Raw genomic sequence first — 72089 nt, forward strand, 5'->3', positions numbered from 1 at the left:
ATATCACTTTGTTTATTTTTTTTATCGTTAGTATGTCATCTGCATGATAAAACAATATGTCAAGTATTATTTGTGAAGCATTTGAACTCAAGGCAAATATCCCTCTGGGGACAATAAAGTAGGCCTATAGCTTGCAAAATAGGCAATATGATATGTGAAAATGAAAACCTTGTCGTAGGACTATAGCAAACACATCGTTGTAAAGGTCTCAACCTGGAGAGGAAAATATGTCTGGAGAGCATACATTACTCCTGCTTTGAAATATTGACCTCTGAACTTTGAACCCAGTCCATGTTTGAAGGCTTTGAAGGCAGTAATATTTCACCGGTAATAAGACCGAAATAATATTATTAAAATAAAGAAATGCATACCATGATAACAGCTAAATACATGTTGAAAGATGTAGCGTTATAGTTTAAAAAATATTAATAAACAACAAAGCAATCCAGCTTCCCTGGCCGAAATAGACCGAAATAACATTAAAAGAAATACATATAAACCGTGATAAGATCTGGTGAATAAATGTTGATTAAAACAGCGATTATTGGGCTAAAAATACCAATAATATCAAAGCTGTATCCAGCTTCTCTGCTGCAGCCGAGCGGCAGAAAGTTTCGTGATGGGATTACGTAAGATGCTTCTCATTGAAATACATTAGTTTAAAAAACGTGACCCCAACACGTAAATCTTTACAATAACGTAATGGTATCACGTTCTAATAGATTTAATTTCATAATGCCACCATGAACTGATGTGAGACTGGGTTGGTGTGGTTCCAGATTTCTAGCAGGAGAAGATGTGAAATGTCTTGAATCGTGTTGCATGCACTTTGCTAATAACACTTTAGTTTGTTGTCTAAGGCTGTAACTATTAGTTGATGAATAGTCTATATCCACAATGTTCTACTTCCGGGATTGTTCCGTTGCCACCGTAAAAATTCCGCCGGACTTCACTCTTTTTGGCCGGATGTCCGTTACCTTCCTCTTTCTTTGTGATAGCATTCTAAACTACGGTGGATTTGTGAGGACTATGGTTAACTGCTCCTCAGATCTCTGCAGAGTAAATTCAGACAGCTAGCTAGACTATCTGTCCAATCTGAGTTTTCTGTTGCACGACTAAAACAACCTTTGGTGGAACGTACACACGTTCCACCAAAACAAGTTCCTTCCCGAGATTACTCCGTGGCTCTTTCCAGCGCTTAGTGCCACCCATGACGATTGTGATTGGTTTAAAGAAATGCAAATAAACCAGAGCACGTTTTGAGGCTGATAACCACTAAAAACGGCCATTGAATGGAGTTTGAAATGGGCGGCATAGCTTCCCTACAGCAAAACCTTGCAAAAGTATGCATCTATCTTAGCCTCGTGAGACCGTCCTGATCTTGTGAGCTCCAGTTTTCCACTCGCAGATCAGTCTGGCATCTTGAGATAGAGAAAATTTGGAGCCGTTCGCCAAATGACCGACCAATCAGCGTTGGTTTTGGTGTGACGCAACTAATGTAAATTCTCGTTACACAAAAGGCAAATATTCTTTACCGACATGTTGCTTGCTTGCTGAGCTAACGAGCTATGCTTTGCCTGCAGCAGCAGGGGTAGCCTGGTTTGTGGTTGTATTTTCATAAGCTTCGTTGATCTGATTGGTTGATTTGGCCCGTCTATCACCAACATAGGTGGTGATAGACAGATGGTTTATCCAATCAGCTAACCAGTATTTTCGCCCTTTCCTAAAAGTTCTCCAACGGAAAGTTCCCATATGGATATGCCGAGCAAATGCGAAGCAATCCATCTGGCGGAGTCAGGTTACATCTATCTACCCTTTTACTGCTATCACAAATGATGCTACAAATCTTTAACCTATAAAAAGTTTTGTAAAAATTCAAATTCATGCCGGCATTCAGATTTCACTTTTGCCTTTAGGAGGAAATGATCCATCAGAGCACTTTATGGCTGAACAACTGGACATAGAACACATGCCCACACTTAAAAACTATACAAATCTAATTTGCACATTGGTCCACTATTTAACATGCAAGCACCTTATATGCATGCAAAGATGGTCATTTTATCCGGACTCTTTTGTCCCTATTATTCAATTGTGAATTTTTACCTTAGTTTGCGTGAGGTGTGTGTTGGGGGATTATTAAGTAGATATTGATTGTGATTTGATTAAACTCCTGCTAATTTGCTGCAAACCAGCAAGACATTTAATCAAATAAAAATCAATAGCGTCTTAAGAGCCCTTGGTACATCCCTGGAATGGGAGACTACAGTGGAGGTGTTATAAATTACTGGTCGGGAGTGATCCAGCCGATAGGGTAATGTTGGAGGAGAGAGAAATGGACAGAGACAGAGAGAGGGAGAGAGAGGGGTGGGTTACAGAGGATATGTCACTCGTATAGCGTGTAGGGAGGATTGATTTGTGTTCAGTGGTGAACAATTGGCCTTGGTGTTTCAATTCCAGCTTGAGGAATTAACCACTGTTGAGCAGTATAAAGAGAATTATTATTGTCTATTGTTGTATTATCTGTATTCCTCCTTTTAACAGGCAACAGAAAATAGTTTATAGACACATAGAAATGGTTGATGGGGAGACAAGAGAAAAGGAGCGCTTCTTTTTGACACAACCAACGGTTCGGGCAGCGCCCTTTCTCAGCGTATGCACAGGCAATTACCACGTGTGCACACGCTGAGGAAGGGCGCTGCTGGAAATGTCCATTATGTGGCAATAAACTATCAAACTGGAGTGCTGTCCTAGTAGCTTTATTTATGATTATTCACTTTTCGGATCAAGCACCCAGCCTTCAAAGCTTTCTAAGTATCTACTTGAGTTGAGCCATAGCCATATTAACATTTAAGTATCTTGAATGACAAATTTTGGCTTACATAAGGTCTCCATGTTCTTCCCGTTTTGTTGTTTCTCCCGGGAAAGTCCCGTAATTTGCATGGCCCTCAAACTTATTTTGAATAGTCATCATACACGGATCCATATCTTTTTTTTGTATGTACATCTGTCTGACGTCACCCAAGTTGCCAAATTGTCCATGAAACACAATCTACACACACAATCCACACACTACATACATTTAAACCCATTTGTCAACCCACAACCCGATTCAAGGGGCCCTTGCAAAGCTGCAGTCTCAGACGGGCAAGCTAACTTAACGTAACTGTAGCTGTTGTCAAAAGGGACGCCTAAAAAAATCTAAATACAACTGCAAATTTAGGCAGAGTTGGAATAATGTCTGCTAGAATAGAGACCATGTCTTTTGCAAGGCCTGTAAGCTTGGTTTTAATGTAGGGCACGGTGTGAAGAATGAGATGAGCAACAACACACACGCATTCAGAAGCAAATGCACACATAGATGCACTAGTGGTGGGCAGATCGATCCAAATATTGATACCAACGTTAGTATTGATGCTGATCAATACCAGTGTAATGAGAACGATACCTAAGTTTTAGTTTCTCTCCAGTATGCCCCGCTGCGGTTTCATCAAAGAGGCGACCTGGCTGTCTGCGTCTGGGCCGGTCCTGTCCCAGCGCGGAGCAGGCACACTTTGCTCCTCCTCCCCTCTCTTGTGATTTGATGTTGTACCGTCACGTGACTCAGCGGCACCAGGCAAGCAAGCAAGCAGCCAGGCCCCGGAATCGGCCAGCAACACACACACACACACACACACACACACACACACACACACACACAAGAGCAGGACAGAGACGGAGCAGAAGAAGGGCAGAGAGGAAGAGGAACGCCGTGTGGCTACATTTTCAGGCCGAAAATGAAAAAACGGCAAGCTGTGTAATTTGTAAAATGGCTGTAAGATAAAGTGGTAACACAACAGATGTATTCAAGCATATGGAAATGATCTAAAGGTAAAATCACAAAACTTAACCCTTGTATTGTCTTCCCGGGTCAAAATTGACCCGGTCTGTTTTGCCTGTTTTATAAAGCATAAAGGATCAATTTTCCAATTCTGTGTTACATCTTCTAAGCCAACTTCATTCCAACTCATCACTGCTAGTTTTACACTTATGTTTGGAATGCATGGTCAATAAACCTCATTCATATTAAAATATGCCTAATTTTGAGTTAAAAACCCCAGAAATTATGAATTACTTTAGTTAATAATTAAGATCAGAGGAACATATGTTGTTGCATAATCACAGTCTGTTTCGTGTATGGAACCATCCAGGTTATTTTCGGGCAATTTGGTTGAAAGAAACCCATATTTTTTATATAGATCTTTTGAAAACGGGTTAAATTTGACCCAAGGACCACACAGGGGTTAAGGTCCTAAAAATTCATTCAGATTTAACAATTTGATGATGCATCCACCATAATTTGGAAAAAGTATTGGTACCACTAAGATGCACACACATATATCAATACTAAATATTATGTTCATCAAATGTAAAATGTAATTATAATTGAAAGGTTGTTTACCACAGTGCTAAACTGCAGTCTTCCTGTGATCAATTGAAGTCTTGTCACAACATAAATACAAATGTAAATCTGATGATTTGGTTGTTTTTATATTTTCCCACATTTTGTTTGCATTTGGTTTTCACAAAGTTTAAATTCTGCAATCATTCTGTAATCATTAAATGTATCAACCAAAAATGATCCCTTCCATATTATATTTAAAATTGTCCATGTGTTTGTGTCAGTAGAACATGGAGTCCTATATTATGGTGCTATTGTACTACTGTACTGATATAATTGCCGTGTTCACAAAGCATCTATAGATCGGCCAAATAATGCCGTGTGTTTTAGCTGTGGCCTGGTGGTAACCTGCGAGTCACCGGGTCACCGTGCACATTAGATGTCAATTATACCTCCTCCATATGTCCTGCTCTAGTCCTATTTATCTTCATCCATCCTAGTTCACACCGTGACCTCCCTACAGGCTCAGCGGGGACAAACACATCATGGTCTTCATGTAGCGCACACACACACACACACATACACAACACACCACCTGACTTTTAATAATGCTTTCATGTCCCATGCCAATGTTTCTCTTCTGTCTATCATCGCTGTTTGATGATAGGTATGCTATATGCTTTTGGGAAATCAGCTTGCCCCGGGGACTCAATTACTATAATATACATCATGGTTTTGTGTGTTGCTGTTATGTTACTTAATTTTTACTTGTATTTGTCACTATGCATTCGTTTACTCACTGATTCGCTCATGTATCTGCATGAAGTCGCATGATTGACAACAATCAAATCAAATTGTTGCAAAGCATGCGTAAAACTGCACATAATATGATGCAAAAGAAATGAGAGCCTACATACCCTTTATATAGATCCATACATCTAAATGTGTCATTGGACTGCATGCACGTTTAAAATAATAGTCCAGAAACAGACACTGGTGGCAGAGAGTCCTAATTAAGAAATTCCATATAAAAGACATCAAAAAAAACGTAGCGTATTGCTCACACAGGCCCTCTTCCCCATCTGGCCAAAATGGCTATTGTGGCTCATTGTCTAAAAATAGCGATGAAGACAAATTATTATCATTTGCCAAAGCCCATGACAATAATGATGAATGAACACTTTTTCCCCCCTTTTCTGCTATGCCCTCTGCAGTCATTGCTTAAGGCCTTTTTCTCCATTTCCCCTCAGCTCTCTCTCTCTCTCTCTCTCTACCTCTCTCTCTCTCCCTCTCTCTCTCTCACTCTCCCCTCTTCCTGTCCCACCTTTCCCAGGCAGCGCCCACCATATGGTGTAAAATATCTATTAAATAAACATCATCAGTAGTCCGACATCATCCCATGCTTCCATTATCGCTTTCACTTGTTAGATCCAAAGTATTTCAGACTCAACTCTTCTTCCCTTTCTCTTGCTCGTTCGTAGTGCATGTAACCAGCATGACAGTGTGTGTTCATAGAAACCATTCAGTAACATCTCATGCCCTATATAGAAGCACCTGCATTTGCTATTTTTCTTATTTCTTCAATTTTTTTTCTCTGCAATTTATCATCTGGTTAAATCCTACAATGTAATAACTAGATGTATTAACTACAACTTATCATAGCTTGCATCCAGCCTGGGCCCTAATTAGGAAATCCCTTGCATTCAGGCAAATCTATCTTCTATGAATTTCTATACACATACATTACAGACACAGCATGTAGACTAAGGCCGCAACTAACCATTATTTTCATAGTCGGTTAATCTCTAGAATATTTTCTCAATTAATATCGGAAAATGGGGGAAAATGTCAATCAGTGTTTTCCAGAGCCAAAGATGAGTTACTTAACCCTTGTGTTGACTTCGGGTCGCATTGACCCATTTTCAATTTTTGTTTTATATCAGAAAATATGGGACGTAGAAATAAGCGATTAAAATGTGTAGAAGAACAATTTTACAATTTAAAACGTTTAAAAAGCAAAAACAAAAGATTGACAGGAACACAAGGCTTAGATGTCTTTTTTTGTCCACAACTCAAAGATATTAAGTTTACTGTCATAGAGGAGTGAAGAAACTAGAACATATTCACATTTAAGTATCTGGAATTAAGGACATTTGAACTTTTTGTCATAAAAACATGACCCAAACGGATCAATTATCATCATAGTTGCGGATTAATTCAATAGTTGACAACTAATCAATTAATTGATTGATCTTTGCAACTCTAATATAGACAACAACCTAATTTGATTAGAGTAAAGGGACAGTTAGGGGCTATTTTATTATATGTTTACTTACAACTATGCACATTTACATACATTTTTTCCTTCAGTAGGTGTGTGTGTAGTTGGCGAGGGAGCGAGCGAGCAAGCAAGCGAGTGGGAGTAGATGGAGAGAGGGAGCCGGGTTCAGAGCCAGTTCAGCTGTGCACGGGCTGACAAATTATTTGTGGAATTGTTGCATTCACAGTCACTTAAATAGGAATCTGTCAGAGAGGAGGAGAGGGCCGGCCTCACCGCAGCGTACAGCCAAGCCGCCCGCACCACCTCCTCCACAACCGCCATGCCCTCCTCCCTCCTTTTTCTCCTGCCTTTGCACAGTCCCTTTCTCTCTCTCTCTCTTTGCCTTCTGTGTCGCTCCCGATCGCCCCCCCCTCCACCCTCTCACCCATCCTATGATGATGGATTGACCCTAATGCAAATTTACAACCATTTTATATGTCGATGCCTCCCCCCCGGGCCGGCTGCTGGAACATAGCTCAACATCATGCTTCCAAAATGTCCGCCTTGAAACAGCCGGCATCATCGGCCTCCTCTCAATCTCCCGGCTTCACAAATCTTAGCTGGATGGAGATTAATGCCGCTGTGGGCCCCCCTGGCTGCAGCTGCACGCTGTCCATGCTGAATGTGTGTATGCCATGTTTTTTTTTTTATTATACTATGCCCTATCTACGTACGAGGTAGTAAGAAATCCTTTCATGATGAATACCGCGCTGAAGGAAGTCACTGCTTCTCCCATTTGACCCGTTTGGATGGTGATAGGCTTTCGGGGGTGCAGGCCGTTTCAGCGTGTCGGAGAGATGTATCCTCCAACATTGTTGTATATCACCCTTCTTGATGGAGGGATGGAAAAAAAAAAAAACGAAGGGAAGAAGAAAGGAGCCAGTTTTTCACCCTATCAGCTTGGAAAGGCAATGTTGTGCCCTTGTAATTGAGTAGGTATCTCATCTATCAACAGTGCCACCCCTGATAATAAATATAGAGTACACAGGCAGCTCCCCCGAGATTTAAAGAGAGGGTGTGTGAAGGAGTATGTGTGGGATTGTTTGTGCACCTTTGTACATGTATGTGTGTTGAAAGAAAAAAAAATCTAGAACAGGTGCCTTTGCCCTGATGAACTACCTTTCTGTGCTCTGGAATGAGTTCACGCTCTGAGCCTACGAAACCCTCACGCTCATGTAAAAGGTACCGTGATTGTTCAGTGTGCACACAATAAGCCACAATCTTAATATTGTTGTCATTTAATGTCTTAGTCAAGTCGTGTGAAAAACTGACATTCTATCAGTAACACGGTTACATTATCACACAGCAGTGGTGGAAGGAACTCTTCCCTTTGACCAGTTAGAGAGTTGATGTGTTTTGTGACTTCTTGCTAGTAGACCAGCGTTCATGTTTGCTTACCCTGACAGTCTGGACAGAACTAAGTGCCAGGTGGTCGTGTACAATACCAGTCTTCAGAGTTCATTCTTGACGGGATGAAGCTCTGCATTCGCGCAAAATCCGCCAGTGGTGTCGAGGTGTGTGTGTGTGTGTTTATTTTATTATCAGAAAATAACATTTTATTCCTTTGCATCATAGCTAACGGTGTTCCCTCTCGTCATGCGCTCGCTAGCTCAATCAACCGCCGCTGGGCTCTCTCTCTCTACCTCTCTGTCTCCCTCTCTCTTTCTTTCTCTCTCTCTCTCTCTCCCCATCTCTCTCTCAGCAAGGGAGAAAGGGCCAACTTTTTTTAAATCTGTGTTTAGAAACACCAATTGACAAAAGTTACACATTATACCTTTAACTCTCATATTGACGTTTTCCTAACCAATATACTGCCACAGCATGATAGATTTCCTGCAATTCAGCTATGGCTTTTGGTTTTGGTGTGCCACCCCAAGATTTTCAGTGGCCCCATCTGGCCACCCCTATGAAAAACCTCAGAGGGTGCCACTGTAGGCTTGTCCAAGTAGTCGGTGTTACATGGTGTTCGGGCATACACCGATTGCTTGCTCAGCGCCCCCACCGTGCCCCCACGGTCAATTTTTTTTATAAAAAAAGTTTAGAATTTTTTTTTTGCTTATCAGCACATCACATTAAAAAAACGTATAATTTGTTAAATACTAAGGGTGTTGTCGGTAAACAACAAGGAGGAGGATAGGGTGTCAAAGCAACAAGCTAAAGCACCTATTTGGCAATATTTTTGATTTGAACCCAATGCTACTAGGGAACAAAGAGGTAATAATCTGAAGGCAACAATGGTCTAGAGCAGTGGTTCCCAACCTTTTTTCCTTGGCGTCCCCCCTACTCATGTCTAAGAAAAGCTGAGCCCCCCCTCCCCCGAAACCGAAGTTGAGGTAACTCTCGAGATGGAGCCTTACTTTCTTTTTTGATACAGAGGAGTTATCAGCACTTTGACGTTTCTCTGCCATGTTTCATTCATAAAATAGTGATGCCGTGGCGGCAGGAAAAACGAGGATGATAGCAGCTAGCAGCTGACCTGATGACAGCAAGGGAGATTTTAAGCGAGAACAAAAATATATAGTTTTTATACAGACTTTTGTACACATTATATATTCTAGTGTATTATCATAATTTGTTTAACATTATAACATTATAATTTGTTTAACAGCCGGGATCAGACTTCGACCGAAGGGGCCAGAGATCAAAGTAATCGCTCAACAGATATTGAGCGTCATCAATGAATATCTTTTTTTGTAAAGTGTCTGATGTAATTGGTAACATCACTGCCACTGAACCCAACCCTATATAAAAGGCAATATATTAAGCATGTGGCATCAAGTTGGGATTGAATGCTGTCCTTGATGATACATCAATGTTGTGACGTTCACAAATTAATATTTTTCAAGCGTGACCAACTGTTTTCATTCAAACTATACAGTTTGATCGCAACTACAGTAAGTACGAGTATGGGTTCTTGGTTCACACCTGGGTTCAGAAAAAAAACTCCCATAATCCCAAATTTTCACCAAGATTCTTACTTTTATTGTGAATGATCCCTTAGAAACATGCATTTCCCCATCATGTCACAGGTAGAGTATTCGTTGATGCTGTGAATCCCTTTGCTTTTTAGCCCCATTGGGTGGCCATACAGCCAGATGTGCTAAATTCCATGCCAATGAACAGAGAGCCGCTGGCGGCTGTGTGGGAGGTATTGTTTAGTGTGTGTTAAGTGTCTTGTATGTGTGTGTGTGTGTGTGTGTGTGTGTGTGTGTGTGTGTGTGTGTGTGAGTGAGTGTGTGCATAAGAGGAGGGGTCTGAGGGTGTCATACTTGTGTTTACACCGCTCGCAAAAAGCATCACTCCTAAGATGTTAGCGTGTCGGGCCTCTTCATTACCAGCATTAGGCTAATTAGCATGGCCATGTTGACGCAGAGTGTGTGTGCGTGCGTGCGTGCGTGCATGCGTGCGTGCGTGTGTGTGTGTGCGTGTGTGTGTGTGTGCGTATGCTTGTGTCTTCTGTATGTCACAAGTTGTTATGGATGCAGTGCAGGAGCTGACAGGCTGCCTGTAGTCAAACATGAAGGCTGGCGGTTGACAAAAAGCACATCCAGTCACAGTGTTACATGCTCTCTCTCTCTCTCTCTCTTTCTCTCTCTCTCTCTCTCTCTCTCTCGCTTCATATCTCTGGCTAATTGGGCCCTCTGGATGCCTCCTCTCCTGACGATGTGTTTGTATACGAGTATATACAGTTGTACTTGGCAGGTTTGGGAGCATACAGACCATTGTGTACACTGTTGTCTGAGCCTGCTTGGGAACCCTTCACTTTATTAGGTGATCTTACAGTATGCAGTCCATATCTGAATACTGTGAATTCACTTCACTATAAGCCAGGCACGGCGCCAGGATTCCAGTTTTGGATGGGCCAGACCAATTTTGGGTGGGCCTTAAATTAAAAACGTTATCAAATCCCTGTTTAACCTAATACAAATGACTGGCTAATATACTGTTATATATTATATGTGCTTACATAATAAAGATTGTAATAGCTTGATGCTATTTACAGTATATGTTGTTGCATTGTAAAAAGTTTCAGTGCAAAGGACGGACCTATCCGCGATCGCTCTCCTTGGTTCTGCCCAAAAGAAGAGCGCTTTGGACTCTCCATTACCACCATACCTGGCTGTGCTATAGCGCATCTCTCCTAACCTAAGGCCTATAGACTTTAAAAGTGGTCAGGAATCTAATATTTCCCCAAAACATAGTTTAGTTCTGCTCGTATAACATGAGGCCGAATATTTCACAATTATTTTCAATTGTTTTAAGTTTTCAACAATATACAGATCAACAACACTGCCCGACAGTTTCAATCAATACTCGGCCACAGAACGTGTTCATTGACAACGTCATCTGTCATGTAAAACAAGACTCAAGTTATTTCCTTACTTTAGTGTGACAATTCATTTTATAAACATGTTTAACAAAAATAAATAAATCGCATTAACAAGCCCTAAAGCATTATTGGCCATAACAAGAGAAAACCACGAGGGAACAACAACTTGACAACAGTAACAAGCTGTTATAGAAATAGAACTGCGCCTGCAGCTCTGTAGCGGGTTATGAATTGATTATTTTAATCCATACATCTAATATAACGACATAATACAATACAGGCAGAGTAGCCTTCACATACCTTACTGTTATCCTCTGGGGGTCCTACACAATTAAACTCCCTAAAGAAGAAAGTACCGGATACTTTAGCACTGGTTGAGTTGGGGGGGTCATCCACGGAAGACCGATCCACAGGGCTATATCCATAGGGGCTATATCATCCACTCGCGAGGCAGAGGCAAAGGCTAGCACCGGCGCTGGTCGCGCTAACCGCGCTAGCATCGCTAGCATCCTGCGGTGGCCGAGACAAAGATGTGCTCGGCGTTGTGGATCTCAGCTCTCCTTCATCTCCTGGTTGCAGCGATGACTCTGAGACCGTTCGTGCACGTTTAAGGTACCTAAACAACGGCTGTTGCAACCTTGTCCTTTACTGGAAATGATTTTCACACTCTCAGATCACTGGGAGCTAGCCTAGCCTAGCCTAGCCTAGCCTAGCATACCTACAAGCTACATCCGATCCGAACCTCACTGTCTGCTGAACTTGCACAGAAACATAAAAATAGACATGACCAGTTTTTTTAAATTGTTTTTGAAAACTAAACATTTAGACAATTTTAGCACAAATTATGAGATTATTTGCCGATTTTTAATAATTCTTCAACAAATTATAATATATTAATTAATTAATGTTTTTTGAGGAAATGTTTTGGGTGGGCCTGTTGAAAAGTAACGCCGTGCCTGCTATAAGCTACAGCTCCTGCTTGTACAGTAATATGATTTGAAGACATCAGAACTGCACACTGAAAACATTTCCAGTGACAAAGCAGAGCGATGGCTGATGAATATGATATTTTATCAAACCAGACATAAAGGTTACAAAACAGTCAGCTTATTACTATTTTTTTAGGCAATTTCAGCAACAAGGCAATTCAAAGTGCTTTACAGAAAACATAAAAAACAGTTAAAGGTGCAGTTGGTAAGACTCATAAAACTAACTTTCTGTCATATTTGCTGAAACTGACCCTATGTTCCAGTAGAACTACATCATTTAAAAAATAATTCCGGCTACAGCCTGTAGTGTGATTTGCAAAAATCCACCGCTCCCTGTTCAGATGCACCAATCAGGGCCAGAAGGGGTGTCTAATTGCGTGTCAATCACTGCTCATGCAACTGCATTCATTCTCCCTTATGGGGGAGGGGCTTAGGAGCCCATTTTGGGCTTTAGCAGGAAGGGGGGGAGGGACTGAGAAGTTGTCAATGTTCACATTTTTTGGCGAAGTCCTGGATCTTCGCAATCCTATCTACGGCACATTTAAAGAGCATGGAGAAATGAAGGGGTACCTCCAAGAGTGGGCTTCAGAGATGGCTAGAGTGGCAGCATTTGAAAAAATGTAATACTAGGTTTGCTAGATTGAGTTTTTCCATTAAAAAAAATGGGGAAAGTATCTGAAATTTCCAACCAAACCAAATTGTATAGGGAGGTGGTTATGGCGTCAGACGGGGAGGTGATGTGCTTATGTTGTGCGTTGTATGTTTAGTTTGTGTGTACAAATACGAATACAAATGTTAATCATAAATAAGCAGTTAAAAACAATTAAGGAGATTATAAAAACAGCTAAAATATAATAAGACCGGTATGAAATACATAAATAAAAGTTACAGTGAAGTGTAAGAATTGAACAATTCCTTTAAAAAAAAAAAGGCAGCATTAACATAAAATAAAAATGTCCTTTTTGATAATATTTTTGCTTCATGTCATAATGATAAAGAAATTACAAGGTTCTAATATGACAAGTGTGACACCTTTCCCAAGTGACACCCATGTGTAAATACCCAGAGGGGGCTCGAGGGAGGGGAGCTGAGGGCGAAGACAAAATGGACGACTGAGGTACAAAACAGCCCAAGAAAAAAAAAGGAAAAAAAAGATTATAAACACTCTGTCACTTGGACTATTTGTCAGGGCTAAAAACTTCTTCCCGCTCTCTATTTGTCTTTCTCTCTCTCTCTCTCTCCCATCTTTCTTTTTTAGCTCCTCTGAAAAAAAAAGAAGTATTAATTTATTAAATTTCCTCTCCATTTAACGACCCCATTTGGAGAATTTGCGTTTGATCCTCACCGGCTCGGCGAGGCGTGAAGATGGCAGGACGGGGAAGGGAGGAGATGGATCCGTCAGCATGTCACATAAATATCTTATTAGCCAGTGATCTTCTCAACATAAAGCAGCCCATTTATACAGTTAGGCATGTCGTGTTGGTCAATTGCTCAAAAAAGAAACAAAAAAAAAGCCAACTGCATGCAATATTAAACCCTCAAATCTCATGCCAACTCCATTAGATGAGTCTGTGAAACTCTCCTCTTTCTGTCTACCCTCTCTTCTTTTTCCTTTTCTCTACTGGATTGGTCTGTGTCATAAATCCCCTGCTTCTGGATTTCTTTTCCCCCCTCCACTCCCTGTTTTTCTTTTCTGTTTTTTTCCCAACTGGAGAAGAAGAGCATTTATGTAAGAATTTATATTTGAGTGGGGTTAATTGCAATTAGTCAGTCAGTGGAGGTGCAATGCCTCCTGCTGCTAACACACATGCACACTCATACTGGATAGCCTGTATAACCAATAGATAGGCTACTGCAATTTTTTCTTCTCATTTGATGCTGACTTCTCCATTTATACTATTGCCCACTTTACACAATTGTACAGTTTCACTTTGAGTTCCACACCCAAATATCTCTAAACAATGTAATGTTACTGTCTGTTACCTGACTGTCCCGTTGCCAAAATCCAGATAAAGGTTTTGTGTTGATAGAAATGTAGATATGCTAATCTGGGTAACCTTCACTTAGAATTGTGTGCATGGATGTTATTAGGAAAAAAATATCAACATTTTGATTAAATATTCTCCTAAAAATGTTAGAATTGGGGCGCCCTGGTAGCTCACCTGGGTGTTTGGTGTTTTAAGCCTCCAATGTCATCTTCCAGGCAGCGCTGCGTGGAAGGCACTAGGATTAGGCAATGGTTAGGGTTAGGCTTAGGGTTAAGGTTAAGGTTAGGTGCCTTGAAGTCGACTGTCACAGTGCTGCCTTGAAGTCGACATTGGGGGCTTAAAACAACATTGAGCTCACCTGGTAGTGTGCGCTCCATGTACCAAGGCTGAGTCCTTACTGCAGTGGACACAGGTTCAATTCCAACCGTGGCCCTTCGCTGTTTGTTATCCCTCTCTCTCTCTCCCACTTTCCTGTCTTAATCTTTCCTATCAAATAAAGGCAATAAAAGCCCCAAAAATCAATCTTTAAAAATGTTAGAATTGAACATGAATTAAATTAATATTAAATGACCTCAAGATACGAACACAACATTATCTAAGATTAAGCATCACGTTTCTATCAATAAAACTGGACTATGTATGTTAGACTATTGTTATTATGGAAAGCATGTCACATAATAATATATGTCACTATTTAAGAATAGGTAAATCTAGGATGATTTTAATTGTATGAATGCAGGAAGTAGCATTTTTATTTGTTTGAAGAAAACTTAACTTTATTGTGTTCCCCCGTACTTCTGAAACCAAATGGACGCCCTCTAACCACCTGTGCAATATAACTGATCTCAACTGGACTAAATTAAAAGTTTGACAAAAAAAACAAGGAAAAATTGATTCATCACCAATGCATCCATTTCATTCAATGAAGTTCAATTCCAAAAAGAAACCTGCAGAACAAGAACAGCCGTCACCAGTTCCTGCAGGACCTACGCTGAATCTGTGGAGCCCATATCATAACCTTTACTCGTTACTTTCATCCATATGGATATGTAAAATAACAGAAAGAGGAGGGGAGGTCAGCTCTTTAGCCACAATTATTTATCTGCATTTTAAAATATACCAGAAATAGGTCTGTGTGGCTTTGTGTTATGTATCCATGGGCAGCTCCCACAAACTATGCTGTCCTAAAAAAAATTAAAAATAAATAAAAAGCACAAAAAACAAGGACAATGTGACTTTAGCAGCTATTTCAGTTAAGAAGACAAGGGAAGTTCATTTGTGTAATATATTTCACACAGAAAAACAGCTGATCATTCACAAACGTTCAAGTCCAGGATGTTTGAGTTTTCCACAGCATATTAGACCCCAGCACTAGTGTCAGAGCAGCCTGCGGCAGGCATTTTAAACCAAGAAACAGACACCTAACACATAGAATAGAAACATGACCCTTAACCATTATTTTTTTTTTAAAAAGAGGAAAGAGTGCATTTTCATCCGAGAGTTCAGCTGCACCAGAAGGCCTGGGGTTAAAACACAGAGCAGCGGGTGATGTTGCTAAAAAAATGCCCATGCTTTAGGCAGGGCTGTGTCTGTTTTACCACAGAAAAACATAGATTGTACGTTCGAGCGCTTGAGTCTACAAGTTTTTATGTTATCACCTGAGCACATCATGAACACATCACTGTGTACTAGGTTACGGCTAGATACATATCCATTCCCCTATTATACAGTATGGTGTGTGCTGTAAATGCTAATGGTAACAGTCTATGTTATCATTAGCAACACATCCAGGTTACTAACAAGAACACAATGTGGAGTTTAAGTCTGGATTCCATTGTGTACATGTTGCAGCGGCATTTTCATTTGTCCACTTCATGTAATATACAGAGCAGTTTATGAAAGAACACACACACACACACACACACACACACACACACACACACACACATACATTCTGGTAATAGACCATGGTTATCATTTTTGGAATAGGACTGACTGAATGGAACAAAGTTATCACTGTCCAAACAATGTCTGGTTGTAAGTATAGGTGCAGTGTGACCATTGCAGCAGTAACAGTGGCTATAGTATAGTCTCCACATGTGAGCAATAACTGTTATTGAATAATGTAATAATTTGTTGGCTTGCTAAATTGACTGTCTCAACTGAAATGGCAGATTTGTATGTTTTAGAGTTAAGTCTTCTTCGAAAGACGTGACAGACATTTTTCTTGCTTGGATATTGAATGTTATGGTTATTAAAAGTCCCATATGCTAATTTTTGGGTTCATACTGTGGGTTCCTACTAGAACATGTTTACATGCCTTGAATAACAAAAAAAAAAACACAATTTTTCTCATATTGTCTGTCTGAATGTATCTGCATGTCTATCTGAAAAGCTCAGTTTTAGCGCCTGTTTCTTTAAGACACAGATGATAATTCAAAATATATCAAAATTATAATGGAAAGTATGTTGTTAAGTGCCATTGCACATTTTTAAGTGGGTATATGGAAATTCTAGAGCTTTCTTAGTGTGTATACTGCATATACCTGTGTATCACGTAGACTACACCACTGGTAGCGGCACGTTCTACCTATACAGTATATAATATAGTTGTGACATCATAACAGTACGGAAGTCCTGACAGCTCGTTTACAGGCACAGTTTCTGATTACGAGCTGTGTGCATTTCTCTGTGGTTTGAACGTTTTTATACTTTCACAGTATTTATATAGCACCTCGACCGGCTTGAGAATCAATAAAGACATGAAAATGTCTTTTTACAACAAGGAACCTTTAATTCTTTTTTGTACAGAGGTAAAGTGCACAAAATCAGAAGCACAGTATACAGTAGAAATGCAGGAGCTGAAGTGGATGTGGCAGAACTAAATGTGCAACATTGGTCAGAGAGTGTTGCTTAGGGATGAAGATGGTGCTTCATGGACTGAAAAGAAGTTATGAAGCACAGCAAAAATACAGCGCCTGGAACATTCTGGACAACACAGGCATGACAGTTAGCATAAACAACACTATACTGAGCTATTCTGTAGCACCCGCTACATAGGCAGCATATTGTTCCATCTGATGGATCCCTCCAGGATCTGGCACAAATTAAACCCCCGGATAGAGCAAACCTTTAAGAGACAATCAGAAGATGTAGAAGGAAGGAAATGAGGGCGGAGAGAGCAGCAGACAGACCAGGAGGATTATTATTCAGTTATCAGAGCTCTGTGGAGCAGAACTGACATGGACAGGAGCAGATTTCCTGCTTCTCATACTTCCATCTGCCACTTCACCATGCAGAGGATACATGCACACACTCTAACCCGTCTCGCACACACAAGAAAAAAATTGCACTCAAAGGCAACACAGATAGAGAGAAAGAGGCAGAATCACTAACTAACATGCTGTAAGGTCAGAAAGGGGAACGTAGCCTCCTCATACTGCATCTGTACAAATATATAATATAAAATATTATTAAAGCTGCAATCAGCAATGAACATCGCCATCGCCCCATGTCGTGGGTACTAGTGAGACATCGGTTTATGCAGCTGTGGATATATTACTATCTGCCACTATGCGCACAAGCTAGACATTATATCCTGGGTGTGGCAATGAGTGTGTGGCAATGAAAAATGACATATTGCAAATTTTTTAACAGTCCCTCGGTCTACTATGTGGCACTAGAGAACACACACTAATTATACAAGATGTTGCTACATATCATGTGAAGACCACACCATGTAGATTTCATGTAAATCGGATAAAGGCTGGCGTGCCATTACTAAACGGCCGACCAACTAGCAACGGATTTTGGTGCCACTTAAATGCCTGCGCCGCTCACTGGTGCTCCGAAACCTACGGTAGATGCAACAGAAGCAGCTCGATGGTGTTTTGAGCCCCCACCGTCGACTTCAAGGCAGCACTGCGACCGTCGACTTCAAGGCACCTAACTATAACCCTAACCCTCTCCTAACCCTAGGCAGCACTGCGACTGTCGACTTCAAGGCACCTAATCCTAGTGTATTCCATGCAGCGCTGCCTGGAAGACGACGTTGGGGGCTTAAAACACCAAACACCACAGAAGCATTGCTTTAAGTATCGGTTCAGGAGCCGCTTGGGCACCTGCGCTGTTTCAAAAAGTTTCGTTTTAGCCTGGATACCAGCCGAACTCGGCCCCGCCCACAACATTTGAGATCGGGAAGTTCGGTCTGAACTTGATCCGTATTGGAGCAACTATGCTCAAACCTGAGCTGTTTGGACCAATCAAATTGTCAGGGCGGGCTTTATACAATGATGGACAGATGATCAACAGTAACGTAATCAACCACGTCACCAAAGAGTGCTTGGGTCGAATTGATTTACAACAAAGATGGCTGCCGCTGGATAATTGAGACGTGTAGATTCCGCCATCGCGTCTCCTATAGAAGATATCGACAGCGCATTCATTTTAAAAGAGGAACAGAGAACCGCGATCGAGGCATTTGTCGATCGGAAAGATGTTTCCGCCGTCCTTCCTACGGGATTCGGCCAAAGTTTAATTTATCAGCTGGCCCTGATGGTGCTAAGAAGACATAGGTCACATACGCCGTTGCTCTGATTGGTTGTAGGTCTATCCAGTTGAGTGCAGAGATTTTCTTTCCTGCTTCGGTTGAAACATGCCCTATAATCATAGCAATGGAGCAGTATCAGACTCATATTCTGACTAGAATCTGAGTATGACGACGTCAGGCTACCTATATCGTAAAAATCCCAAACGATACCCAACCCGTAGTTGTCAGTACAATATACTATATCTTTTTTATTACCACAGGTTTATGAACACGTCTCTGCTGATTGGGTATCACCTGTGACACAGCCAATAAACGAGAGACACACCCACCAAAAGAGCGGAAACTTATCTCAAAGCCATTGCACACCGTTTCACAGCGTTCTGTGGAAACGTGTTGTTCAACACGGAAACCGTAGCAACACGGTGCACACCGTTTTGAGCCCCAGGACTCTTATCATGCATGTGGCATTTGGGGGCAAATCGGACGATGCAAAGTCAAGCTTCAACAGCTTCCTGTGCTATGGCGAAACACCTTGCCACGAGTTCCTTTTGGTCAGTAAATAAATGAAAAAGTGGTGTGTGTTTTTTATTTTATTTTTACGATTATTTGAAAGCCAAACAAGCCGTCCTGATTATCATCTTGGTGGCGATCAGCATCATTGCAACGCCGAGCATAAACAGAATATCCTCCTTCTCATCAGTGTCCCTTCTTCCTTCTAATACCCCCCCACCCCCTTCCCCCTGTATTTTTTAAAGCCCCGAATCTGTCTCATTATCTTGTTTTGATGTTGCTCTTTATCAAAATAGGACTTGATAGCCTCGGGCCCGGAGTGCATCTGAACTGCGGACGAGCGGGAGAAGAGGAGGAGGAAGAAGAAGAAGAAGAAGAAGAAGCGAGAGTGCCCGCACCATCTCACCACCTCCTCTGTTGACAACAACAAGAAAGACCATCACAGCAAAATGCCCGCATGTATGGACATCAATTATATTTTTAATTGTGAAAGAGTACAGTACACTAATTAAAACTTGTATATCTTGCCGTGCCAAAGGCAAAATTAATAATTGATATTTTATTAATATTCAAAAGTAGCACTGGGAATATATTAAAGCGATTTTGTGGTTGCAGAAATGATCCAGTAGCCAGGCAAGTAAGTCTGTGTGTGTGTGTGTGTGTGTGTGTGTGTGTGTGTGACCCGTTTTTGATGAATTAGACTGCTCCACCCCTTATTTAGCCAGGCTGAATCCAGTTTAGCCCCAGAGAGAGAGAGAGAGAGAGAGAGAGAGAGAGAGAGAGAGAGAGAGAGAGAAGAAAGGGGATTTTTGAAGAAATGTGGCTAATTTCACTGTACTCAGTTAACAAATGAATCAGAATTATATTAAGAACATATTCCTGAAAAAAACAGCACACCCTTCACTCATCGCAGCCCTCAATCAAACCCTTAACACAATGTTATAAAATCCCTGAACCCAAATTGCAACATTTTCTGCCAATATTTGTCAACCTTGGTTTGATTCTGGAGTTTTATCTGAATGTACACTCTGTGCAGGAATACCCCATATTCATTATATTTTTGTATGTGAATGTTCCCAGTAGTTCAGCTGTGATCTCAACCATTAATTGGATAGAGAATTTAGTTCCTCTTGACCTATTCCCAATCTTGACATTTTACCCCCCCCAAAAAAGAACAAGAAGAAGAAAAGAAAGTGAAAGGAAGAGAAAAAGAAGGCCCAACTCAGCTCTGACATGTTTGGTTAAAGCCAAGTTAATGGATAGTATTCAAAAGAAATCACCTGTTGATATAGTGATCCCTTGTGAGACCAACTGTGACACCAAATAACAGAAAAAAAAGATTATACTCTATTTGCAAATTTAGTTTGGGACAATAAATCCCTGGAATATCACTTGATAAATCATGTGATTTAATATTCAGTTTGGAGTTTTTTCTGAATTAGTTCTGCATGCTTAAGTGTAATGTATTCCATTGTTTAACTACCACTGGAAAGGTCTGGGTGGTCACTCTCCCCTACAGAGCTGGTAGCCCTAAAGGGGTACCGCAGAGAACATGTTGACATGGCACAGTAGGAAAAAGCAAATAATTAAATGACTGACTGACGAATTCTATGTAGCTGATTTGGTTTCAGTGTTGTGTATGTTGTGTGCATGCTGGCTCGCTGTGCGCGGTCACGGAAGGCTTGTATCATATGGTCGTGCCAGCAGTTTTCTTGTCATTACTTAGAATTCCTCATGGGGGCGACAGAAACTGCATGTTTATTTTATTAGGGACAGATGCTACCACATAGACATTTATGCAACACATTTCCAATGTACAGCATCACAGCATTTATAGCTATTGCTAGTTTCCAATGCCCATCCCTAGAAGGCCCTGTGATTTTCCTCTGTAAAGACATGCAAGCTAGGTAACTAGGACTACAGTTGAAAGTTAGCCATCTGGCTAACACTGGCAGAGAAATGTTGACTAAATGTGTATTCTCCTAACAAAAAATAAATAAAAATAAATTAATAAAAAGTCAAAAATAAAAAAAGGGACTTTCTCAACCATTGGGTCGGGTCCCCACATGGGGTCACTTGATAAGTAACTGCGATCCTGACAAATTAATAATAATTCTATGCGAAGTAAGCTAACTTAAATATGTTTCTAATACTGGCATATTAGTATTTCCAATAATCAACATGTAGCTCTTGTCATTAAATGTCAAATGTGTGACATTATTATTATTATATTGAACCTGAACAACACAAAATATGTTGAATGCCCCCTTTAAAGCTTCTAGTATCAAAGAAGACATTTTAAAAAGGTGATTTCAACAGTGTACTCACAGATTTGTAAATTATGTACCTCTACAAATGAATAAAGTTAATCTGGAAATTCTGGACTGGTGTTATCTTGCACAAGAAAAGCACATGATACTCACATTAACGTGACGCCATTTTATCTGCAAGAGGACTTTGTGACTTAAAAGTAGGATCAAACATTAAAAAAAAAATTATATAAATAAGACTGATAGCATATTATGTTATCGTAAATTTCTGCAGTCTCAAAATATTGTTAAAATAAAATAGATATAAAAATCTTGATTCAAGAAAAAGTTGTATACATATGAAAATAACATTGGAACACTTACAACATCAGTTTGATTGTTTTATGGGATTTGCATAAATTTGGCATTATATTGCTATTGGAAAATATGTTTATTGATGTTGGGATAAAGGATTTCAACATTACTGCCGAGCCCTACTTACTGTTACAGAAGATTAGTGAGCTTGCAGTGTATCGCTGTAGTATCTAGCGTTGCTATAGAAAAATGTAAATCTTTTCAAAATCAGAATATCTAAATATCTACAACTAGGTATCAGATCCTCCTCGACAAATTTATATTTCTAGCATTTTTTCATCTTCAGGCCGCACCAGCAAGTGATAAGGGCTGTGTGTGTGTGTGTGTGTGTGTGTGTGCGTGTGCGTGTGCGTGTGCTGGGGTCCTTTATCTCCTCATCCCCTTGAAGTTGAATATTCACGGCGGGGGGGGGAAAGATTGCGCTAATCTAAAATTTCTAATTAAAACTATTTGGTTGGCGGTATCACATAAACACTGTTATTGTTTAATATCGTTCACTGTCTCACGGAATGATCCATCATCCTGCCAGGTGCTGCCCCATCCTCCAACCAACCGACGCCCGCCCTCCACCTCATATCATAAACCCCTTTCAAAATAATAATAATTTAAAAACAGAGATAATGACGCCACCTTTCCTGCTACAACCATCTCAGTATCTCCTTTTTTTTTTTTAAGGAAGCCAGGGCGAAACAGAGGGAGGGGGGAGGGGGGGAGTCGGGGTGTTGAGCATGTGTTTAGTATTTTTTTAATAAGCGTCCTCAGTACTATTGAGTGGGTCCCTTTGTTCATATGGTAAGATTAATTATGCTGTCAGCCACTCTCAGGGGCTGCTTAACAAAGATTCAGTGATATAATGGCCTGGCCCTGCGCTTGGCAATCACAATCACTGGGAGACAATATCAAATCCTGCCTTCTTCTGCACACAACGGCTAACCCGCGGCCGCCCTCTTCATCAAGGAGGAGAAGTCATTTTTGCCGGCTAAACATACCTCTCCTTTGCACCCACACTGACACATTGCTTAACTAGAAACACACACACTCTCTTCACGTCCGTGCAGTTCGACTCATCAGTTGTCATTTATAACTCGCTCTTATAAATGTGTGTGTGAGCTCAGGTCTCCTTCAAGGACGGCAGAAACAAGTAATGAAATGACACACAGGGTTTGAACTCTACTATTGTCGCCGATTATTCATGCATGGAATGTCTACACACACACACACACACACACACACACACACACACACAAACACATTTCCTTTCTTTCCTCCCTCGCGACTATTTTAAACCGGGGTTAATTTTGCATTGCAGATTGAAGACGCTGCAGCCGCATCATTGCGAGCAGCGCCGATGAGATAGATGTTTTTGTCATAGTCCATATAGGGGACGAGCGGCAGGCAAATTGATTGATATTGGCAAGTTCTATTCAGGCCATTTCAAAGGGCTGATTTGTAATTTCTGTGTTTTGAATCTGTCACTGCGCGACAATCTCTCTGCGAACAAAGCCGGATGTGTTAGAAAGCGCAGAAAGTGATGCAGAGAATGAAGAAAAACAGGGGGGAGACTTTTTTTGTTGTTGTTAAAGGCAAACAATCGTGCATGGTTGTGAAATGTGTTGGCAGTGAGGGGATGGGTCAGATTAACACCAGACATTATGCAGGCAGATAGCTCTAACTAGCTACAGACCTGCATGTGCATGTGCTTGTTAGTGTGAGTGGAGGCTGAACTCAAGCCATTGGATGACAAGATCAGAGGTGGAGCACTGTTCGGCATGAGGGCCGTGGGTTTGCGTGAATCTGTGTTCCTGCAGCTGTGTGGACACATTGCCCAAATGCTGATCTTTTTCTTTTTCTGGATTGGAGCGACTTCATGTTTCCTCCCGACTCTTTTCCTTTAAGCATTGAATCGATTCCCGAGTGCATCTCCAGCTTGATTATGTCAACTTGTAAAAATGTCGTCACATTCTCACTCCCAACTCTATAAAATACTGACACTTGGTCAGTGGCTCTTGGTGTCAGATACCGATGCAAAAAAAATCACGCTTCAGCGTCTGAATGGGTCGCACCGGGCAGAGCAACAGCTCGACCGCGGTGCTGTAAGATGATGTAGTATTAAAGCCAAAACCAAAGACTCTTTTGTACCTTAAAATCATTTTTCCAAAATCGTTTCAGTGGGTCATCAACTCGTAACAGGGTGAATGGCACTTCTGCATTCGCTTTGCGGCCCTCTATCGGCTATAACCGCACTATGCAAGTTTGCCAGATTGGGTAGCGTATCTGTAGTTCAAATGACACATACAACAGCGGTAATGGACGATTCTGCTTCCAACCTGTAGGGGGATCGAAGAGAGAAAGTGCTTTGGTGTTGCTTTAACAGCGACAACTTTAGCAAGTAGTATGAAAAACCAAAAGTCAGCGTAAGGAGGTTGGTTGGGGTGGTAGATGGGTAAAACAACACAGGACTTTCACCCAAGAGACCAGGATTCGTGTCCCGTTCTTGTCCCTGAAACGTACATTTTGTAAGCCCAATACAAACAATCTTTCCCTAAACCTGTCCCTGACGCCAAGAGTCCCGCCCAAGCGGGTATAAATATGATCCTAAAGGGCTAGACGCAAGTCCAGAGAGTGTCAAATAGTGACGCCAAGGGTCCTGACCGAGAGCGTCAAAAAGTGACGCAAAGACTCCCGACCAAGAGCATCTAAATATGACTCTAAAGGAGACTTTTTGCGTCAAAAACAAATGGCAAAGGCACCTGACCAAGCATCGCTTGGTGATGGGAGTGAGAATGTTCTCAAAATTGTCATAGTAATGCTCTGGACTCCTAAAGGTGGTGCCAATGAGCTGATGTTACGACTACACTAGACTGGCATTGCCAGATCTTCCTCCACAGCGCTGCGGATGAGGGTCTGGCTTGTCCACAGCATTCTGGGATGGGAGAAAAACGTTCTCTGGTTTATTGGCATTTCTTTAAACTAATCACAATTATCTTGGGCGGCGCTAAGCACCTGGCAGAGCAACAGTGCCTCTGCAAAATAGTCTCAGGAAGGAACTTGTTTTGGTGGAACGTGTGTACGTTCAAAAGTTGTTTTAGTCGTGCGAGAGAAAACTCAGATTGGACAGATAGTCTAGCTAGCTGTCTGGATTTATATTTTAGTTATTTATATTAACTATTTCTTCCAACCCAATTGCCCAAAAATAACATGGACGTTCAAGTTCAATTAATGAATTTCATAGCATTTAGATTAAATGGTTTCAAAACAGTATCCTGACTAAACTTTGACATATACCCATCCTCTGAACATCCTCTGATCTTTAACAAATAAAATTAGGTATAATATCCCATAAATGAGGTTTATTGAGCAATGTTCCAAGAATAAGTGTAAAACGTATTATTAAACCAAGACAAGTTGGTGTTGGTGGTGTATACAAGTGACCAAAACGTTTCTAAAAGCGCGGCCAAAAAAGTTTTCATTTTCAATTTTTACCTGGAAGGACAACAAGTTCATTGTTGACTGGAAGAAAAAAAACAAGGGTTCGATGAACTGCAGTTGTTGGCACTTCCATGATGGCTTCATATTTCAGCACCAGACGTTGCCCCTTAGAACTTAAACATTGCGTGATTATTTAAATTTTTTTTAAAACTAAGGGTTGTGTAAATTAAATTGGTTTCAGGTGTCTAAGAAAACAAAGGTGAGAGTTGTTAAAAATCCAAAAAGCTCTCAGATATTTTGCTTGCACTTGTTTTTTTTTAGAGGGTCCCTAAACTTCAGCTCATTAGTTTCTCATCTCAAGTTGAAACCTGATGCCAGGCTTCATAAGGTAAAAATAGCACCTGTGAACAACAGTCATGCCAAACAAATCTGGTGGAAGCTGGTATAAAGTTATTGAGCGTGAACACCTGTAAAGACAACAACAACCTGTATAATTGATTACTACTGAAGAAAATGTTTGGATCTGCTGAGTATGAACCAAGACATCATGACCCCTGGCCCTCATTTCACCTGTCCCGCGTTACCGTCCTCGATTCAAGGTTCCTTTGATTGTCATTCAGCAGAACATGGAAATATGTAGAGCATGGACGAAATTACGAGCATTGCTCCTTAAAACACAGATGAAAACAGTGTTATAAAATAGGTCTATAAATAAATAATATGAAAAAAATTAATAAATAGTTTCCAGCAGACTATTTATCCATACGACTATGGCTTGCCTTGTGTATTTAGTTGTTTGTCTGTTGTCCGTTTGTTGTCGTACTTGGTGTCAAGAAGTTTCACTGTTTTTGTAGTGTTCCTGTTTCCTAATGTTCTTCTTTTTTTCCCCTGTTTCCTGTTTTTTTTACTGCCTGCCTACTTGGAAGTTTAGTTTTTTTTTTTTATTAAATCTTCGACTACTTTGACTACATTTATTCATATCATATCATCACGATACTTAAGTCACGATACAATATTATTGCAATTTTAAAGATATTGCAATATTCTGCGATATATTGCAATTTATTACCTTTTTTTCAGCTTCAAATTTTTCACAATTTCAAATGAAGTCCCCAAAAGAAAACTTTTTCAACATCTGTTTTATCTAAAAAGATCAATTTCTCTGTCTGTTCATCTCAATTCAATGTTATTGCTGCAAAATGGGATTGTCAAGCAGACAAACTGACCAACACGTATATAATAAAAGCTTGATACTTGGCGTCTGTGTATCGATACAGTATTGCAACGGAAAATATTCCGATACTATGCTATTCCCCCACCCCTATTAGTCAGGGACATAGACTGTGAAAACAGTGGACGTACAGTAGCACCAGTGCGTCTCCCAATGCTTTGTGAATTGCCGATATTAACCCTTTTCAGACCTGGAAACTTTGTCCGTTATTTTTACAGTCTATGCTCGGGGACCATCCCAATTTATGACTCTGTAATCACAATATCTGACACAGTGATTATCTACACAGACATAAATATCATGTATTGTGAATACGGTGTAAGAAGTAGTGTGATGTTCCAGACAAATGTGTGAATCAGGAAACAGCAGGGCAAGGAGGGACTACAAATAGCACAGATATTTGGATGTCTTATCTGTTAAGACCACATTATCTTTTCATATAGAAATCATTTATCCTTTGCTCACATCCTTTACATGTTTGATAAAAAAAAAAGGTATGGGGTTTTCTTTAAGACAGAGGGAAACTGTTATGCACATGAAGGCATATGAAAAGCATTGGGTAGAACATAAATAGTAGTGGTGGTGATGTTGCAATGGATGTCACACATGCCTTTGGTGTGGGAGATCTGGGTTTGATTCCCACAACGATACATCAGCCAATGTGTCCCTGCGCAAGACACTTAACCCCTAGTTGCTCCAGAGGCGTGCAACCTCTGATATATAGCAATTGTAAGTTGCTTTGGATAAAAGCGTCAGCTAAATGACGTGTAATGTAAAAATAGTGCTTGTGTGTGTTCTTGGGCGCAACTTTATTATTTTTCTGCCTTCTGTTACATTTTTATGCGGAGCTTTGTGCCACTTTAACTGACGACACTGTCTTGCAAATAATAATTACCTGATGTCAAAAACACACACACACACACACACACACACACACACACACACACACACACACACACACACACACACAGGTTTGTGGCACTATCTTTGTGGGGACCCGTCATTGACATAATGCATTCCCTAGCCCCTTACCATCACAACTAAATGCCTAACCTTAACCCTTACCCTTACCCTCACCCTAACCATAACCTAATTCTAACCCTAATCCTACAACCAAGTCTTAACCCTCTAGCAGCCTAATCTTGTGGGGTCCAAAATTCTTTTCCCACAAAGCTGTCAGGACCCTACAAGTATACTGGACTCCCGGTTTTTGGACCCCACGAATATTGTTAAACAAGCACACACACACACACACACACACACACACACACACACACACACACACACACACACACACACACACACACACACACATACATATGGTTCATATCTGGGCCACTGCATGAATTCCACACACTGAGCTTGGGACGTGCCAATCAAATGTGCCACAGAGGATTTCCCTTCCCTTTGCCTTTAGACTCCAGCAGATCCAGACAATGCAACTACATCATGACCAAAGACACAAACTAGGACTGATGCCACTGTAATCATGATGAATGGAAGGCAGAAGACACGTCACCATTTCCTCTCTGCTTGATGAATGGTGTAATATACTCTTATTTAGCAAAAAAAGAACCTAATCATAGATCTTTGGATTGTGGTAATATTCCACATCATGTGTACTTAAAGAGCACTTATGGAATGTCTATTTTCTTTGCCTTTTTTTTTTTTAGCTGTAAACTAAACAACGAATAATAGTTACAAAGGCATTTCTGCAAAATGGTTTGGTTCATTTATAGCATTTAAGATGTTATTTATTTATTTTAGATTTTCATTTGATCTAATTTGAGAGTAGATCAACATAATATCTGGAAACAAACATAAATACATCATACGAATGGGACTTTGATCCAAATGGCCGCACGAATAGAGTATATATAATGGTTTAATAGTTCCTGCAATATATTGTAGCTCCGCTGAGAAGCTGTACAGTGTTATCATTCAGATCATACATGACTTACAGTACGCTGCGTCCACACAAAGCCTGTTGACTGCCCCGTTCTTTATGAGTCTGCCCAGTGGCGACAGTCGCACCTTGCCGAGATATTTGTAGGAGAAGCCGTAACATCGGGAAATCCACATAAAATGGGACCTTCGTGAAAATGCAATGATTCAAAAGATTCAGTGCAGATGTAGTGAGAGCTTTTAGCAGAGCCAGAGCAACGAGGTGGGGGATTTTTATTTTTTATATTATTTTTACATTTTATTTCTTATGCACAGATAGCATTTAATGCAGCATAGCTGGACACAAATGTATATTGTTTAATTAGGTAAAATCCAGACGAATACTTGAAAACAAGACATTTGCATTTGACTCTGTAAAGTGCAGTTTTCGATTTGCTGCCGTTTCAACATCCCAAAGCCAAACAGTACCTTTCCTTTTTTAATTATTTGCACAGTGGTGTTACAGAAAGAGCGTTGTAATTATTGTTCATATCCTCAAGTCTTTATTGTTCTCATATTGTTTTGCCAGATAGAGTTAAGGTTAATATATTCTAGCTTTTAAGCCACATTATCCTCCTAATTATGATTCAACCTTGGCTTGGCTCTCTACCTCTCTCTCTTTTTTTTTTAACTCATTCTTTTTGTCCTCGGCTCTCTTAATGAATATTTTTGTTGTTGTTGTCTACTTAGCATTATACGATATTTGTCATATAGCCTATGCCTCCCCCCCCCCCGTACCCCTCCCATCCCTAATATAAATTACAGTATGACTTGAGAAACTTTAAATGGTCTGCCACCATCATGGGCCCCGTATGAAATTAATTGCTGCCATGACAGATGATTGCAGGCAACGTTAAGGTCATTAAGTTCTGCATACACTGTAATGAGGTAGAAACCAACATGTGCGATTGGCTGCCTATTATTTACCAAACTACTGAGGTTGGCTTCTGCTATTTTGCCCTTGATTCCAAGAGAGGGGATCTTTCCTCGCTTGGGAACACGAGAGCAGGAGGGGAAAATAAAAGAAAGAAACCTCATTTTTTCTCTTTTGGTGTCACACGCACTGTGTGTGTGTGTGTGTGTGTGTGTGTGTGTGTGTGTGTGTGTGTGTGTGTGTGTGTGTGTGGGGACGGAGAGTGGGTGGAGGGTGGGAGCTGTGGTAGGGTGGATGTGACAGTTTTAAAGAGTCTGAACATGTAAATCAAAAATAGTTTGGGCCTTAATGGATGTGTTTTAGCAGATCTTTCCCAGGCAAGGCCCCCCTCATCCTGCGTCCCTGCGACCCGCTTGCCTGTCTGGTGGGATGATGTTTACAATAATGGGGAGAGGCAGTCCAATTTCACCCAACACGGCAGGCACGGCAGCCACCTCTCTCCGCGGCCCCTGCGCCACATTTGAAAAGAGATGAGATTGAAAACAACACTAACTTCATGTACAGGGCGACGTGGGACGAGGCAGAGTCGTGCCACAGACGAGCATCAGACACAATTTCACCTTGGCAGGGCGCTTGTCAAAATCAAGAAATATCACAGTTTGTTTCTTTGTCTCTTCCTCCTTTTCTCTCTTTCGCTACAACTGTATTTTCTACCCTTGGGGTGTCACTTACACATTCAAACACATTTTCATACTAACGGAAAAACACACACACACACACACACAGAGAAGGCCCAAATAGACTTTTTTAGATGCTTTTCAGCACACACACATAGACACACTGTATGGTCCTGAGGGAATGATGTGAAAAGACTGATACTTTCTCCCAATGCCAGTGTTTTCCTTTTCTTCTTTTGTTTGTCCTGGCATCTAGACTCCAGTGAAGAATGTGAGTTGGCTACTGTTACCTGTCCAAACATATACTGTCTGTCTGCTGCTTCCCGCAATGAACCCATCAACTCACACTTAAGCAATAAAATAGACTGAGATTATAAATCAATAAAATTGGGCCTCATTCACCAATATCTACCTACGGTTGTTTTCTTAAATTGGTTAAGAAAGTTCCTAAGAAAAGTCTACATCTGATTCAGACACCATATTTAGTAGCGTATATATATATATATATATATATATATATATATATATATATATATATATATATATATATATATATATAGGCCTAGCACAATGGCAATGCAAAGTGCTTTACAGAAGAGCAGAAGTGTAAGTGTAGTGTGTATTTAATAAAACAAACATTTAGTTATGTGTAAAATAATGAACATAATTAGTTACAAAATTATAAAGGAGAGAAATATTACATTTTAAATTAGAACGGACGAAAACGGTATAACTACCTATTTTGCGCAATCATGTCAGCTCTCAATTGTGCGTAAGAGTGCTCTTGCGTGTGCGTAGATTCTGTTCTTACCTAAGAACAAATCCCAAATGAGAAAATCTTCGTGAAAACTGCGTAAGTGGGGTTTAAGAACAAATTGAATGTTTGGTGAATGAGGCCCATTGTCCTTGAGGAGAAGTTGCAATACGTCATAAAAACAACTGACCAGTCATTTCTTCCAGTGCAAAGTTTTACTTATGCGTTGATTTTATGGTGTGGAAGTGCATTAATGAGGTACTTATTTTGGTTGGCCGCGTGGCTTGAGTGATGCAAGGTGACAGCAGAGGACACGAGCTGGACGTGAGGATGAGCAAGGTGTCAATGAAGGACTGGGAGACACAGCGAGTTGCACACTGAGTGACACAAGCTGACCTTGCAATGTTTTTCACTGATGCACTTTCCAACATGGTTTTACTAGTGTGTGTGTGTGTATGTGTGTGTGTGTGTGTGTGAACTCTGTGTGTTCATAACCTGTTAGTAATGGCCACTTAAAATTGAAAGAACCCAACCAGGAGACAACAATGCAATTGGGCAATACAGAAGGAACACATTACAATACTATATAAGCAGGGTTTGATTTGGTTGTTAAAGGTGCAATCCACAGAGTTAACATGGAAGACATGGGTATTTACCAGGCAAGGAGGGTCCAATAAAATTGCATATATTAGTTGTAGATACACTATTTGGGGCGCATGACCCATACTAAAGACTAAAGTCAAGTTATCTACATCTAATTTATATATATTGTGGCAAACCAGGGGTAACAGCAAAGCCAATCCGGCAAAGGGGGCGGATCCCCAAGCTTAGATTGGGGGAGGTGATAGAGGGAATGTATTATCCAGTTCAGGGGCGTTTCTCAATACCAAGAATGCAAACTACGGACTTGTGTTCTTGGGGAGAGCGTTCTTGCTGGTTGTTCTTGGAAGAATTAGAACACAGAAAACGCTGTTAACAGTTTGAGACGATGCGTTCTTCCTGTTATCGCTCAACACTCCCAGCACAGAGGCTACCTGCAAGGCTCCAAAATACCAGCTAGAAATAAAAACCACAACAATATAACCACTTTGTATTAAAACAATCTCCGGACAAGAAAACATCATAATGCTACAACTATTGCAATAATATTGAAAAATAAAACTAATTGAGCTTTAATTTTATTGTTTATGGTTTAGCTCAAACACCCCTTACTCATTCAAAAGAGTGGAACGCGATCCCTACTATTATTAGCATATAAGTTTAAGTCAGTTTAAATTAAACAAATAAATAGGCATATGCACTGGTGTGTCCTATGTGTTCCTATTAGTGTTATGTGGAATTATCATTTCTATATTATTGTAGTGCACTGTATATGCCCAGGGAGATGGAAATTAGAAATTCAAATTATAAAGGTTGGTGTCTCCCCTTTAGTCTACATAACATCAACGTCATATTTCTGGGTGGATAAACTCAGCATGTTACCACTTTATGTACAACTGTTCATTTATCATGAAGACTGAAACTCAATTCTAATAAATCAGAAAACAAATACACCAAAAATATGAACTAACTACAAAATATAATGTAGGCTATAGCATATGGCATAATTTAAATTCCCCCGAAAAGAAACGGGTGTATCTTATAGACTAATAATATACAGTCTATCTATGGTATATCTCTCCTCTGCCTGCTGCGCTGTGTGTGTGTGTGTGTGCGCTTGTTGAGTTTAACTCCGAAAAGACAGTTAACCACATGTGTTGTGATATTTACACAAACAATCCGAAACGGCGAAATAAAAGCCTCTTATTTACGGGACCGGTCTAAAAGACCTCCGTCTTACAGCAGGATCTCCGAGTGGGTCTGTCCGAGCGCCGAGTAAGCGGCCCTGGCAGGCGTAAGCTGGCGGCCGCATCATTTTATGGAGCTCCGAAAACTCCGAAAACTTTGGAGCAAATTGTCAATTCGGCAAAGATTTTCGCAAGACTGCCTATATTCGAAATATAAACCTATATGGCTATGTAGGCCTACTGGAAATCCAACCATCATTGAATGCCGAAATGAATGTTGGGATACAGGTGCTGCGAAGTTCATACAAGTTACTAACCGATGTATCCTCGGTAAATGGGCGTGTCAAGAATACATCCGGGAATTTTAAATGTTCTTGGCGAAATGGGAACTTGTGTATTGGGACAGTACTTTGGCAACACGAAATGACGTTTCACAGGGACACAAGAACACGAGTCAATAGAAGAACACATATTGGGAAACGCCCCATATGTTGGAGCCACTGGGCACATGGCATAGGCTACACCTGCAGCCCATCAGGTAATCAGGCACTGGTCACACCTGCAGCCCATCAGGTAATCAGGGGACGCATTTCCTGAGCCAGCGCCATGCAGCAGGGGGGAGAAGTCTGGAAAAAAGGACCAAGCAGTCAAAACCACCAGCGCTTCCACTAAGAGCCTGGGAAGAAGATCATCTGACCATGAAAAGCATCCATAGCTCCCTCACCATTGGGGAGAAGAGATGTCCCCGCAGAGGTAAAGGAAAAAGATTCACCTTTCTCCCTGCTCTACCCATGGATATATTATAAGCCCTGGATACAGCATTTGAGGCAAAGCCCCGCTCATTCCTATGAGAGTTGCTTAGCGGTGCATACGGCAAAAAAGTTTCTAAGCTTTTGGGTTTACTTCCGCGATATGCAGCCCACTGAATATGTGCAGTAGTGTTTCTCCAGCTGGCCCCGCCTGTCAGCCCATAGACTTGACATTGTGGTGACATCAAAGGTTTTTAAATCACTTTTCTCGGTCTTTTCAAATATTAAAAAGTCCATGAATTAAAAGATCAAAATAGAAAACGTCATAATCAGCCTTGTTTGCAGTTTGAGGTTTTCTGGCAGCAGTTTTACATCCATCTTTTACAATGGTGGCCTATGGGGAAAATCCTTTCAGGGCCGCAGGGGGATTTTTTTTCGTTGAAATACTGCGAGTGGCCACTGAAAACAATTAGCGGAAAAGGCTGAGCAATCTTTCTTGGGGGCTGGGTCTACCCCACAGGGTAGTGGAACAGCCCTGCCTTGAGAGAAGACTACAGGCAAAAGGATTTCGGATGGTAATTCTTAAGTTTGACCCACTCCCCTTTCCCTTACATTATTTCTTAAAGTACACTTTATGTTCCAAGTTAACCTGAGTCTCATATTGTATTGTGAAATTTGCTTCTAAGTCCCCTGGACCTGACTCTATCTATCTATCTATCTATCTATCTATCTATCTATCTATCTATCTATCTATCTATCTATCTATCTATCTCTGCAAACTTCACAACAGTTCTCTTCATGTCAGGAATTGCAGTCGTGGGTGTACTGCATGAACAGGAGGAGGCTGAGCACACAGCCCTGGGGAGCTCCATTGTTCAACACTAGAGTGGTGAAGGTGTGACCGCCAATCCAAACTGACAGGGGACTGCTTGTTAGGAAGTCCTATATCCAGTTGCAGAGTGTGAAGTCAAGCCCAGAGTGTTTAGTTTGCCAATCAGTTCCATGGGGGATATTGCATTGAAGCTAAAATAAACAACCAACTTTCCTTTTTAAAGTGCTGGAGAACCAGTATCTTAAAGCACTTTATCAGAATGGGGGTGAGTGCCACAGGGCGGTAGTCATTTAAATGACACACTGCAGACTTTTTCAGGTACAGGGACGATGGTGGCTGCATTGTAACAGGTGGGAACACTCTCCTGTAACAGTGATATGTTAAACCTATCAGCGATGGCATCAACTATGTGGTTGACACATGTTCTTAGTACAGGGCCAGAAATGTATGCCGCTTTACTCCTATTCACTGCCATCAGTGTTACTTACATATGCTGTGGATACTGACAGTGGTCCGTCCTCTGGAGGCGAGGAAGACTTGACAGCTGCCTCTTTGTTCAGGTGATCAAAGCGAGCATTGAAGGTGTTAAGCTCATCTGGGAATTTGGCCTTACAAATAATGGGGGCGCACCTGCTTTTGTAGACTGTGATATTCTTGATCGCCTTCCACATTTTTGTTGGTGTTGAGGTCTTTCTCCAGTCTCTCCTGATGCCTCTGCTTTGCCTCCTTAATGCCAGCTTTCTATCTCAATCTGGTGGTGTTGTATGCTTCCTCGTCATCTGACCAAAAGGCAGTTTTTAGGCTCTGGTTGGGCCGTCACCCCTTCATTCATTCAAGGCTTTCTGGTCGGTTAATGATATTATTGTCTTTGTGATCACCACAATGTATGATGTTACTGTGGTTCTCCTGGGTGGCAGCATTTCCCAACCTGTGCCTCTGAACCTGTGCCAAAAGCAGGGACACGTGATCTGATTGTCCAAAGTGGGGGCAGGGTAGTGATTTGCAGCTGCAGGAATCTTTGTGTAAACATGGTTCAGGTTATGGCTTCCCCTGGTGGTGATGTGGACATGCAGGTGGAATTTAGATAAAACATTCCTGAGGTCCGTTTGATTAAAATCAACAGCAACAATAAAATAACATGCAAATGTTTTTCCATGCGACTGCTGACGATCTCATACAATTCCTTTCTGGTGCCACCCTGGTCTTGCATTGGCAGAGCTATCTCAGTGCTGTTGCTGTGGAGTAAGGTCTGGCTACATCACACATACATTCTGGGATAGGAGAAGGGGAAAAAAAACTGGTTTGTTTGCATTTCTTTAAACCAATTGCAATCTACTTGGGAGGCAGTAAGCTCTGGACACAGCAACGGTGGCTCTGCAAAATATTCTTGGAAGGAACTTGTTTTGGTGGAACATTTGCACCCCCAAAAGAAAACGCCACATAAAATATTAAATTAAGTTCATTGTTCACACAATACAGTAACCTTCTTAATAGCGTATCCCTGTGCGTACTTCGTCCACAGAATTCCCGCTAATCGCTCCCAAAATGTAAACGCCCTAAACATATTCATTCCCCGAAAGATCCATGCAGGCCTGCCTTGTTGCACAATCCAAATTTTCTTCAAAACTTGCCATTTTCAGCATGAAGTGTGCTAGCTCGAAGTTTGTTGTTTCTTCTTGAAGCAAGGGGATTATGAGAACAGCAACACACAGAGTGGAATGTGGATGTCAGTCTTTATCCCGGAAATTGGGTTGATTCGGACTAGTGCCCCCTAATACATAGGAGGGAATGGAATTTTGTCTGTTATGTTCACCTCAGCAAATTATTCCTTTTTTTATTAATTGGGTGGACCAACCATTTAACGTTCAAGATATACAGGACAACAGCAAGATAATACATAATAACGCACGCATATATGACATGGTTATTCACATGAGCAATATTGTACAGACATTTACACAAGTAGAGGAATAATCAATGGCACTGTTGGCAAGACGGCAACAGAAGTTAAACTGGCACATGAGTTAAACATGGTAAATGCGTTTCAAGGCCCCCGCTGCAGCAGCGGGTGTTAAACCCTTGACAATGCCACCCCATCAGACAACCCTCCCTCCCCTCCCTTAAGTGTCCTCATATCTTTTCCCCCTGACCCCGCTACCCTTGTATTGTGACCATGCACACTCTGTACTCACCTTCATAAATAAGGTCAGTGCAGACAAAGAGAGGAGATGTTAGGGTAGAAAATCCCATCAGAGGAATAAAACTTGGGTATTTTTGTACGTGTGTTGGAAACCGTATTGCGTGAAGGGTCAAGCACCCTTAATTTTTGCTCTGATCTCGTGGGCATGTGGAGAACGATGAAAGGAGAGAAAGAGAAGTTAATTTTATTATGGAGAAAAGGAGAATGAGGGCAAGGATTTCTCTGACGAGTGGGGAAGAATGAAAAGGTTAATTGGGCTATTATCCGGCTGTCTTTTTCGAGGGATTTATAAGATGTCCTGGACTCGCACTCACTTTCTCTCATTCTGTTTGAGACATGTGCTTGCGCGCACACACAAGTGCACACTACCTCACACTAGTCTACATATGCACACACAGTTTTCATCAGAATTCAAACAATAAAAAAAAATACGAAAATAAAATATTAAAGATAAAAATAAAATATGGGGCTGTGAAAATGTGTATATGTTCATGTTTGCTTTACACCATATGCACACGTTTTAGGAGCAGAATAAGCTGAGTGTGATGTTGCAATGTCACAAAGAAGAACGCTCGGGAAAGAATTTGGGCGACATGTTAGCCGAAGAGTACACCACTTTGGAAATAGTTACAGCATTTAACCACACGTTTACATTAATCAATATTTTACACTTCTCTTTGTGTATGAAATGAAAACAAACGTAAAACAATGTGTTAAAGTGAGCTTTAGAGATGCTATACAGCATTTTTTTTTTCTTACTTTCAGAGTCAGGCTAGCTGGTTCCTTCGGCCTCCAGTCTTTATGCTTAACTAGGCTAATCACATCCAGATCCATAATTAACAGACATGAGATTGATAGACCTATTGAATTTCTCACGTAAAGTTTGCAAAAAGAACCCCCTTTTTTCCAAATTGTAGATCATAGATACAAAAAATTTAAATCAGGATTGCGCGCCACATCATGCCCGCTGGCCCCATTTTTTTTTTTTTTACATTTAATTGTATGGTATTTTATTTAACAAAGTATTGTATTTCATAAATAAAAAAATTCTTTCAGTATGTTTTTGCTATCCATGTGTTCCAGGTTGTGCACGAAAGGACTCCTGTGCACGTTCCTGAGCAAGCTGAAGGTACAGATACAATCGGCTTTATTGTACGTTGTACAACTTTCTTCGGTGAAGCCAGCTTTTCCACTCCACCGATGATTGAGCGCGCTCATCACACTCCTGGAGACCCATACTGGCAAAGTTTCTCCACTTTCCGGACAAACTTAAAATACTCCGCCTCGCTCGTGAGAAAAGGGAGTTGATGTAGCAAGGCTCTAGAGTGTTCATTTATCCTGACTTCAGCCACGGTTTGACGCAGAAACGCCGCCTATTTGACCCGATGAAAAAGAAACTGCGTGAGATGGGGGATCCGCTACGCGCTGTTGTATCCAGCTACCTTCAGGATCCACATCGGTGATGAAGCTCACCTCTGCAACTCTCCGGACGAAGTGGAGGTGCTCATTCGGGATGTCCAGATGAAGTCTGCCTAGTTCGGGTCTGTCCTGATTTGCATTTCTCCTTATACTTATTATACTACTAACTTTGTAACTCTCCTATCCTGCATTCAATTCCTGAATCTTTATTTGCCGTAAACTGTGGTGCTTTGCGACTTGACGCATGCCTTCACCAACGACTTTTTTTATTTTTTATTAGCAGACTGAGACTCTGATCTTTTTCTTTTCTTTCGTTTCATATCTTTTGTTAATGTTTTTGCATGTTTACTTGTCTGTTTTTGTAGAGTGTTTGTGTGTATATGGTTTTGTGTGTGTGTTGACTCCCATGGCGCTCACCCACTTTTTTTTATTTTGCAATATGTACTCACATAGATCTCTTCACTAGTCACTGTATTTTAATTTATTTTTTTCTCTGATAAATATGGGTAAAGGTCTTTACATTATGCACCTGAATATTAGAAGTCTACTCCCCAAAATCGACCAACTACGAGCGTGGCTGACCTATAATAATCCAAATATTATTACGTTATCTGAAACTTGGCTTACCAGCAACATCTCTGACGCCGATATTAGTATAGACAACTATAAACTGTTTAGATCGGACAGAAGCACGAGGGGAGGTGGAGTAGCCACTTATGTACTATCAAATTTAAATTCTCAACTTATGGTTCCTAATGAGATTCCTGTAAATTTTGAAGGATTATTTATTAAAATCACTCTTCATGAAAACAAGCAGTTAATTATTGGAAATATTTATAGAACGCCTAACTCTCCCAAACTTGAATCAATTAAAAATATTATTTCTACTGCATCTTCCTTAGTTTCTAATACGGAAATGATATTGATGGGTGACTTTAACATTAATTGGCTTCATCAGCACTTACTGAAAGAAATATGATTAATAGCTTAAACTTGACTCAACTTATAACTGAGCCCACAAGACTTACTCTTACCTCTAAATCTCTTTTGGATTGGGCCCTAGTTTCTCACCCTGAACAAATAATTAAATCTGGGGTTCTACCAGACTGTTTTAGTGATCACCACATGATTTATTGTATTTGGAAAATTATGAAGCCACGTCTCCCTCCTAAATTTATCAAGATAAGGCCAACTAAATTCTTCAATAGTGACCAATTTATTGATGATTTGCAACAAATTAATTGGTACAGGCTCAATTTAATTCCATTTATTGATGATTCATGGAATTTTCTATATACTGAGCTTCAGAATGTTATAAACAAGCATGCTCCTTGGACCACGGTTAAAGTTAAAGGTAGTCACTTACCGTGGGTAAATGGAGACCTTATTAATCTCTTTAAACAGAGGGATAGGGCTTGGTACAAATTTCGACGTACAAAATACACTGCTGATTGGGAAGAATACAAACGATTAAGGAACATTTGTACTATGCAAACGAGAAACTCCAAATTATTTCAGAAATTGTCTAACGAATGATTTTAAAAAATCCACGACGATTCTGGAAGCAGGTTAATAAAGTACTTGGGAGATCTGGGCGGGCTACAACTAATTTGAATCTGAATAATGAAAGTATAGATGATCCAGCTACCATTGCTAATGCTTTTAGTATGCATTTTTCCCTAGCACCACAAATACAAACTTCTACTTTTTAACTTGATCCGGTCCATTGTTCCCAGTCAGGCAGTTCTTTTTTATTTACAGAGGTCGGTCCAGCTGATGTGCAAAGGGCCATAAGTGAACTGTCCTCAATCAGTGGTGCTGGTCCAGATGGCATTGAGAATAAATTTATCAAAATTGGTTCTCATGTACTTGCAGTGCCATTGGCCTCACTTTTCAATTTGTCGTTCTCTTCTTGTAAATTTCCCTTAGCCTGGAAATGTGCCAAAGTTATCCCACTTCACAAGGGTGGCGATCCTGAAAATATTAATAACTACAGACCCATCTCAATCATCAATAGTGTTGTAAAAGTTTTTGAGAAAATAATCTTTTTCCAGTTATCGAATTATTTATCTGACAATAACCTATTATCTCAATGCCAATCTGGATTCAGAAAATATTTTTCTACTACTACAGCACTTCTAAAATTTACTAATGATGTGTTTTCGAGTTTTGATAATCGTATGTCTACAGGTGCATTATTTTTAGATCTTGCTAAAGCATTTGACTTAGTTGATCATTATCTACTCTTAGACAAATTGTACTCTGTTGGTCTGTCTACTTCTCCTTTGCTTTGGTTCAATTCTTATTTGCACAATCGTCGTCAGTGTGTGTCCTTTGGGGGCAGCATTTCTAATTTCACTGGCATTGACAGAGGAATTCCTCAAGGTTCCTCTCTCGGGCCTTTACTTTTCTCGATATTTATCAATGATCTTCCGCGTAGCTGCACTGAATGCAATATTCAACTTTATGCTGATGACACGGTCATTTATTGTTCCAAACCTCATATTTATGATCAGTACTACATTACAAAATGGTTTTGATTCTGTCCAGCGGTGACTATTGTCCAACAAGCTTCTACTTAATAAATCAAAATCATATGCAAAGCTTTTTCAAACAAAGCTGAATCTTTTATTTGAAAATTCACTAAAAAATTAAATTTCTTGATCAAACTCCCATAAAACCTACTAGGCAGGTCAAGTATCTTGGCCTTTGGCTTGACTCTGATCTTTCCTTTAGCACTAATGTACATAATATAACCAATAAGCTCAACTGCTCACTTAGAATTTTATACCAATCAATTAACTGTTTTAAGAAAAAGAATTATTTCTCACCTTTTATTGCCAATTTTGAATTATGCCGATATTGTATATCAAAATACTACAGCCTCCTGCCTTCAGTCTCTTAACACTGCCTACAATAGCCTGTGTAGATTTATTCTCCGCTGCCCCTACAGAACACACCACTGTGAAATGTACCATCAACTGTCCTGGCTGACTCTACCAGATAGATGGCATTTTCATAGGTTACAATTTATTTTTAAATGTATTTATAAGGACTATCCTTCCTATTTAAAACAATATCTAATCTTATTTAGTTCATTTTATAACTTGCGACACAATAACCAAATTTATTTTCTCATTCCTATAAATAAAGAAATAGGAAGATATGCATTTCAACATAAAGCACCTTATGAGTGGAATAACCTTCCAATTTCAATTCGTTCTTTGACTTCCTTTCCAATGTTTAAAAATGCCCTAGCTCAATATCTTCAGAATATATGCAATTGTTATTCATTTTTATTTATTTTTAATTTCTTTTTAATTTTTTGTGATCTATGTGCTGGTTTGAGTGTACAGGTCAGGACAGATGCCGGGGCATTATTGGTGGCAACTACTTCACTACGGCTCTAGAGTGGTTACCACTGATAGAGTTGATACCCTTAAACGGGACTAAATGAAACCTTTTTTAAGCATGGTACATTGTACATATATATTTTATATTTCACATAGTTTATGTGTTTACTTTGTTGAGGGATGAGTGAGCAACCTTTGGAGAGTCTTGTATGAGTGAATGTCTTGTTTGTATAAGTTATGTATTATATATTTTTACACTTACTATTATTGTAAAGTAAGTTGTTGTTGTTTTTTATTGTTGGTTTGTTTTTGTGTTTTGTTTTTTGTTTTCTGTTTTCTGTTTGTCGGCCGCTGTAAGGTCACTGTTAATTTTTGTACCTGAACTAGAGGACCCCCTCGAAAATGAGATGGTTCATCTCAAGGGGTTTCTCCTCTTCAATAAATAAATGTCAAACTAAACATGCTCTGCAGGTCCATGGATTGTAATGTCATTCTCTATGGGCCCAAATGCAACGCAACTTTGTTGGTCTATGCGCCTGATGAGCAACTTTAATTGGAATGAAACCACCAGAGGATGCTATCCAAGTTTCATAACCATTGATTATTCAGTGTGTATGCAGGGCAGTAACCTGATGCAAAGACCATATGTCTCAATGTTTCTCCAATGAGAATGTGATACAGTAACTTAAGGTAAAAAGGCAACAGTCTCTGCTGCTCTGTGCCCTGAATGTAACAGGGTCATGCCTCTTCACTTTAGGTTGTCAAAATATATGGGAAATAACGGAAATCCCCATATGTATGTAGCCTAGATGAAGTAAAAGGAATTAAATTCCAACAAAGCATACAACAGTTCAGGATTGTCTGTTTCTGGAAGTTATCTTTATCAGTTAATCAAGTTTTATCTGTTTCCTCACTTATCTCCTCCAGTCAATATAGTTAGATTACTTCCTGATCATGCCAACAATTTACTACTGAACACATCTAAATGTAAAGTCACCTTACAAAGAAAGATCTTCATGTAACCTTGGTATGAACTCAAGTGTTTCATTGATGCTATCACATTGATACAACGCCGGTCTTATCAGTGGCTAAGTGATCATGCAAATAGACCTGATCAATGAGGACCTTCTCTGTTGAGAGGACAGCACCAGAATGAATGAGGGTGAATTAACAAATGAATACATGTATAGTAATGGAAATATAATATGGCAAGTACATGCGCAATTGTTACTGAGACTGAACCAACGAGCGACCCCTTTCACATAACCCCTAGATTCCACCAGGCATGTCTGATCCATGTCGTTCATAACTAGACTAAATGGAAGAAACTATTTGTACACACAGTATTGCTAAGAAAGGTAATGCACTGTAATGCCGACCATCGCTGTAATTTCGTAAGATAGCATGCAAATTATTGTGCATCATTTTTCACACGATATCATACGAACCCGTTGATGAGAATGCATTGAACAGAGTACTGTGGTATTGCTACCTTTACTTCAGTATAGGATCTGAGTACACACTAATACTTCCAGATACTGTATAACAGCAACTAAATAATTTGTTATGGGCATCTGCAAATTTAAGATAGATAACTAACCTGCTCATGTATGGAATCACTTGTGAGGCTTTGCAAACACTGTAGCAGTATTACCCATAGTACAATCTGTCTTTCCACCCACCTGTGAGCTGATGCACGCACACACACACACACACACACACACACACACACACACACACACACACACACACACACCGAACATCACAATTATTTCTTTACTTACTTATTTGCTTACTTACTTCAGAGAGAGAATGGAAGCTGAGGGCAGTACTCTGCCCCTGAGAGTGGCCCCTTGATTAGCAACCACTCATTTGTGATGTTCTCTGGCAAATCAGCGGCCATTCACGTGACAAAGAATGCCGCTGAAAAAATGAACAGCTGTCACCGTGTGATGTGTTAATTTCCTGACAGTCTCTGCGCTGAAACCAATTACTGATTTAAGGGCAGGGAGAGAGAGAGACCCTCTGCACACACTCATTAGGCTCCTTCAGGACTAAAAGGATAAAAGCAAAACAAGGAGACAAAGAGAGCGAGAGGAAGAAAGGAAGGAATAGAGACTTTCACACTTGCTGTCAGCCAAAACTGTATGTACAAAATGTCACTTTGGAAATAATTGAAAACAAAGCTTCGAGAGCCTTCGTCTTCTAAGGATCACATGTTAGTGAAATTATGTTTGTCTTTTTGATGGAAGAATAGAAATTTACTTAGCACAATAAGATTGTGTAATCTCAGTAGTTTGTTTCCTATTATCACTTCTTATTTTAGAGTTTGAACAATATGCTTGTGTTTTTCCTGTCCATGCATACTGTTTTCATGAGCCATTTGTACCTATAGCTACGCAAAGTAATGCACTGTAATTCTTATATTACATGTATGTATTACTGTATGCACCACTTTGACTGCCGCTGTACAAGACCACAAAAATCTGCATAGGGAGGAGGTCCCCGTGATGGATGTGGCCAAATCACTCGGGGGGGGGGGGGCGGAGTTTTCATCCTGGAAGAAGTTAAGGGGAAAACACAAGTCACCCAGGAAATGAGTGTTTGGCTACGTTCAGACTGCAGGCAAAAGTGGCCCAAACCTTTTGGGGTCAAGTGACCAGGTCAGACTTCTTCAGAAGTAGTGTGAACACTCAAATCTAACCCAGATCAGATTTTTTCAAATCGGCTTTAGACCACTTCCATATGTGGTCCTTAATCGGACCAGGTCTGATTTTATTTAGTTTTTTTCTATGCGGCAGCAGCGTGAACAACCAAGGCGGATTTTATGTGACTTTTACTTAAATCTACATCGATATTTGTTACAATTATGTGCCAGCGGGTGTTAGCACTAAACACAGACAGTAAAATTAAAAACTCTGCATCCACACAGACCTAAATAGTGAATTTGCAGCCATAAGCCTGCAAAAGGCCAAAATAGCCAATTTGTCTCTCTTTTTCATCATTCTTCTCCTCCTCAACACCTGCTCATTAATGTTACGGCTGCCATTACACAAACTTTTGGAATTAAAGTGAAAATACTTACTTCCTCCATAACCTCCCTAACTTTAGTGCAACAGCGTGCTGCGTCTGATGTCATTGTTATTGTTCTTTTGAGCATGCGGGTCACTTCGAAACCGCAAACGGTTCACACTGGAATCTGATATAGGCCACATTTTAAAAGGTCATGTGAACAGCCAAACAAAAAATCGGATCTGAGCAAAAAAAAAAATCTGAATTAAGCATTAACGCTTGTGGTGTGAATGTAGCCTTTATGTCCTGGAAGTGTTACTTAAGGCAGTGGTTCCCAACCTTTTTTCCTTGGCGCCCCCCTTACTCATGTCTAAGAAAAGCTGAGCCCCCCCGCCCTGCCGAAACTGAAGTTGAGGAAACTCTCGAGATAGAGCCTTACCTTCTTTTTTGATACAGAGTTATCAGCACCTTTTTTTTTATTTTTAAGCGAGAACAAAAACATATAGTTTTTATACCGACTTTTGTACACATTATAAATTCTAGTGTATTATCATAATTTTGTTTAAGATGTGCAAATATTTTTTTACCTCAACCTCAAACCAGATAAAGACTTGCACCCCCCTGTGATCTTTGCCGCCCCCCTGAGGGGTGCATGGACCCCAGGTTGGGAACCACTGACTTAAGGGGACCGGCTTTTTTGTAATCTTAAACAGTTGTTTTGTTGCCTTAACTGTTGCCTTAACTGTTGCCCTTCCAAAGTCACCTTTTTGTGGATAAATTCAACTGTCATGAGGCTGTCACGACCGTCATCCCACGGTGACCGGTAGCCAGCTCACAGTCATCTTTATGTGGCTAAACTTAACCATCACGTGACCAGTCGCAGTAATTTCATAAGATATCATACGAGTTGCTGCGCATACGTTTGCACACAATATCATACAAACCCTTTACTGAGAATGCATTGAACCATGAGAGCAATGGCCGTAGGCATATTCAACATACAGTAGGTGCTTTTTTTCAGAAAATGTTATATTTTACATGCAGCCAGTTTATCCTTGAACTCACTGTGATTTGTCAAAAGTGTTGAGCTTCTTCCTCATGAAACATTTCATTTTACTACAAAGTATTTTAGGCTTTTTTTATTTTTTTACATCCATGTTTACTTGCTCACAGTCTTCTTCGTCCCTGTCTTCTCTTTCCTTTGGCACATTGCTGCATATCTTATCATTACCTGTTGATCAGTCGAAAAGCCAGAGTAATGGCAATAAATACCAATACAGTCAACGACAAGTTCAACCCCTGTAAATATAGCAGTCTGGTAAAACTCAACCAAGCAGAAGACATTAAATTAAATATTTTTTTATACTAAAGATTTCAGCTTTAGGACCCTAGAACTTTAAACCAGCCGGCAGACGTCGTAATACACCAGGTCCATTCTGCTTTTGAAAATCTCTCTCTCATTGACAACCCCCATTACGCCCCTTCTGTGTTTCCCAGAGCCTCCCAGTCTTAGGGCCAATGGGGCGGCCATATCCCCTGTGGGCCTGCTTGTTCTCTGCTCCCTTCCAGCGGTGGAGATAATGTGAGAATATTTATTCACTGTCCTCCGTGACCCGCTGTGTGTGCGGAGTGCGATGCAGCTGTAAATTGGGACGGTGGTTAAGGGGGCTGCTGGGTTATTCCAACGACGGGCCCCGGCATCTTTAGAAACATGGCCCCAGGTCCGCGTCCCTATCCCTGCTCCCGCGCTCAGCCTAATCTGCTAATAATACCTTTGTCTAATGGTGTCAATGGCCATATATCACCCCAGGACTGAAGAGAGGGAGGGAGGTAGTGAGAGAAAGAGATAGTGCCTGCGATAGATTTAAATGCATGCTCTGTGACACGGCTGGAGATTAAGGTAATACATTCACCCAAAAAATGGCAATCTGAAAGTCACTAATAGAAAAATATATAGGCTAATATATCAAAAAAGATGATCGGGTTTTGGATGAGGTGAAAGCATTTTTTTCATTTTGTGGAATTTAAAATGGTACTGGATTATATTTTAAGAAACAATTGAGCACACAATTCAGCTTTAACATAAGACAATCCAAGTTTGTACTATATTATCAGAAAAGGCAATTTAATGTATGATCTACAGATTATATTAGAGGCTGATTAATTACTAGGTTGGTGCAAGGGGTGGCATAGAGGCTTATGGTAAGATGAGTTAAAAAAAAATCAACAGATAAATGTCTGACATTATGTGGAAAATAAAATAAAAAATCCAATCCTGCAGATTATGTTGTAAGAATGATCACAATTGCAAGCAGGTTATCAGGATCCGTTTGGCTTTTCCCCAACACTTCTGCTGCATTCAAGGGAAAACAACAACAACAACAAAACAGAACACCTAAGTCCGTCAAATTAAGAGCCATGAAAGCTGGCCCCCAAATCAAGTGTTCAAGTCCCTAACAAGGGTAGTCGTCACACGGCCACGGTCGCCAATTGCTTCCAAATGAAGGCGGATATTAATGAGGTCTTGATGGAGCTGGGCTTTTGTTGGAAAAGCCTTGATGTTGAGAGCTAAAACAAGACATTCTCATCAGCAGCCTTCCCCCAAGTCTTTAGAGATCAAATTATGTCTAGATATCAAGTAAATGAGTGACTTACACTTAATTTCACAAAGAAAAGAGGGTGTGAATAAAAAATAATTGATTCCTTGACTTTCTTACAAGACAGAGAATTGTAAAACAAACTCAGAAAGGAAGAACAAGTCTTTTCTTTGTTCATAAATAGATGATTATTTTTAATTTCCTTAGATGAAATGCAGAGTGTCTCCCATGAGATGCACTTGGCTAGTTATTGTGCAGAGCTCGATTATTTTATTTATACAATTGGGCTTGAATAAACAAACTTTATTTTTTTTTCCCCTGATAAACTGATTTAAAAGACAGAGAAAGGCAGCTGTTTGAAGTGTAAAACTGAACTTTTCTTGATAAATACAGGCCGGGTGACTAATGCCATTGCCTGCCTCTTAGATCCATTTGGCCGTATCTCGCACCCAGCGCAGCGCAAAGCCCGACGCGAGCGTCTTTGCTAGTTTAAGACCGACGCGGTTGTCAGTTTCCCATCCAGCACCCGTGTCGTTTAAATAGCAAATGCACCTGCACCCGTCTTTGTGCCCATGGGCGTGCTGGTCTTACAGGGAGGTGTGTTCAGGTGAATTCTGGGTGTATTGCTATCTTGAGGCAGTGGGAAGTGATTGCACCATTGACCAACAAAAACCTGGTCTAAAGTCAATAGCGCAGCATTTCATTGTTATTTCAACAGTGAATTAGTAAGTACATCTTTAGCAAAGATGTCTGTGTGTGTGTGTGTGTGTGTGTATATATATATATATATATATATATATATATATATATATATGTGTGTGTGTGTGTGTGTGTTTGTGTGTGTTTTACAAATATTTAAACACACGAGACAATTTTGTCTGACTTTGTCGAAGGTAAATAGCTCAATACATTTTTTTTTCTTTCAAATTTGCCTTTTTTTCATTTTCTGAAAATGTTTTTGCCCGCCAGCGACTGTATATCCCAATTGATGCATCATTATGTACTGTACATATCTATATCCATTGCAGAGAAATGACAAATGGGCAGTTGTGTTTTTATAATTAAAGCTATAGTTCAGTACAGGTCTGCTTTAACACAGCCTTTGCTCATATGATTCATTTATGTTTTCTCACAGCGCTATTAAACATCATTACACGAAACAACTGTTTCAAGCATAACTTGTATCATTCCTGCAGTATCGGATAATCACCTCATTATGTTTCTGTTTTTTAACTTTTTTTTTTTTTTTTTTACAACCTCCTGCGGCCAGTACTTAATCAACAAAAAAACGGGAGACTGTCACAAAAGTTTTGTTTCTTATAACCAGCACTGTGAATAACACAGCTTTTCTTATTAACCTACAGCTGCAGCTGGGCGAGGGGACGTATAACAGTGTGGACGGCGACAGTGACTGCTACCTCTGGACACCAGTGTGGGAGGACAGCTTGATCTTCAGGCTTCTCTATTGACTGGGACTGTGCAGCGGTTCTGGCTGGCTGCTTTCCTGAGGCTATAGTATTGACACCCAGGTTCTGGTTTGGATAGCAGGGTCGCAGGACTACGACTCTCCTCTTTTGATTAATTGAGCGCCAGCCTTGATTAATGATGCCTTTAGCCGCAATCTTCTTCTTGCTGTGGACTCAAAAACTTTTATGTAGCTACGCTGCAGGGGAAGGCTCCACGGAGAGGAGCCAGCATGAGGCCGCCGTCGAAGCTTATAACACTCTAGTCCAAATCGTGCTGCTTCTATTATTATTTTGTAATTTCTTAAACTGAGGTGGTAACATTGCTATTTCCCATTCCATGTAAAAGTTTTATTAATTGCTGGATTTTGATTGATTTTATTTGTTCAAATATTTCCAGTTTTGTCACGTGCACTCTGAGAAATATCTGTGTATTAACAGTTGTATGACTGTATATTTTAACATTTGTATCCGTCTGTTTATTTGCATTTCAAATTGCGTCACGGAACCTTTGTGCTCCGACAACATAGAGTTCCAATCGCAACAGCGTTATCGTAAATTATGAACCAGAGTGATTATTGACCAGAGTCAAAAGTGCTAAAAAAAGTGATTCAAAAGTGTCAAAAAAGCTTAAAATTAATTAAAGCTTTTTTTTGTAATTTTTTGAGTGGCTTCTTAGTCAGATTCTAACCCCTTTGTTCAATCACAAATATGTGCTCATTCATGTGTAATTACTTCCACCAACTAATCAAAGTATTCTCGTAAGCGTAGAATCTGCCATTCAGAATCATTCAGAATACATACGAGCAAGTCACCGCCATGTAGCGCCTCCATCTTTAAAATACATTAGCCAAAGAGGGACATACGTCCGCCTCTCGCGCTTTTACATTCAGTGGCACCGTGACGAATGCAAGGAGGAAGATTATACTCGCGACTGCTGGCAGATTTGAAAGCCTGTTGAAGATGAAGATGTAGCCTACGCTGTAAACATTTCCTTACACTATTAATCTCATACAATATACAGAATAACGATAGCACTGATACTCGTACTGGAAGCCATGTTAATTTTGGCATATGGCCACCGCAGGAGTTAAAACATTTTTTTTTTCTTTACTATGCATCTTGAGTTTCTTAAGTGTTTATGTAAAATGTTTTACTTAATTGGTTGACTGTGCCATTAGCGTGGTGTCATAGATGGTGTGTCTATACATATTGAATAGTAAAGTAAAAATACTCTATTGCAGAAATTTTTTTAACAAAGGGTCTGGGACCCTAAGGGGGTCCTCAGAGTTACTGAGGGCACCAAGTTGTTGTTTAATTATAAAAATAAAAAAAATTCCAAAAGATGAAATATGTCTGAAAATATACCTAAAAACAAGCCCAACCTATTATCAACAGCCATAACTCTCTAAACCTATTTGGTTTTTTCTTCTCCAATTTAAACATTGATGATAGGCTGACTGGCACAGATACAGTTAAGCTCAATGATTCACTGTGCTTGTATGTATGTTTAACATAATCAAATATGAATACATCAATTAGTGTTAGTGTTGTATGCACCATAACAAATGTATGTGTAAGGGGTCCCTACACTGTCTCTTCTTTCACCTAAGGGGTCCTTGGCCTTAAAAAATGTTGAAGACCCCTGCTCTACTGTGTTGTATATAATTATTTTTATGGATTTTATTGTTATTGTTTTTATTGAGCCAGAACAGGTACACTGCTCATTGTACTGTGTATGTGACAAATACATTTCAATTAGCTTTTTAGGTAGAATGGGAACATTGCCTGTTAAATACATTTCCGGAGCTATAGTCTAATGTGTGGTGTGATGCCCCTGCGGTGTCATTTTGGAGTTTTTCTGCTGTTGACATTGTGGACATTGTGTGTTTCTAACATGTGCCTCCAATCTTTAGGTTACTAATTAGAGTAACGCAGCTCACCTGGGCCTGGTGTGCTAGCCTGACAAGCCAGAACCACATCAAGATGTTGGGTCTGGGAACTCACCATTGGATGGGATCAATCCGAGGGGCGGGATAAACGGTTGTCTTTCAGATTCCCTCTGCACGCAATAGGATAGCGCTACAACCAACCACAGCATCGCTACAATAAGAGAACATGTTACAGGTGCATGTTAGCCTACTTTGGATGTCTTGTGAGCTAAACCTGGTAACGTTGCAATAAGAGTTTGTTGTAGCAACCAACGTAATAATAATTTAGGTTTATATAGCGCCTTTCATTAAACCCAAGGACGTTTTCCACAAGTACAGGAAGGACAAAAAGAAAATAGGCTAACACAAACACGGACTGAAAAGAAATACAAAAAAGGGGCGTTATTTGGACAGGGACGTTATTTAATGTGGTCTAATTTGGTTCAACCTGATTTAATAAAGTCTTGTTTGAACATTTAACATGGTGTTGTCTCCCTCTTTGTTGTTACCACGTGAGCCAGGTCATTTGACAGTGTACACATTTTTTTGCGAAAGACGTTTCCATGTATCATGCAGATGATGCATCTACCGTCTCACCCCCCAAACACACTCAAAAACAACAAACAAACAAACAAAATGCATTCAGTTCTAAATGTCCTGTAACGCCATTACATGGCTGTAGTGGTGCACATAATGCAGTGCAGCCGAGTCATCAGCTATAGTTCACTGAGTCACTAAAGACTCCATGTTATCCTTCGTGAAGTGGAAGCTCCACAAAGGAACTCTCCATCCCCCCCCCCCCTCGCCTTATTACTTGTTTTATAGTAAGCAGCTTGGGTCGGTACACCGGTGTGGGCTAATGCATGCAGTTTGCGGCAGCTGCAGCGCGGGACGGCAGACAGCCGATCACGGCGTGATTTATGACGCTGACCGCTGGCTGCGTTGTGCAGGCTAATGACACATACACTAAAGTCATTGATTTGTATGAATGCCCTCCGCTCTTCATCCATCACAATTTAATGTTGGAGTTTGCAATGCAGAAGTAGAGACGAGGAGGATAAAGGGAGAGGGGGGAGGGTAGTATCCCAAGGAGGAGGTGAAGCAGATGAAGAAGGGAGTCGAGGAGAGAAAATAGCGTAAGGGGTGGCGTAGACGCTGTGGAACAAGAGAAGCAGGTAGAACTGCAGAAGTGGAGTCTGGCTTCCCCCAAGGCCCAACAACCCCCCGCCCTCCCCTCTTCCTTCCTAAGTCATGAGTCATTTGCTGCTCCTCTAATATCTCCCCCCGTCCCCTCTGCTTTATGGAAATGGCCATGAATTGTGCACAGTGGACACTGTGCTCAATAAAGCAGATAATAGCAACAACAAGAAGCGCAACGCAAGAATTACCTTTAGTCTGCGGGAGAGAAAAAGAGAGGGAGGGATGCGAAAGGGGCTGATTCAGGAAGAGGAGAAAAGAACAAAAAGGGAGCGAGTTGAAAATGTAAAATGTATTACGAATCGTCTTGTATGGGGGCGCCTTGTATGGAGAAACCATTAAGGCTGAGTCCATACCGCAGCGGCCCCAGTCAGGTCCCGGTGCCCTTTGCTGCATGGAATTCCCTCTTTCTCCCCTCTTTCCTGTCTGTTGCTCAAAATCTAATAAACCAATACATCCTAAAACATTATAGTTACTTTATCAAATAATCGCAAAACGACACATACAACTGTTCTATTTACTGCCACATGGTGGCGGTTTAATATATTTTTTAACGTAAAGGGCGAACTTTTTTAAACTAAATGTGAAAATGGAACTAGCTACGTTAAAGCTATCGCTATTTTTTTATCAATCACATTCAAGCCATTTCCATGAAAATGACAAGATAATTTCCCCTTCTGAGGAGTCCATCATGTGTTTTTATCCTCCGTGTTACAACAGTGTGAACAAGCAGTGATGCGCGATCACCGAAGGCTTGTGCCATGTGGATGCGCCGGCAGTGTTGTTGTCCTCATGGGCTCAGAAACAGAAACAAATATTTGACAAACATCAGGGATTGGCTTAAAATGAATGATGTAAAACTAATTAAAAGATGAAATAACGCGATGTCACAGATTTCATTGCGTCACGGACTACGGTCCGTAAAAGGTAAAACTCGGTTGATTTCAAAATGACAATTGACTTTTGTTTCACACAGGACATGAATCCTCAGTCTCCTGAGTGAAGGTTACCTAGAATTTGGCGCTCTTTGTCACCTTACTTCGTTGTTTGCTCCTGCGTTAATTTCTACAGCCACGAGAGGGCACGGACCAACAAGAAACCTAATTGTCAGTCATTATGAGCTGCTTGTATACTCTACACATATGGTCCTTTTCTGGGTGCCAAAGAAATAATTTGTCTTGCATGTACTCATACAGACCAACTATCTCACTTTTCACTTACTATAATAAATGTAGTATCTAGTAAGTGTTAAAGTTCAGTATAACAGCTGTGTCATTTTCACTTTACCCTCCTACAGGAAGAAAGAAGTGTGCCTGTGTGTGTGCATGTAAATGAAGCCAGTTGTATGTGCAACGCATGTATCCTCCCTCTTTGTCAACCCTGCGTATCCCACTCTCAGTAAACACAATATGAGGGTGGGGGGTTTTTAACGCTGCACGTGTGCATGTCGCAGAGCAGGAAAGACCTTCCAGGAGGGGAACAAGATGGATGGTCTACTGGGCTGACTTCTCAACAGTTAAAAGCATGAGTCTGCCGCTTCAAAAAGTTCAACTCCATTGGAAAGAGCCGGTCCGTGACATATATACAAGAAAACCCCAAAAGAAAAGACACAAAACCAAGATTACTATGATTTTTAAAATCTAATAGAAGAAAGAAAACATGTTTTCTCAGTAACCTCTAATGGTATTTAGTCATTCAGATAGTTATGTTTTAGTTTGTCCATATTTTAAGATATCTGATTTCTGCAATACAATGAAGGTGAATGGAATTTAATTTGTAGTGCACACAATGTTAATGTTTTTTATTTTACATTTCACAGAAAGTTTCTTTCTACTGTAGAATCCACGTCTTGGTTACTCTGGATAATCCATATAACATTGCTGTTGTCAGATTTCACTAGGAAGACTTTCTACAATAGAAAAAGTCCCTTTGTGGAAACTGTGGCAGTGTGTGCTGTGGATTACCCTGAGTAATGGGAACAGAAAGGTGTTTTTTTAATAGTCATTGTTCAACTTTGTGTTTTCCCCTTAGTTTATTCCAGGGGCTCGAACTCCGCTCCTCCGCTTGAAAGCCCTGTATTTTAGGACCCATCTACCCACACCGACCTGGTGCAGATCTTGGTGGTGTTCCACAGCAGCAGCCAATGTGGTGCATACAATCATAAATACATGGAGTATATACGGGTGCATTACCTTTCATAGCTATACATGAATGGTTCATGAGAACAGCCGGCTCTCTATCTTTGTTTTCTCTTCACCATAGACATCTCACGCTCTCATGTGATGACATAGTGCAGATGGAGCCATGACTCATGGCTTACAGCACCGCTTTAATTACAGCAGATGTAAACAAGCCTGTCAGTTATGCTAATCCGAACCATAGCTAGTCGAAGGAGACAATAACAACAGATAAACAGGAGGAAGAGGACCAACTGGATACCTGCTTCTCAGACAGACCTGCCTCTCAAACCTTCACACGAACATCATGCAAAGCCCACTTGGAATGCTTTGTGTGTTTTTATTTTACCTCCAGTGCTTCCTCACAGGCTGGATCATTTGGACTGGGAACGTATACAACCTGTGTTGTCATCTATGACTGTGCACGCCATATTTACACTTAAAGTCAAGATAATCATATCTGGAGAAGTCCTGATGTCTCTTCTCTGACACATTCAATTGGTTCCATACTTAAAAGAAAGACATGTAGGAATCATTGCTGCAGGTTTTCTCTCCATGTTTTCTACTTTGGGTTTATAAGTAAATATGTAAATATGACATGCACCTGCTTTTCATCTGTCTGTTCATGTGTTTCTGCATTTACTTTCCATTTTTCATGTTGCCAATATGTCAACTGTAGCAGGGTCGTCTGATACATAGGGACCCTTCAGACTCTACTTTTTTAATCCCTACTAAACATGTGCCTTAACCTTCCTTTTTCCAGATGGAGTTACTAGTGCAGTGATTCGGACATTTTTTTTGTTTTTGGAGAGGATACACATCTGCCAGGAAATGAGCTTTTGTGGTGGTGGTACATGTATGTTACACCTGTTACACTCAGACAGACCTGCATTCAAGTGCTTTAATGGAAGTGCTTTTGCTGGAAATTTGTGGCACCTAGATTTTTTAAGTTTTCTCTGAGTTAAAGTGAAAGCATGATTTTTATATTATTTATGTTATTATGTTATGTTATGTTCAGGCAATTGGTGAAGGTTAGGGAAAGACCCTTGTTTTGGTCGGACGTTCAGAAGTAAAAAGTGACTTAAAGCATTTGTCATACCATGTTAACTTTATTAAAGGTCCCATGGCATGAAAATTTCACTTTCGTTTTTTAACATTAATATGAGTTCCCCCAGTCTGCCTATGTTCCCCCAGTGGCTAGAAATGGTGATAGGTGTAAACCGAGGCCTGGGTATCCTGCTCTGCCTTTGAGAAAATGAAAGCTCAGATGGGCCAATCAGGCATCTTCCAGCATGTCATAGGACCTTTAACATTAAATCTAAACAAAAATAACTAAAGTGCTGCTATTGTCTAAAGCTAACCACACATGGGACTCTGGATGCAAACTCCAGTCTCTGGTGTCTGAAATTGTGTTCAAAATCACATACTCACATTCACACTATTCATACTAAATATGACCTACTACTGAGTATATGTACCTGTAGTGGTTCCAACTGCATGATATGTGGATTGTAGCATGAAAACATAAACCGTACAGCCCTAATGGGTACATAAATTAAACGTATGCTACAGTAGAAAAATCAGCCAGGGACCTTAATCCAGGCATGTATTACAATCCTTTCAAAGCACAATTGGAAGAGCATATTAGTAGTATAGAAATGTAAATATAGGGCATTGCAGCCAAACCAAAGCCAGCACATATTCATACTTTCAGGTAATTATACACTATAGATGTTATTTTACATTCAGTTACCTTCAAATTCATTCTCAGTGTGAAGTTAATCCATAAAAAGCTCAAAATGATCCACATAGAAAACACACCATGCCACTTAAAAGTCTTAAAGTTGTTTATTTGACTAAAAACAATCTGGGGTCCGACATGAACCATATTGAAATGCTTGTACAGGATCTGGGAGTCTAGTCTTGAGCCAGCGCATGTTTGACGAATGTCAAACATACTTAATTGGAAAGCCCTTTCCTTCTTGCTGTTCATCTGCCTCCAGTAAGACAAAAACGAAAGCAGCTTGTTTCACTGCATTTCACTGATGAATAGAAGATTCTTGAGCCGTGAAACTAAAGCATGTCTTTCTTGTCATATTTGAGAATTGACAAGGACATTTGTAGGGAACGAGAGCAAGCTACACTCTAGAAATAGCAAGTTTTGAAGAAGATTTGGATTATGAAGCAAGGCAGGCGTGCTTGGTTCTTTCGGGGAATAATTGTAAAGATTTACAAAGAATAAGTTTACGGCATTAACTCTCTACCTGGGACGTTTTGGGACCGGTTGCTGGGATTCGCTGTGGACGAAGTACACACGGCGATACACTGGTAAGAGCAAATTACGTATAACCATGTATCCAGCTAATTTAAATAGCTCACATTACATTTTCTTTTGCGGGGTGCAAATGTTCCACCAAAACAAGTTAGTTCCAGAGACTATTTTGCAGAGCCGCCGCTCAAGACGATTGTAATTGGTTAAAACAACCCAGAGTTTATTTATCCTCTCCCAGTATGTACGTGTGCAAGACTATGGGTTTTGTTAAAGCTCAACTAAGTAACTTTTGGGATCTCACATGTTACATGTAACAACAAGCGACGCATGATTTTGTAAGGGGAGGGAAGGGGGGACAAACCCACAATTTAGAGCGTTTACTACATGCACAGAATACTTCCTATTGGACAACACTGGGTAAATGTGAAACAGCATGGCTTCAAACTGTGATCACACGGCATCCTAAATACATTATAAGCACCCTCTTAAAAAAACACCGCATGATATTTACATCATCAGAACAAAATGCAATAATTACTCCTGGAAACCATTTGGATATGAAACAAATGTCTGATGTTAGATGATTCTGCATAATTGTGCCTGTAATGGTCTTCTAATCTGAATCAGTGCATGTTGTTAGGGTCCACAGTGGATGTTATGGCGGTAACTCCACTCATATTTGCTCACACCCAGGTGAAGATGCCCCTTGATTAAAAAGAATAATAAACCTCTCGCTGCTTTTACCAAACACCCACAAAAAAGGATCCTTTTTGTTTTTAACTTAAAGCTTTCTCAAGGCGTCATTCACCTCTCCCCACCTCCCCAGGCGCTGGAGGCTCGTCGATTTAAGCAGCCCGCTTGATTGCCAGCGCCCTCAAACCTCGTCTGAGAGACGATAACGAGACGTCACAGCTTTACACTCAGGTTTTTAGAAGGAGAGAGAACATTTGTCATTTAAGCGTCTCTCCGGTCTGAGCGTCTGTCAGCCCAGGCTCCACTCTAATGGCAAGACGGATCCAATTACCAGCCGTGGACATCTCTAACAAGGTGCCAGGAAAAAGCTGCCTGGACAAACAACGCCCGGGCCCAATAATGAGAGGCCCTCATTTGAGTGATTTGAGTCTCTCTCCCTCTCTCTCTCTCTCTCTCTCTCTCTCTCTCTCTCTCTCTCTCTCTCTCTCTTTATCCTGCATTGAAATCTGCTACAAAATATGCAGTGTTACTTTTATTCATCTTTTCATTTTTACTTTATTTTTCAAAGTTTGCCTCATACTTTCAAAGAGAACGAGAGAGGGGAATTGAAAAGAGATAAAAAAAGGCAAACGTGCATAAAACATCCACCTGTAACACACACACACACACACACACACACACACACACACACCCACACACACGCATGCGTGCAGACACATACACACACTGCTCAAACTTTGGAACGGGTGATTATTAATCATTCCAGAGCCAAGCTTGTCAATACAAATGATACCAATAACGGTGCTGCATTTTACGCTGTAAAGAGACTGAAACACTTTCACAAGGAGCTTGTTTTGCCTCATCCTCTCGCATAGCTAACCAGGCCATGGACTGTCAATGCCGGGGCCAGGATCAATGAGCCAGTTCTCTGTGCGTCCCATCGATTTCCCAACTCCCAGATATCACAGCGACTCTTCATCAACAAAAGCACTTTGTCCTTCCCAAATAATCAGATTGAAGGAGCTCCTCTCCTGAGACAAAGTCAGTTCAGTCGCTACAATGCTTCACCCCCCCCCCCCACCCTTTTTTTTTTTTTTTTTTTTTACCTCCCTCTTTTACTCTGCACCCCCCCTCACATCTTCCTGAGTGTGAGATGCATGCTCAAGAAATGACTGCGTGCTGAGAACAAGTGTATGAATGTTTAATCCGAGCAACACAGAAAGGTACAAATCAATATGCCCCCCCTTCCCCCCCCACCAGATGAAGGAGGAGGGGAGATGTAAAAAAAAACTTCACTGGGTTGCAATTATCGCAAAATATGAAGATGCTTCTTTTAATACATTTTTTATTAAATGTTTAAAACAAGAGAACAATTGTGATTTTGGAGTGCTTTGCGTGGCCCTATATTATGTAATTCACTGGTCAAACTTTAGATGACAGCAGACATATTAGGCTACGGTGTATTTTGTACATACAGGCTCCCAGTGAAATATATACCAGGCACCGGTAACTAAAGAGGACACTGAGTAGCCTAATTCATACAGTCAGTAATTACAAAGTAACAGCAGGCTTGGTGTATGGACCTATGTTTTAAAAAAAATAAAAATTAATAGCTATGTCATGAAAAGGAGCTAATTTTTCTGATAAACTTTATGATACCCTGTAACCACACTGTATTGGCTATTAACTTAGCTAAAGAAAAAAGTAAAAAAAGAACAGAGATTGACATGTCATCGCCACACTATAACTTTTTTTGTCATATCGTCAATATGACAAAAAAAATGCTTGATTGGGGTTCTTCTCTAACATCATTTGTGATTGTTATATGGACATTAAATAAGATCCCAAAGGTGCATTATGCTTCTAAAACAAACACAACTATTTAATAACTATAGCTATAAAGATACACTCTCCTCTCCACGCTTGGTCTAATGCTTCGTCAATAATAATGAATACATTATATTTCAAAATGAAATCTTGCCATCGTCTTTTGTAAATATATCATTTCAAAATAAATGATACCATGCATGCAATTAAAACATTAAACAATGTGTTGATATAATACAGTTCCCCCCCATTTTGTATGCCTTGTTACCTAGTAATTATATAATTGTACTCTTTAATTATGTTAATTAAAAATACTCACTGTGTCATTTATTTTTAAGTCCCAACTAAACCCCCATGTTACTTCACTTTTTGCTTATTATAAATGTACCCAATAAGCCTATTTTATTGTTACCCTGTCCTAAATAAATCTACATAAATGTGAAACTACATTGTCATTTAACCCTTAAAACCACTCAGTACAAATATGCTGCACAGCCAAACGTTGTTCAAATCCATATAACTTTTATTTTTATTTTTTTTTAATACTAGTGGAAATCCCAAAGTTTCCAACAATATCAAATATGTCAGGTGGGATTTCGCCTTTTGGGATGTGTTTGAATCTAGAGTATATTTCATTCAGTGTACACTGCATGTAGCTTCAGAGAAGAGATGGAAATAGCTAGCACAGAATGTGTATGATAAAAAGGAGAGGAATTAGATGATTTGTTTTTTTAAACGTCAAAGCTACTCAAGGGAGACAAGTATGTCACGGGGTGAATTTGTCCCGAATCAGTAGCAACAATAATAATAATAAGAAGACATTTTTTTTTCATTGTTTTGCATTTTACAGCCAGGGAACAATGTCAAGGGGATGAAGTCATTCAGGTGACGGCAGTCATTTGCATCCATCCAACCTGTCTCCTTGGACAAACCAGATTTTTAATTCTTCTCTCCTACCCGATGGAAATGCATCATTTCTTGTCAATTTGTGAGATATTAATAGATGGGGCTTCAGTGACCATTCATAACTCCAGTTTAATATTTTAAGAGGGTCTTTGGGCAGGAAAAGGAAGGAAAAGAAAGGGGGACAAAAAAAGAGAGAAGGGAGGTAGAGGGTGGCGGCGGTGTGGGGGTCGAGCTTAACTCGCTGCCCAATTTGATCAATCGCCACAGTCCTGCCTCTCCACTCAGAAAATTAGAAATGGGAATCTTAAAATCTGGAGCCGTTCATCATCACAGGTAACACAGGGAGCCGGATGAGACTCTGTGTGTGTGTGTGTGTGTGTGTGTGTGTGTGTGTGTGTGTGTGTGTGTGTGTGTGTGTGTGTGTGTGTGTGTGTGTGTGCGTGTGTGTGTGTCTGGGGAGGAAATAGGATAATCTAAGTTTCTACCACTGTAAAGACTTATGAGCGTGGATGTACGCTTTACAGAAACACACACACACACACACACACACACACACACACACACACACACACACACACACTCAAATAGGGTTCACATGGCTTTGTTGAGCAGTAAATAGCTTTCCAAGTTAGCTGATAAGCATCGATACGGGCAAAACAAAACTACAAAACTAGAAAGTTTGTATTATCTTTCTATTGCAATGGAGCAAATCAAAGTTGTTTACACACAGACACACACCCACACACACACACACAGAGAAACAACACACTATAGTGTTAGTTAAACTGATACTCGCTTGACATGAAACTCTCAGATCCCCTCTTACTCCTAATTGTTTATATTAGCTGATATAATTGGTATAGCTAACTGTGCTGCTGGACTGACAGTGTGCGAGTTGCATAAAGTCAGCACTTTTTTAAAAATGAAGACATTTGATGGCTCGAGACGTTATTTACAGTAGGGAGGAGACTCTTGTGGTTCTAACTAAGGCCAGAGTCAACCCTTTATAATTAGGGGATATAAGAATTTATTGCAGAGCGGTCAGGGTGTTCCTCTAATAGAGCTGTCATATGTGGACTGCTAAACAAGTAGCCTGAAGCTTGTTGCCCATTTGTTAAAAATAAAGGCCTAACTACTTGACGTTAGACGCCCCCAAATATCTCAATGTGTTACAAAATAATGACCAGCGGCTTGCAGAGTGCAAGACACCCTCTCTTCAGCAAATGAGCCCATGTGTTATGATGAAGTTTTCTCATACCTTAATCATGTGTTGTGAAGAAAGTGGGAGCCCCTTGTAATGTATTAGTTTATTTCTCAAACCAAGGGGAAGAGTTGTGAAAGGGGCAAAAGAGAGGAGAAAGAACCAAAGAAAGAGTACGCTGTCCTTACCAGAAACTATAGTAAGGTGCAGTGGGTATTTTGATCAAATGTCAAGTTCTGAACAAAGTGACTCCAGAGGAAATGTATTGTTGTTCCTCAAATCCACATGACATGGACTATATTTCATTCACATTATATTTTGGTTTTTGCCCTTATTTCAAAAAAGACGATATTCAGACTAAGCTGTTTAAATGGCTAATGAAAGTAAATATTCCACTGATATTACCGTTAACATGCAGACTTTTTCAAAGTTTTCCAAATATTAAATGAAGTGGCGGACTTGTTCGACCATGCCAACGCAGCGTCCCATTCATTCCTTCAAGTCTTGAAAAGGTGGTCATTGTCGATGTTTGTGCATATCCAAAAACCTTTTGATGCATCTATACCGCTGCCGTGCAAACTGTTGGTTTGTGTACAACAACCATAGCAACGCACAGACCTGACTGTAAACCATAAAAGAGCAAGAGGCCGTTAACTGTCACAAACTGCGGTTAAAAACCCTGATTGAGACCCATATTCCGAATGCGCTGTATACATGTCCCAAGAATGCTCTTAAAACCTGAATAACATCGGCATATCACACGTCTTAATCAGAAAATGCTTAAAATCAGAAAAGAGGCTTTTTTTCGGAATATCCAAGCGGAATATGCTGTTTACGTGACCCGTATCTAATTCAGAGTTTTGTCATAATCTGAATAATAGTGTAATATTAGTGTGCATGTAAACTTACTCATTGTTAAATAGATGGAATGGATTTATTTCACACTTTTATCCAAAGCTCTTTACAGCCTGTCTGTCATTCACCCACTCACATACACTCACACACAGATGGCACAAGCTGGCCATCTAAGGTAAGTAAGTTTATTTATCTAGCACTTATCACAGACAAAGTCACAAAGTGCTTCACATTATAATCATAAAAAGCACAATATATTGTAGAAACACAAAAGTTTAAATAAAAAGTAATACTGTCAACAATGTGGCTAAATGATCGAATTTGAAAGACAACCGTTTATCCCGCCCCTCGGATTGAGCCCTGCCAATGGTGAGCTCCCAGATCCAACATCTTGATGTGGGTCTGGCTTGTCAGGCTAGCTGACGACATAAGGGAGCAGCAGATCACTAATGAAGGCCGATGCCTAACCATTGATGGCTCTGTATGTGATTGCAAGAATCTTTAACTGGATCCTGAATGTAGCCAAGGTGGATGGAACCACCCTGGCCCCTTGGCGAACAATGGACTATCTATTCAAAACCGCTTTGGGGAGGAGGTCAGAATGGAAGGATAGGTCCCCAAGGTATGACTTTAACCAAGTAGTTATTCTTTTAACCATGATCATGATCATTCCCTAATCTTAAATAGGTTGTGTTTTACACCAAAACCACAATTTTTCCTTAAACCAATGCTATGTTTAGCATGACAAAAGAAAACCCGAGAAGGGTAAACCTGCATACTTTCTCCCCAAAACACACCTCGCCAATCGCAGCAGGCAACGCATTCTCATGAACGGGTTCCTATGATATCGTACGTAAACGTATTCACAACAACTCGTATGAAATCGTAACGAAATTCGCCCTACGCCGGCTGGTCACTTGTCAACTGCTCACATGTTTGGCCATCTTAACTTTAGCCAAGAAAAGGTTACTGTGAGCTGGCTACAGGTCATAGTGATGTTACAGTCGTTTCAGCGGCTGTTGCCCTCGAGTTTAGCTGACAATAGTTGACTGTTCTGATAACGTATTAAGTTTAGGCACCAAAATGACTAGCTAAGAGTAGAAAAAAAGGTTGTGGTTTGGATTAAAGCACTTCTTCCCTTACGTAGTACTCCCGGGACACAAACACCCGTTTCCTGGGTGAAAGTCTTCTGTTTTCCCCTTAACGTCTTCCTGGACAGGATTCCCCTCCCCTGCTTGACGGTTAGGGTTAGGGGGTTAGCCCTGTGTTTTTACAAACTCTGCTCCCCGCTAAAAAGCCCTGTCTTTTAGGACCTAATCGTCCACCCCGCCCTCCTCCCTACGGATCTTTGCACTCTTATTTCTGGATTGGCGGTTCCAGTCAGCAGGTACAGCCTATGGAGCCACTGGGCCTAATATCTCAACAACACACATTTTGTTTTTTTAAAAGCTAACCATGTGCACACCTCAAATGTAGTTTGTCAACACAGATGCCTCACAACATCTCCCTGTGTTTCTGCAAAATGTTGCAAAGTCTGTGATTTCCAGGACGATTTGACTTGTAGATGCAAGCAGACGGGAGGACGGACTGACGGACAGCCCCTCAGAGTGTACAATGTCTCGTTTCCTCATCGTCTTTTGCTCTCCCGGAGGCTTTGATTCAGGCAATTACCAGGCGACTGGAGACTCTTGCTGACATTTGTCTATCAACGGAGCTGTGACTCACTTCTCTAATTAGCATCTGCGGAGATGGACGGAGGGGAGAGAGCGCAGGTGGGGGAGTCGTAGGAAAAGGGGGAGAGAGACACCCACACTGAGCGAGAGAAAGATGATCAAGCCGTGAGTGTAGCTCGCTTGGACAATTAGGGACGGGGACTATCACTGAGCGTGATTCTTTTCCCCCACTAAAAGCTAAAAAGCTTCTCACGCAACCTCTTCCCACACACACACACACACACACACACACACACACACACACACACGTTTAGCACTATTTGCCATGCAGACGGATGTTGATATTTATTCTAATTTGTTTGTGGCCCAATCAGTGCAGGATTGCGATGCTGTGCTTCCCCAGTGTGAAGATGGATTTCTGGTTCTTTAGCCATTCTCTTCCTCTGAGGGCTTGGAACAAAGCAGCATCTGCACCCTGGAGATAGCCTGGGATAAAATATGTATTAGTTTCCTCCAAAGCCCCCCCCCCTCTCGTGCCTCTCTCATACCACTTTGGATGACAAAAAGCAGAGAATGAGAGAGAGAGTAGATGGGAGTTGTGCGCAAGATAGTGTAGATTTGAATCTACTTACTTGGGGAATAGCCAGCCTCTGTGCGACGACAACTGCACACTCACACATAAACACCACAACAAACAGCAATATTGTGAAATGCTGCTGCGGTTCCCCACTTTTTATTCCTATGCGGCGTCTCGTCTTACCACGCCAACCCTGTGTCTGTAAGTAAAACCATTTAGTCGAGTGAAATATCTCCCATATTCTTTCTCCCGCTTTTCTCTTTTTCTCTTCTTTCCACTCTCTGTTTTTCTAATTTTCTTCTTCTTCCTCCTCATCTCCTCCTCCAGCTGACAGGCTCGGGGTTTTCAGGAGAAGAAAGCGGGCATTAATTAAGACAGTGCCAGCTGTAATTTTCTTGGGAAGTAAATTTCTGCACAACTAAAGGTTACGGGGACCTTTTCACTGTCAGAATTTACTACAGCCTGTGAATGTTAATGCAGCTAATGAAGACATGCTCTCAGTATCTGAACTTAAAAAACTACGACTAGGAGGAGAGGGCAAGAGAAGGAGGGGAGGAATGGAGGATGGAGAGAGGTGGGATTTAGGAAACTGAATAAAAGATAGTGTTGATGCATTGGAGTACTGTATGTGTGCTTCTGAATGAGAGGGATATCTTATTACTTTATGATTATTGTTAGGAATGAAACCACTGTATTATTAAAGCTACCATAAGCATTGTTTACATTGTGTATTGGTTTAAGAAGAGCAGAGAGAAATTTCAACTATGGACAATCATATGTTGTCATCTAACTATGAACTAGGAAAGCAGGCGATTTAAATACAGTAGTCAATCAAATGAATTCAAGCTGACAAGCATTTCAATTTCATTGAAATCACAATATGGACTAGTGCACTATCCAAATTGCAGGGTGGTTGCAATGTTTGTTAAAGGTAAAGTATGTGTGGCCAGGTTAGCTCAGTTGGTAGAGCAGGCGCGGGTTCGACTCCAACCTGTGGCCCTTTGCGGCATGTCATTCCCCTTCCCTCTCCCCTTGCATGTCTTCATCTGTCCTGTGGAATTAAAGCCCTAAAATACCCCCAAAAAAGTAAACTTTAGAAAGGTACAATATATGTCAAGCCATTCTGAATTTAGTATTTTGGTGCTGCAGAGACGTCCCGGCCTAGAAATCATCATTGCATGCTTGGTACAGATCCTCGCAAGAATCACACTATAGTTAAATAATAAAAAAATAAATGTTCAATGAGAATGAGAATACTGACACAAAAATGATCATTCCCCCAAATATTGCCAATCATATCGCAATATCAGTCAAAATAATCACAATTCGATATTTGCCTCATATCGTGCAGATCTATGCAACTGTTTCTATTGTTTTATTTTTTTTTTTTTTGTTTTTTTTTTTTTTTGTCTTTCCATTAAAATGTCTTTCATCACTTGGGTGCAAGAATGAATCCTGTCCTTGACCTAGAACAGTGTCGGTGTTTGTCGGGCAGGCTGAGTGTTGCAGTTGCCTCTGTTTTCCTTGTTTCAAATCTGGCGTACATGATGAATGAAGGGCTCTAAATGGCTGTGATCTAGATAACAAATCCGGCAGCAGCAGCAGCAGCCAGGTGAAAAGGTTTAAAGAGGGACAACACTGGAATGCTGGGGGATGAGTGTTTGGGTAGACGTCGAGCAACTTAAGATTCGGTTGAGGATATTTAGTTGTCCACAGCCCTATGTTCCCACATTTCTAAGATTTTTTTTTCCCAATAAATTAGGCCCAATGGTCCCACAGCCCAATGGTCCCACAGCCCTATGTTCCCACATTAACACTAACCCTAAACCTAACATAGGGCTGTGGGAACATAGGGCCTAATTTTAAGAAAAATCGTAGAAATGTGGTAACATATGGCTGTGGGAACATAGGGCTTAATTTTCAGTGGAAAAAAAAGTCTTAGAAATGTGGGAACATAGGGCTGTGGGACCATTGGGCTGTGGGAACATAGGGCTGTGGGAACATAGGGCTGTGGGAACATAGGGCTGTGGGACCATTGGGCTGTGGGAACATAGGGCTGTGGGAACATTGGGCTGTGGGAACATAGGGCTGTGGGAACATTGGGCTGTGGGAACATAGGGCTGTGGGAATGTTTCGTCAAGCTGTTCTCACTCCCAACTAGGCATAGGCCGGAAGGAGATTCTGACGGTATGATAACCTTCAGCAAAGATATTACGGTTCACGGTATTGCGATATTGCAATCACAGCTTTTTTTTAATTTATTATTTATAAAATGCCTTGGTTAAAAAAATTTTTTTTAAAGTTCTCCACTGAAGACAATGTATTTTATTTTTTAATCACACTGCACACAGAGGGATTTCTAAACAGCACTTTCTGTCCTTGATGACTTGATGAAAAAAATATGCTCATACCACATGGTTTTGAAACCGTGACTTTTTCAAACATGATATACCTTGAAACTGGTAACCGGCCCATGCCTGCTCCCAACTCGTCACCAACACCAAGCACTGTAGCTGGTCGACCGCAGCGCTGTGGGATGACATAGTATTAAGAGAAACAATGTTAGGGAGTAAAATAAAAGATGTTAGTCCTCGTAAGGAGGGAGGTTGGGGTGGTAGATGGGTCAAACAACAGAGGACTTCCACCCAGGAGTTCATGTCCAGTTCTTGTCCCGTGTGTCACCTATACTTAGAACCCATCTTTTAAACACCCACCTATGATCATTTCCCTAACCCTAACTAAGTGGTTTTACTTTAAACATAAAAAAAATGATGCCAAGGGGTCCTGACCAAGCGTCAGTATGTTGGCGAGTTGGGAGTGAGAATGTGTTGCTTTTGTCTTTCATAGTTTGGATGTCTGTTCCAACAGTCTGAACATTACAACTGCATCAGTCAGGTGTGCCAGATGATTTGTACTGGAAGACAACTGCAGGAAGCCTGCTGCTTAGAAGAACACATGTTCAAACATGTATGAACTGGCTATGGACTGCATCCCCTTGTGTACTTAAAAAAAAATACAAAAAAATTTGTTCTTCCTCTTGGGTTACCGTTTTTATCATTGTAATGACCAAACGGACAGATCTGCCGGATAGCAAATGTCACGATCCAAATTGACAGGAGAATCATGGTACACATGTGTTTGACTTGGACACCAGAGCAAAGTTTGGGTCCCATCTCTTGGTAGAAGAAAGTCATGACAACACAACCCGGTCTCACGCTAGTTCGTAAATAGTCACGTTATTTAGATTTATTGATTTGTGTACAGGTCACGATTTTCTCGTTTATTTTGTGTACAGGTTACGATTTTCAAACGTGACCATTTCACGAACTGCCATTACACTGGGCTGCTCTGGGGGACACAACAACGGGGAAATTAAACGCTACAACGGGGAAATGAAATGCCACACGCCGGCGACAACAACGGGACGGACCGCCACACGGGGACGCCATCCCCGGGCACAGGGATCCGTGGTCTCTGTGGCACACAACAACGTGGACATGAAACGCCACAACAACGGGACGGTTGAGGTTAGGAAAAGAAGAACCGGGAAAAGAACCGTCACACGCAGGACGGTTGTGGTTATGAAGAGAATAACCTCGCTCCCCTTTCATGTCTTCATCTGTCCTGTCAAAAAATAAAGGCTGAAAATGCCCAAAAAATAATCTTAAGAAAAAAAGAAATAGATTAGATGAATCAGATCAGAATGCACTTTCAAAACGGATCTTTTTTCACCACGGTGTGAGGACGTTTTGGCCCTCCTTCAGCCACGGCAGGACGAACATTTTGATTCAGAAGGAGCCGTTTCCAAAAAGGCCTTGAGGCCACTCACAAACAAAACACTTCTCCCTGATAACCAACGAACTGAGCACAAATAATGCAAGCAGAAAACGCAGTGAGACAAAAGCAGACAGAAAGCAAGTGAGGGAGAGGTAGATCAATGGCAAGGTCAGAAAGCGGCGAGGAGTCTGCGGACCCGGCGAAGTCCTGGAGAAAAGTAATATTTAACCCGAGGCTAGAGAATAATTTCACTTTCCCTCAGATCAGTTTAAAAAATCCCTTGCTGTCAGAGCTTGGCAGATTTATACAAATGAATGGCCTTTAGTTCAAAATCTCCCAGCGCTTGGGTTATTAATTGTTAAAGTGCATACATTAAACAAAATGAGCAAAAAGTCATTTTCATTTTCATAAATTATCGCATACTAAAAAAAAAAAAATCTTTGCAGGTAAAAGGGATTGTTGGCATGGCTTTTATACGGGCTGAGTGTGATACTTGAAAAAGCAACCATCCTAAATACATACACGCAATGCAGAGAAAGGGTGAAGGAGAAAAGGAAATGTAAAAAGGAGTGATGAACTTATGCTTTTAAACTGATCTCATTATCCTTTTTTTTTGCTTCGTTGTATGTCCTCCCATTCCTTCATTTGTCTATGTAACGTGTGTGTGTGTGTGTGTGTGTGTGTGTGTGTGTGTGATTGTGTGTGTGTGTGTGTGTGTGTGTGTGTATGTGTGTGATTAAAGCAACAAAACCTGCCTTTGTGTGTTGGTGAGGAGCAGGTATAGTTGTGTTGCCAGGTCCCGACAGCTCTGGGATCTCTATCGTGTCTGCTGTCCTCCAGGGGAGCGCGCTCCGAGAGAACGGACAGGCCCAACATCCACACGAACCCGTTTGCTGCCTCGATTGACACAATACCAAGACGCTATTTAGTTATACGATTCCGTTTCCGCCACTGAAAAAAGAAATTAAAGATGTTGTTACAAAATGCCCTGTTGTACATGTTTGGTGACTTAAAACGGCACACATTCTAATTTCAATGTCATTCTACACTTTACAGAAGAGAAGGCTATATCTTTCAGTGGGTTGAATGAGTCCACGTTTAAATGGAGTTAGTTTGACATTTTGTTAAATAATAGCAATTTAAAGAAATAGTTTCGTATTTTAAGAGAATTAGATGAGAAGATCAGTATCACTCTCATGTTTGTCCGGTAAATATCAAGCCATAGCTTAGCATAAAGACTGAAAACAGCTAACCTGGCTCTGTCCAAAGGTAAAAAAGGAAAGCCCATCAGCACTTCTAAAGCTCAAAAACCTGGAAACCTTATAATGAAGAAATACATATTTTTATTTGGGTCAGAAAGTGGGCGCAGTCTTGTAGAGAGACTTTATTATGTTTTTATTTTGTGATTTTTGTTGTTGTTGTAAGAAACATATAATTATTATACTACATTATGTCATAATGAGTAGTACTTTCATGCCAAAGATCATAGAAAAGGCGATTTTAATAGTTATGTATTGTTGAACTACTGTAGTGATGAATCATACAGTGATTTTTAGGGCCATTCATCATCAAGATGCTGTAATTCTTACTTTTCATAAGGAGTGCTTGTTTTCTTGTGCATACTGTTTGAGTGTTTGTCTCTAAAATTAGCTATTTCTCCTCAGAAATACACAATTTACCTCTCTCTCTCTCTCTCTCTCTCTGTGTCTTTCTCTCTTTCTCTCTCAAGCACACACACACACACACACACACACACACACACACACACACACACACTCTGGGCTGAGTGATGGGTACTTGAGTTGTCACTGGTCCTAGTGGGAAGGATAGAGAGAGAGAGAGGCAGGCAGATAGTAGGATGAGATGTTATTTCCTAAATTTGGCCCCTAGGACAAAGGAGAGGCCTGTTTGATATTCATCTATCCGCCAGTGGCAGACTGGCGGGGGAGCCTGTGAAAATCTATTCACTATGATAATGAACAAATTGTCATACATTGGGCTCTGTCTCCCCTTGACAGTGATAGTTATCAAAGAGAGAGATCGAGGCAAAGGCCGAGGGTGTGCGTGCGCGTATGTGTGTGTGTGTGTGCATCCCAATGTCTCCGTTCCAGAGCAGTGGCTGTCATTAGAAAGACAAGCCTCCTGGCAGGAAGCTCCTGTCATGTCACAGCCTCACACTTAAACGCTGTCATACCTGATTGATACATACAGCGCTGCTATTTGTGTATGTGTCTAAATAATGCTCCAGATAAATTGTTTTTACCACTACATTTAATTATAGAACCGTTGGCCACTACCTGCGGTGTATTATCATATTTTTCCTTCCATCTTTCATTTCAGGAATCGATTCATAGGATGTTGTTTTCATAAAGGAAGACCGCAGAAGAACATTTCCCTTTAGGTCATGAATTTAGATTTATTTGCCCCACAAAGGCATATGATAGAAGGTTGTGGTTGCTTGTTTTAAAAGGTCAAAGGTCATGACTAAGGTTTACATCAACGATTCTCTATCTATAGGTTTATATCATCGGTTACGATGAAACGGTACACATTTCCTGTCTCCTGAATGGACGTGGACTTGTTTTAGGGTTTAGTGAACGTCACGTTTGCCCATACATGGAATACCATACCCACAGAACTAAGAAACATCACATCTATCATACCCTTCTCTAAATCCATAAAACATTGGTTATTGACTAATCAAATATGCTGCCATAATACGGAATAATGTGTTTGCATTCATCCCTATAGAAGTGTCTCTGTGTGTGCTTAGGTGTTGTTGATGCGTTCTAATGTGTGTCTATGCACTTTTACCTGTTTCTATTGTGTATGATACTTGTGTTATGTTTTTCTCATGCCATCAACCTGCCAGTTGTCCTGATCTGGAATGGTGGTTGTGTCATGTTTACTTGTCTATGCCTATGTCTTTCTTATTTTATGTGTATTCGTTGTATTGTTGTAGTGTATCCATTGTTTTTAAGCCATCAACCTGCTAGGGACTGCAGACGAAAATTAGCTTGTATGGCTAAATCTGGTACATTTACCTGTTGGACCTTGTACTCGTGTTGATTAATGTGCGTTGTCCCTTTTAAATAAAGAAATCCATAATTTATTTATATTTTCTTTTGCTAACATTAGTTATGTAAATATATAAGCTATATTTAGCTAAGCAAAAATTTGTTTTGTCATGCCGTTCGTGAATGTTAGTGGACATTAGCTCATATGTGTTGCCAAATCTGGCGAGAGTTTGTTCTTAAAGGCCCTGACACACCGAGCCGACCATCGCCTGTTGGTGCTACTTTGGTCGATGGCAACCGACTGTCGGCCTAGTTTGTGTGGTGTGGCCCGCACCGTCTCCGAGCGTCAGCTGTCGGCCAATTCATCTGATTGGCTGTTCAGCTTGAAAACAAGAGTGAGGAAAACAAACAAGACTCACACACAAGGCTCTTTTAATTTTTCATCTCATCTGATCAATCCGATACACATAAGAGCTGTCAAAACTGGTCAAAAATGACGTTTGAATGTTTCTTGTAAAAAGCACACAGGTTCGAACGTTTGGAATATCTATTTTTGCACATTATGTTCATAAGATGGCAAACGTACAACGAGATATACTGTACATAACTACTTGTGTAAGCATATTTATTCCAATAACATTTTTATCATCTTTTAAAAGATCTCTACATACCTACATGTTGCAAAATAAACTAACGTTAATAAACTAATATCCTACACCATGATATTTAATATTAAGACTGTAATAGACCTCTCTCTCTCTGCACCATCTGCGCCGCTAAACAATTAGCCCCCTAGCAAGCACGCTAGCTTACCAGCCTCTACATTAGAATAAGAAAGAAATTAATGTTTAATTCACAATTTCTTGTTAAATCGAAGGAAAGCACATTGCTATCGCCAGATGAGTGACAATTTAGTTTGGCTTTTCTGTAATCAGTGTATGATGAAGGCATGTTGGGTGAGTTAAATTAGCAAGATAACGTTGGCTAACTGCCAAGAGAAGAGATGACAGACCGGGAGAGGGACAGTCTGGTTAGCCATCTCCCGGTGGCTGGTGTCTCCCAGCGGGGAGTGAAGCAGAGGGACCGTAGGCTCTGTTGGGTTCTGCCGCCAATCGCGCAAACGCTATTTGTTGTGGGTATCATAGCAGCGTTATCTGGTTTCCCTTGTTGAATGTTGAATAAATTACTGCCAATCAATACCCTCAGAGTTAGGATTGGGCATTGAGAACCGGTTTAAAAAATTATGATTCCATTGGAATCATTTTCTTATTTGGAACCAAAATTCCAACATTCCAAATTCAAAATGCAGAAGTTTTGGTTGCTGTAGCTACCACCGTATTTCCAGGTGCTCGTTGTGTTGCAGGACCACAGTAAGTGGCTTTTTTTACGTTGAAAAAGCTCGGTAAAACTGTAAATCACCATTGAATCAAAATAAAATGTTCCTCTTATCTGTGAAATAAGCACGTGGCGCATTTCAACTCCACCCCTCAAAGAATCACAATCGAGAATCGATAGGAACCGGAATCAAAAGGAAGAATCGGAATTGGAATCAGAATTGTTAAAATCTTAGCAATGCCCAACCCTTCTCAGAACCTGCAGCTAGTCTCCTAAAGAGGTGTGGCGGTATAGAAACCCACTTGACACAGATACAGGAAGTTACTCATAGTTGAATTGTCTCGAAGTGTATCTCTGGTTTATTTGAACCAACATTATACCCGGGATCTAATCTTGCATTCCCCTCTTTTTGTATCATGATTCTGTACATGTAAGGCATTCTGAGGAAAATAGCTGCCCTACAAACACACCGTATTATAAGTAGTAATTATGACCTAGCATCAGATGGGGTCATATAATATATAAAAGAGCAAAGAGTAAACTTTCTGGTGCAATCTTGATTGTTACCTGGCAGCTTAGATGAACTTCATTGCTCTGATGTGATGGTAAGAATAGATGGGGAGTGCGCAAATATAATGT

General features: G+C 40.5%; 1 long non-coding RNA gene across 1 annotated transcript; it reads left to right on the plus strand.

Moving 5' to 3' along the window:
• The first annotated feature begins 33019 nt into the window (after positions 1-33019).
• Positions 33020-48671, plus strand: LOC114561198 (uncharacterized). The gene is made up of 2 exons (XR_003693329.1): positions 33020-33140; positions 47914-48671. It is a non-coding gene; the product is annotated as an uncharacterized LOC114561198 (long non-coding RNA).
• The last annotated feature ends 23418 nt before the right edge of the window (positions 48672-72089 follow it).

The sequence above is a fragment of the Perca flavescens genome, chromosome 1, assembly GCF_004354835.1.
Source record: "Perca flavescens isolate YP-PL-M2 chromosome 1, PFLA_1.0, whole genome shotgun sequence".
Lineage (NCBI taxonomy): Eukaryota > Metazoa > Chordata > Actinopteri > Perciformes > Percidae > Perca > Perca flavescens.